At 40.1% G+C, this 71,937-nt stretch overlaps 7 protein-coding genes across 9 annotated transcripts in view; 5 read left to right on the forward strand and 2 right to left on the reverse strand.

Moving 5' to 3' along the window:
• Positions 1–804: 804 nt before the first annotated feature.
• On the reverse strand, positions 805–4,906 carry LOC143904844 (uncharacterized). 2 transcript variants are annotated; one of them, XM_077419805.1, is made up of 2 exons: positions 4,559–4,906; positions 805–4,042 (listed from the first exon to the last, which is right to left on the reverse strand). In XM_077419805.1, the coding sequence occupies exon 2, from the start codon at positions 2,596–2,598 to the stop codon at positions 943–945; it is 1,656 nt and encodes a 551-aa protein (XP_077275931.1). In that variant the 5' UTR covers positions 2,599–4,042; positions 4,559–4,906; the 3' UTR covers positions 805–942. The 2 variants fall into 2 exon arrangements, with proteins under 2 accessions (XP_077275931.1, XP_077275930.1); XM_077419804.1 differs by having other exon boundaries at positions 4,555–4,906.
• On the forward strand, positions 4,413–8,506 carry LOC143904852 (uncharacterized). The gene is made up of 2 exons (XM_077419813.1): positions 4,413–4,422; positions 5,751–8,506. Exons 1-2 carry the CDS (start codon positions 4,413–4,415, stop codon positions 8,504–8,506), a joined length of 2,766 nt encoding a protein of 921 aa, XP_077275939.1.
• A 5,976-nt stretch (positions 8,507–14,482) lies between these two features.
• On the forward strand, positions 14,483–16,761 carry LOC143904862 (uncharacterized). Its single transcript, XM_077419822.1, has 2 exons — positions 14,483–16,473; positions 16,532–16,761. The coding sequence occupies exons 1-2, from the start codon at positions 14,742–14,744 to the stop codon at positions 16,612–16,614; spliced, it is 1,815 nt and encodes a 604-aa protein (XP_077275948.1). The 5' UTR covers positions 14,483–14,741; the 3' UTR covers positions 16,615–16,761.
• A 101-nt stretch (positions 16,762–16,862) lies between these two features.
• LOC143904853 (uncharacterized) lies at positions 16,863–18,156 on the forward strand. Its single transcript, XM_077419814.1, has 2 exons — positions 16,863–17,133; positions 17,357–18,156. Exons 1-2 carry the CDS (start codon positions 16,863–16,865, stop codon positions 18,154–18,156), a joined length of 1,071 nt encoding a protein of 356 aa, XP_077275940.1.
• A 2,970-nt stretch (positions 18,157–21,126) lies between these two features.
• LOC143904855 (uncharacterized) lies at positions 21,127–21,627 on the forward strand. The gene has a single exon (XM_077419815.1). It carries the CDS (start codon positions 21,127–21,129, stop codon positions 21,625–21,627), a length of 501 nt encoding a protein of 166 aa, XP_077275941.1.
• A 6,480-nt stretch (positions 21,628–28,107) lies between these two features.
• Positions 28,108–32,222, forward strand: LOC143904876 (uncharacterized). The gene is made up of 6 exons (XM_077419846.1): positions 28,108–28,319; positions 28,880–29,109; positions 29,209–29,361; positions 29,434–29,586; positions 31,527–31,705; positions 32,081–32,222. Exons 3-5 carry the CDS (start codon positions 29,235–29,237, stop codon positions 31,637–31,639), a joined length of 393 nt encoding a protein of 130 aa, XP_077275972.1. The 5' UTR covers positions 28,108–28,319; positions 28,880–29,109; positions 29,209–29,234; the 3' UTR covers positions 31,640–31,705; positions 32,081–32,222.
• A 20,971-nt stretch (positions 32,223–53,193) lies between these two features.
• Positions 53,194–71,937, reverse strand: part of LOC143904866 (UDP-glycosyltransferase UGT5-like) — a 38,374-nt gene continuing 19,630 nt past the window's right edge. The window contains exons 3-5 of one of the 2 annotated variants that reach the window (XM_077419839.1): positions 64,449–64,671; positions 53,934–54,153; positions 53,194–53,675 (exon numbers count right to left, since the gene is read on the reverse strand). In XM_077419839.1, the coding sequence (XP_077275965.1) occupies positions 53,387–53,675; positions 53,934–54,153; positions 64,449–64,671 (732 nt within the window). In that variant the 3' untranslated portion in view covers positions 53,194–53,386. The remainder of the gene's footprint in view (positions 53,676–53,933; positions 54,154–64,448; positions 64,672–71,937) is intronic. The other variant, XM_077419838.1, reaches the window with a different exon arrangement.

Here is a 71,937-nt window from a genome sequence, read left to right on the forward strand (position 1 = left end):
TTTGACGATAAAAAAAAAACGTTGAATCTACGTGGATAACTCGCGGATGAATCTCCATCCACGTATTACGTAGATTCGACGCAGATGCGACGTACCTGTTTTACTGGGGATATGGCCTCAAGAAGATGTTTTAAACTGTAGAGGAATATCCTCTAATCATGAGACTCTAGAATCAAGATTGCAATCCTCTTAATGCTAGAGGAATCTTCTCTTCTTATAAATCAAATAATAATCTTACTTATAGCATTATAATGATACTTTAAAACGAATATTTGTTATTTTTAATCTTACTATAAGGATAACTTATATCGGATTTTCATATGCTGACTAAGAGAAAATTCCTTTTTGTGTCATCCAAATAATACTCTTGTTTGTAGAGTATAATACTTTTTTCACATGAATCTTTGCCCCCCCCTCCTCTCTCTCTCTCTCTCTCTCTCTCTCTCTCTCTGTGTGTTTAATTGATGTTTTAAATATTTATTGCAATAAAAATAAATGCAATATCTGCTGAGTATTTATGTAAATTTTTATAAATTTATATAAATTTTTAAAAACTACGTACCTTTTGAGTTACTTTGAAAACCATGTAATCTTGATTAAAAATTATTTTAAGCGATTACGTAGTTTTTAAAAATTTATATAAATTTATAAAAATTTATAAATTTATAAAAATTTACATAAATACCCAGCAGATATTGCATTTATTTTTATTGCAATAAATACTTAGAACATCAATTATACAACTTCAAGAATACGTGCTTTTTAAAAAGCCACAACATTTGTTAAAATAAAGAAACGATATAATACATTTTTAAACACATTTAATACAAAAGGAGACTACATATTATAATGTACAATATTATGCAGTACAATATTATATGGTACAAGATATATTATAATATTACATATATTTACAATATTGTAAATATATGTAATACTATTTTACACAAACGCATGACGGAATGTTATATAATTAGACTGACTTCTTGCTCCAACTCTACAATGAGTGGGTGTAGATACTATTAAATCGTCGAATTTAATAAATTTCCACTCAGAGGAACCTTCAATCACTTCATAACTGCAAAGGTGTTCCACAAAATCCACGGTTTCAAACATACACAAAAGAAAATATACGGCATCAGATTTTTCGCAATATGTAACAAAGTTTATTCGACCAAATACAGGGTAACCAGTGTCTTTGTGGAACATTACAGCTACACATATTCCTTTCTTATAAATGGTACCAGAAATTCTGATCCATGAAAATATCTTTATAATTTTATTTAAATCCTTAGGCAGAACATCACGAAATAATTGGTGATTTTTAATATCCGTAATATTGACTTTTTCTTGAACTCCAAAAGAATATTTTTCACCCAGAGGCTTTCGAGCTAAAAATCTGGCACACAAATTTAGCTGATGTTTAATCGCCAGAGTCAAAGGCAAGTTTCTACGAGAATTTGTAGCATGGGCTGCTTGTTTCAGAGGTCTGTGTTTAGCCTCCCATCGAAGGCAACAAACTGACCATAAGGGACCAACTCTACGCATCACTTCAGAATAATGGAGCATGTAATGATGCTTAGGTTTGAGTGTAGCTTGGGGAAAAACAGTAAGATATTTTTCATGATGTTCTGAAATGAGGACGCTCAGATAACTAAGTGATCGAAGGTTCACATAAGGTGTTGTAACTATGTCTATAATGGATTTTAATTTTAAGTAAAGATACCAACTTTCGGTATCGTCAGGAACTAAATCACCTAGCATTAATCCAAAATATCTGACAAAACACAACATCTCTGAGGCAGAGAACTTCAATTTACCAGCTATAAGGTGCTCTCTTGTAATTTGTGGCACTGCATTACCTAACTCTACTGGACCATAATCAAAATAAAATACACGATTATTCAGAGTCTCCAAAGAAAAGTATTTTTTATTATATATTAAATCAAAAAGTATAAGTGCTAAATCATAACCGCACACTCCTTCTAAAAGATCGTGCATAATATCAAAGCTAATGCTTTGTATAAAGGAAAAGCTGGGAATAGCATCCCAAACGCATTTTTCTTTAATGCCAGTCTTGTTAAGATCTTGTAACAAAACATCAGCAGCGTAATTATGCATTGTTCTTAATTTATCTGTATCAAGAGCAGTTAGATATGCAATTTCATTCCTGTGATGCTTGCACATTCTACATGGATAGTTTGCATTGAATCCCTCAGATAGGCCACAAATAGAATGAATTCCTAAGTTGTCACCCAGCAAAAGACACAAACTGAAATAAATTTGTTTCTCTCCTGAGCTAGTTTTTACAATTAATCCATTTTTTTCCAAATGTATCAAATCTTTAATTACTGGTGAAAATAAATTCATATTTCCATGTACTTTACATTCTGAGAGAAACAAAGAAGCCAAAAATATGTTATCAAGTTTTGAGGCATACTCTTGAGGGATACAAGCAATATTGTAATAAAGTGCTCCTAATTTATGGTGACCAGCATGAGATCCTGTGATATTATCTGGATCCATATCGTCAAAGAAAAAAAGAAGTGGAAGCACTATTTTACCATCGAAATATTTAGCTACTTTTTTTTTCCACATCTCTCCTTGTACAACATTTGAAAAAGGCTCGTTTTTTTTTAGAAAAATGCTCCAAGTTCGAAATAATAGAATCAAAACAACCTGGTAATTCCAGAAAACGCTTTAAAACTTCTTTCATGGGAATGTATTGACCATTATCAAATTCATGACTCATTACTGTTTTGTTCATTTGTGTTCTAGGCCTATAGTGACTACCAATTACATAGCTCATAGGAGCTATATAGAATTCACTCTCTTTCAATGCTTCTAATCTTTCATAGTCACTATGAAGACCAGCAAAAATATCATTATATGCGTTAAACATAAGAGAAAGATTATAAAGTTCTTCATCACTATAATTAAACTTACTCAACATTTCAAAAACTTTGTTTTTTAAGATATTTAAGTATCCACTTGATAATAATTCCGAAGCAGCATCAACTATTTCTTGAACATGAGCCCGATTCAAAGTGTTGGAGGCATACAATTTTGATACAAAAACAAGTGTAGAGTCTGTTAAGGCTTTTTTAACATCATAAACTGAAATTAAATTACTTTCTGATATATTAGATTGAAGTACATGGTGATGCACATCAACATCTGAAATCTGGATATTATTTGGTTGTTCTGCTTTATTAACATGACAAGCACCAGAAGATTGAATTTGCTTTTGTGAACAATTTTCATCTAAATAAGAACATTTGAATAGATGTCTTTTGAATGAACGAAACGAAGGACAAGGTTTATAGCAATTAGATGCAGGACATCTAAGAGCATTGTGAGCGGCTATGGTATGGTATACTTTAATATGTGCCAGTAGAGCTTCGATTGAGTTACATTTATTTTTACACGCAAAACATAATATCTCCATTATGAACTTAATTAAATACACGAGCTTGAGCTTATACATCAAGTAACGTAAAAAAATCTATTATTGAAACAGTCTTTAAATCACAGGCTGATCCTATTAACTTAAAATTAATACATAAAAATATACTAACTCAAAAATATATTCACTTATTAATTATATAGAAAATTTTTTAGAATAAGAAACCTACAAACTTGAACGTCGTAGATTTTAATTAAAACTTTAACCAGATGTTTGCTCAGTTTCATTCGCAATTTTTTTTTTAAGAACTTCAAAGGATTTAACAAGCGCGCTGACAGTTGAATTCTTTATATCATACCTTGTGGAGATACGATATAGAGCTTGCTGAACAAAAAGCCATGCACCTCTTGCTTCATATGAATATTCAGTCATCAAAACTTGTATTGCTTTGAAACATTGATCGAAGGCCTTCAACACATTGTCAAATTTATATTTGACGTCATCAATTATGACGTAGCAACACTCGTATTGCTCTACCGTAGGCCCAACAAGAAGGACAAAGGGTTGAACTCTAGTTTTAAGCTTTAAAGCCACAGCACGCCTTCGTTCAATAGCGGGATTAATATCTCCTGGCACCTATACATATATAAGAAAAATGAAATACAAAAGTTATTATTACATTACAATTTTACAAGAAGCAAAAGATTCAGTAAACTTTAGCACATGCTCCACTTTATAAAAGCGAGAAAGAAAAATCTATTTTTATTGTAATCTATAGAATGTGGCTTATGAAACCAGATTAGCATAAAAAAGGAAATATTTTTTTTAATAAAAATCACAAACTATGTAATATAAAATTTTTTAATATTAAATTTAACAAAAACAAATTACTAGGTGTCAGTTTTTCTAAGTATCAAATAATATATACTTTAAAAAAGAAAAGTTAGAGATATTTAAGGTATATCTTGATTTTTTTTAAATTAGAAACAGATGCTATTAAAAAGTGATGTTAAAAGGTATATTTATTAGTTTGTCAAATAACTTGTTACAAGCAATTTCTAACTTGTTTTTTGAATAAACCTTTAAATTCGGTGTCTTAATAAAAAGTTAATTGACTGAATATAATAAAGCATATCAATAAAACTTACTGACACATGGAGTATAAAAGCATCTCTTGCCTCAGATATATTCGCCTTTATCTTTTTTCCAGAATCAAGTTTCTGCAGTACAGAACATAATGACAATTATGTAACATGATTTAGAACTTAGTTACTTACAATAAGACTGACGCTTACATCTTTCATAATTCTAGATGCAGATGTTGCAAAGAAAGAGTAGGCAGACCGTAATATTACAATTTAATAATACAAACATTTTTATATAAACTGGCTTTTGATTATTTCTCACTTTTATCCGCCTTATAAAATCATACGTTTACATGAATTTCGTGCCAAAAACTCAAAAAACTTTGTCTGCATACACTAAAAAAGTGCTCGTGCTGTGCACGTGATCGAAGCGGGATACATCACATATATATACATATGTATACATAAAATAAAAAATTGATACACTTACGATTCCTTGCCGCTCTCCTTTCCCGGCCACGAGCACGGGACTCACGCGCAGGAGGAGAATGCCGCTCTTTCTCTCCCAGCGGCACGATCCTAACCTTGGAGTGGAATGGAAATTCTCGTAGATTTCCGCAACTCGGTCGATCGCAGCCCCGACACTCTCAAAAGCGATACTTTTGCAGGTCACTTTGACCCACGACGAGCGGAAGCCGAAGAGCTAAACTTTTTACATTATTGAAATAATAGTCAAAATTTATACTCACTTTCAAATGCAGGCCAGTAGGCGCCTAAACTGGCTTCTATTAGAAATTTCTTTACCTCGTTCATAATGAAGAACACTAATTGGCACTAAAGTATACCTACTTCACTATTATGAACGCACTTCTTGCTCGCGCCGTGGCGATATCGCGTCGTGTATGATCGTGTAGTGACGTGTGGCGCGGCGTACGCATCGCGTAGCTAATAAACAAACGCGCGCGCCGCAAAAATCTAGCATATCCTCTTATTTTAAGAGGCTAATAGTAGAATTTACTGTAGAGGAATTTACTCTTGATTATAGCTTACGCATCCACTCATTTATAAAGTAATACGTATTACTTAAAGAAGGATATTCTTCGTGTAAGATTTTTTGCTTAGAGGAACTGCTAAGAGGAATTCCCCACTTATCAGCAGAATATTTTTTTTTGGGTGCTCTATTCTCAATTTGTCCGGTCTCTCGCGCGAGTCCGCTTCCGAATTACGCGCCTTAAATGACAAAGTCAATATCGCGATAGCTTCACTCGAAAATCTTAAACGCCGACCGGACGACCTTTGGAACGACATATTGGTTCACATCGTCGCGCAGAAGCTCGACCCGGTCACCCGCAAAGCGTGGAACTTAAAGGAAGGAGACAAGGATGATCCGCCTTTCTACGATGATCTTTGCCGTTTCTTGGACTCGTGCACTCGCGCTCTAGAGAACTTTTCCCCCTCGCCGTCGGCTAAGGCTGCTCCGAAAGCCGCCACCGCCTCGCGCATCCACAGCGCAACCGCCTCCGCGAACTCACAAGCAAAGTGTCCTTTATGTCCCGCGCAACATTTTATTAACAGTTGTCCCACATTCAGCGGGAAGAATCCGAGTCAACTTCGCGACATCGTCAAGCAGCACAAACGTTGTTTCAACTGCCTTAGCGCAAAGCACTCTGTCCAAGCTTGTCCGAGCAAATACTCTTGTCGCGTGTGCCAACAGAAACATCATTCGATGCTGCACGTCAACACGGATTCTTCCTCGAAATTAGCTGAAGCGGACGCGCCCGACAGCTCGTCAACTGCAACGCCGGACCCGAAATGCAATGTCAATTCTTTGTCCGCTTCCCATACCACGCGTCACAAACCGTCGGTCTTGTTAGCGACAGCGTGGGTGACGGTGAGCGTGGAATCCGGTCGTTCCGCCGTTGTCCGAGCCCTGCTCGATCAAGGCTCCGAGATGACCTTCATCTCGGAGAACCTTGCGCAAACTCTACGAGCGAGGCGCGTTCGTCAACCGAACTCCGTCTCCGCCGTCGGCAGCGTCCACGCCGAGACCTTTACGCACATTACGCGTGTTTCCCTCTCCCCGCGCCAATCTCTCGTTCCGTCGTTATCAACCACCGCGCTCATATTAAAATCTTTGGCTTCTTACACTCCCAAACAAAGCATGGATCTCTCTTCCCTATCTCACTTGTCCGATCTACAGTGGGCAGACGAGGATCCCACCAGTCTCTGCCCCATCAACATTATAATTGGAGCAGATCTTTACAGCGACATAATTCTTGACGGTGTTCGAAAGGGAAATCCCGGGCTGCCCCTCGCTCAGAACTCCGTCTTAGGCTGGATCATTACGGGACCGATTGATGCGTCCTCGCGGGACGACCGCTCTAACCCCTCGTCGGTCAATCGCGCCCTCCCGTGTATTTCCGCTCATCATTTGTTCAATTCCCCAACATTGGAGGCGGAACTCCGCCGGTTCTGGGAGGTCGAAGAGCTTCCGCAAAACCCGACTCCCGCGCCCAAAGACGTTCTCTGCGAAGAGCATTTTCGCGCCACTCATTACCGCGACCCCGACGGTCGATACGTTGTTCGTCTCCCCTTTAAGAAAGGCCCTCCAATTTCCATCGGCGAATTCAGGCCCCGCGCCGAACAAATGCTAAAGGCCCTGACGCGCCGGTTCCGGGACAAACCCGCGTTCGAAAAAGAATATCGCGAGTTCTTGGAAGAGTACGAACGATTAGGACACATGCGACTCGCGGCCGCTCCTTCGGATCAAACCGAGCAACACGTGTACATTCCGCATCACGGCGTCATCCGCGAAGGCAGCTCTACCACCCATCTCCGGGTGGCGTTCAACGCTTCGTCAGTCACCTCCAACGGAACTTCTTTGAACGACCACTTACATGTCGGTCCGAAACTGCAACGCGAGATCACGGCTATCATCATGCGATGGCGCCAGTACCGCTACGTCTATTCGGCTGATATCGCGAAAATGTATCGCCAAATTCGTATCGATTCTCGTGACGTGAATTATCAGCACATCGTTTGGATTCGGTCAGGCCTCGAGCCGTTAGTTTCCTTCATATTGCTCACAATAACGTACGGAATGATATGTGCGCCCTATCTAGCCCTACGCATTTTGGAGCAACTTAGCCTCGACGAAGGTCAAAACTTTCCCCTCGCGACCCTTATTCTTTGCGACAACATTTATGTCGACGACGTGTTGTTCGGTGCTGACGATACCTTTCGCATACGGCAAGCGCGTGATCAGCTCGTGTCATTGTTGCGACGCGGCGGCTTCAAATTAAGGAAATGGGCTAGCAACAGCCCCTCCCTTCTATCGGATCTCGCCGCCGATCACGGCCTCGCCTGTCACAAACAACTCGCGCAAGACGAACAGGTCAAAATCCTCGGCATAGGGTGGAATCCGGCCACCGACATGTTCAAATTTCGGGTATTACTGTCGGATGTCACCCCGAATAGCAAACGAGCCATTTTATCCGCAATCGCCAAGCTTTACGACCCCCTCGGCTGGGTCACTCCAGTAACAATAACGGCAAAAATATTTATGCAACATCTCTGGCGCGCGCGAATCGCATGGGACGACGCTATCCCGGAAACTCTCCGCCCAAAATGGCGGGAGCTGTACACTCGATTATCTCACCTCAGTTCACTCCAAATTCCTCGCTGGACCGGGTTTCGCGCGGACAACCTTCGCGCTAAAATTCACGGGTTCGCGGACGCATCAAACATCGCGTACGCCGCGGTCGTTTATCTCAAGGTTGTCTCCGCGTCCGGTGAGATAACGGTCACTCTGCTCGCTGGAAAGTCAAAAGTCGCGCTTCTCCAGCCACTGAGCGTTCCCCGGCTCGAGCTTTCCGCCGCATTGCTCCTCGCGCGGCTCATACACTTCATTCGCGAGTCCCTCGATCTCGCTTGCCTACCGTATCATTGTTGGACAGACGCGAAGATCGTACTCGCCTGGCTTAAACAGCATCCTTCGCGCTGGAAAACGTTATAGCGAACCGAGTCGCGGAAATTCAATCCCTGCTGCCGCGCGCGGAATGGCGCCACGTGCCCACGGAGGACAATCCGGCCGATTGCGGCTCGCACGGAATATTCGGCGATGAGATACTGGGTCACGACCTATGGTGGCGCGGGCCTCCATGGCTGACCTCCGACGCTGACGGATGGCCGTGCGGTGAAGCGACTTTGCACCCGGACACTCCCCTCGAGGAAAAGGTTACGGCCCTGCAAAGCGTCGATCCGCTACCGGACTTTGATCTCGCCTCTCGCTATTCCTCGTGGCCGAAACTGATTCGCGTTACCGCTTACATCCTAAAATTCATTCACCTGTGTCGAGCGCCTTGCTCTCGCGCCACGCCGCTCGCCCCTCCGCCGCCTAAGAATCCCGCGCCGCGAAGCACCGCTCTGTCTACCTCCAATTGCAACGCCGCAAAAACCTTTTGGTTTAAACGCATACAAAACGAGTTGTTTGCTCCGGAAATTCACGCCCTATCGAAAAACCAAGCTGTCGCCTCCAGCAGCTCGCTCTTAGCGCTTCGACCATTTTTGGACAGAGACCGGATTCTACGCGTCGGGGGGCGCCTGACTAAATCTCCCTTTCCGTTCTCGTTTCGTCACCCGATACTCCTCGCTTCCCACCCCTTAGTCACGCTCATTGTGCGTCAAGCTCATTCGCGGGCCCTGCACGCCGGGCCTCAGTTAACTTTAAATATCTTGCGCCGAGAATTTTGGCTAATCCACGGCCGAAGCGTCGTCAAGTCCGTAATACACAAATGCATCGCCTGCGCTCGCGAACGCACCGCGATCCCCACTCAAATAATGGGAGCGAGTCGAAATTTTTATCCTAGATTAGACCTACAAGTTCCGCGGAATTTAGAGGACCAATGTAAGCTTATCCATTACTTGGTTATTGTCCTCCCTTGATGCTAGAAAATGTCACTTATTGCCGTTTTCTCCATGTGAAGGCTCAAAAGAGTACCTTTTAAGAGCCTCTAAAAAGGCTCCATGTCCTGTATTATATATTTAGAAATGCATATATATTCGGAATTATTTAATATTTTATCTCATATACTGTACTTGCATTTAACCTACATCTGGATTTTAATATATATAAATAAGTATCTATATTAATTATATAATTTGCTTAACTGTAGATAGACTATAATGTGCAAAAAGCAAATATTAAATAATATAATATTTTGCTTATCGTACATATTCTATCTGTAGTAAAGTAAATTACATAATTAATACATTATTTATTAAAATTAAGATGCACATTAAATGCAAGTACAGTATACGAGATGATGGAATATTAAATAATTCCGAATTTTAGTGATCAGAGTCGTGCCATCACAAGTCCCAAGTGTCCACCTGGGGAATGGCGCGCTGGCGAAGGATCTGTTCGGTCTATATAGACAAATACAGCACAACTGGACAATATGCTGCTTAATATCGCAATTGCGACACTAGCGCGATATACCTATATATGATGCGTTTCGTGACAGTTCTCGCGTTGTGAAGAATACGTAACGAAACGTCAGCATGCACGTCTCAACATTTTACAACAAGACAGAATACGCATTTGTCGATCTAAAATTATAAACAGAGATGTTAAATCCACACACAGGAAAAATGAATACTTTATTTTTACGCCGAAAAATTATTACATATAGATAAAAATAAAAATAAAGAAATCTTACGAGAGTCTGAATCACAGCTGTTCTCTTATTATTCAATAGAAATATTAAAATTATGCAATGCAAGCAGATTGATTTTTTCAAATAAAATGACAAGTCTTATAAAAGATATAAAAAAAAATGTAACAAACTTAAAAGATGTTTAAAACTTACGCTTAATATTACTTAAGGTTAATGTTTATATATATTTTACATTTTTCGGCGCTTTCTATTTTTTTCTTTCTTGCTTCTATATTTACGCTTGTTCGACGCACACTTATTATTTATGCACTGTATGTATGCTTTTCGAGTAATCGGTCTTTCAGCTTTCTCAGTTGCCCAATCTGTAATAAAAATACTACTGTTTATCCGTGATAAATTATAAACATAACAAAAATAAATAATAGCATATAATAGAAATTACATACTAAAACTAAATAAAGCTTTAAAAAGTATAACATTAATTGCTGGTCGAGCACCTCTTTTTCCAGTGGCAGAATAATTAGTGATGCTCTCACCGTACACCTCTAGGAGAGTTTCTCGTACAAGCGTTTTTCAATCACACTGGTTTTTCCTTGTCGATTTCAATTCGATGTAAGCGATTTTTTCTCTCGATAAGTAAAAGCTACTATTCGGTGATATCTCCACCTGCAATAGTTGTTCAAAAATTGGTAAATAAGCTTATGTTAGTGAAAGTATTGTATAATTTTGTAACAATATATGTTAGCAACTTTTTACAAGGTTTTCCCCAGGTTTCAGCATGTGTGCCGGAATCTGTACAAAAAAAAGAGAAATAATAAACTAAAAAAATGAAATATATTAATGATATCTATATATTATATTAAACTCTTTCAGGGCTCCTTACTTGAAAAATTCCTCTATTATTTCGGTCAGCTTTTGCCTCAGATTCATATGAATGTCTAATAGCTGAGAGAAGAAATTCTAAAAATTCAATGTCTTGTTTGGTGACTAAAACATGAATAAAGGAATATAATTAGCATCATAATCTTAAATGTAAAAATAATGTAATTACAATTACATAGTTAGAAAATTACTCTTAAATGGTATTAGGCCTGCAAATGATCGTGCTGCAGTGTTGAAGTTTTGCTTCTCACTAGATTGAGATTCATCCGAAGAATCCAGGCTCAAAGTTTCGCTGCTATTATCTACAGAATATTCTTTTGTAGATTCTGAACTACTTGAAACGTTTTTTTTCTTTTCAGACTTCTTTTCTTTATTTCTTCCTGCAATGCTCTATAATATGAAAGTGCTCTATTAGTTACTATAACAATTGTTATAAACTTCGTAAGTCGTCATCATTAGTACCAATTGTATTTCAACTTACCTGTACTTTCGTAGGATGTGACATTTTCGGGTTATTACTCAATGTTTCGTATTTGCTTTGCAAGTTCTTCATACATGAAACGTTCTTTAACTCAGTGTAAACTGGTTGCTCGTCGTAACGTATGTCACTACTTTCAGACACTTTTCTAATCGGATAGTTTTTACTAGCATCCACAGGATTCTCTTTTATCCACTCGGACTGATTATTGCAGTTAGGAGGTTCAAAAGATTTCTGGCAAATGGTCAAATAAATAGATACTTAAAGCTTAATTCATATTTAAGAATATAGATTTTAATTACGTAGTATTTAATTACGTAGTAATTTTTTGTTACTGAATAATAACATTGAGAGAAATGTATATGATATTTGTGACTATAATTAATATTGTTATTACTGCTATTGTTCGAGATTCCCTTAACGTTGCGCCGTCCGATCAGATGGCAGCATCGATCGGATAACGACGCTCGATCTCCGCGGCAGCTTGCGCCGGCACGGACGCGCTCATCGCCTCCGTCTTCCTCGCGATCGAGGCAATTGTGCAAATGGCCGCGCGGTGACTAGACGCATAACGTGTGCTTAGTACATTTAGATAAGTTACTTCGGTTAATCGTGCACATCGCAGTGCTCACGCTACTGTAGATCGTATCATAAACTGTAATATAGGCCGCTCATCAACTCTGGTGCCTCAACACGACGACTCAGGCTCACATGTGCGCGAGTGCCGACCGCCACGTGTCTCATCGGCTCACGGGCGACTCACCACACGAGGAGGGCAATTAATATAATTGTCGCTCGCCTGCAACGGTCATACAAAGACTTTTCCTTTATACACCGCTCATCGATTCTCAGGTCAGACTGTAACAATCTCGATACAATTAAAGACGGCTCAGACTGTGGTCTGAGTTACACAAAATAAAGTGCATATTGGAGTTTAACACCTTCCACGCGCGTCCTTCTCATCCCGCTTCCATCGCCGGGATTAATCAGCGATTTCGCGAACATTTGGTCCTTCGAGCCGGATGCGTGGATATTAAAGTGTAACTCAGACTCAGATCATGCGAACAGAGCATGCCCTTCACGACATGCCACGTAGACATTATCGCGCGCTTTCGCGAGTGAAGGACAGACATTCTCACGCGCGCTCGCGAGTGTTACGAAAACATGCTCACGCGCTCCCGTGAGTGTACATAGACATTTTCACGTGCTCAATACATGACATTGTAGACTCTCGATTCGCGTAGTGTTGTCCTAACGCGTCTCTCGAACGTTCTCGCCTCATGCAGTGTTTCTCATACGTGTCTCGACGATTCTCAGGTCACCCGTCGGGCTCAGCTTATTGACGTCTCATCATGCCGGATCCCGCCAAATCCGGGACGGGCAACAACACCCCGCCATTGCTCGAGCTGCCTGACGACAGGCGCACCTCAGATCGCCAGGCCTCGCCGGTGCGTTTGTCAGCGGAGCTCACGCTGAAGGTGCAGACACAATTGAACCGCATCGCGACAGTGCGGAAAATCGGCGAGACGTTGCCATCGACTCCAGACGACACGTCCGTGGATGAGGTTCTGCAGATTTCGATCCAGCTCGAGGAAGTGCACAAGGCATTCCTCAAGGAACACGCCTACTTTGAGGTCTCATGGCCGGCGGCGCTCATCGCCCATGACTATTTCTCTAAAAATGCCTTCGCCGTGGAGGCGGAAGAGTGTATGCGGGCTCGTCGCGCTCTGGCAAAGCTCAAGGGCGCATTGGCGAAAAAGATCGCTCCGACTACGGCTCCTGTAGCGGCTCAGCCTTCACAATCTCAGCAGAGATTGCCGGACATCAACATCCCGTCCTTTAAGGGCGTGTACGAGGCATGGCCTACATATCGCGATCTCTTCAAGGCAGTGATTTATGACAGCCAACGGCTCACAGACGTGGAGAAGCTCCACTATCTGCGGCTCTCACTAGAAGGTCCACCTGCCCAGCTCATTTCTGGATTGCCTCTCACCGCCGACTCGCTCAAACCATCATGGGAAATGCTCGTCGATCGCTACGAGAATAAGCGACTGCTCATTTAGTCGTATCTGGACCAACTCTTCGCCAGCTCAACACCGGTGCAGAAGAACGCCAAGGCATTGGACAAGCTGCTCAACTCGTTCAAGGAGGCCATAAAGGGCCTACAATCATTGGGCGTCTCGCAGGATCTAGGCGACTGCGTCTTGGTGTACCAGCTGTCTAGGCAGCTGGATCGCCAAACCAAGGAACAGTGGGAGACATCGTTGGGCGCCGCGCGCGAATATCCGCGTTTCGAGAAACTCGATCAATTTCTCACCTCACGAGCACGAGCACTCGAGATGATAGAGTCAACGGCCAGCTCAGGGAGCTCGGCAGGGGCTGCGTCAACAACCCGGCGATCCTCGATGGCTCATCATGCGGCAGCTCAACCGGCACGCACCAATCCATCAGACGGCTCAACGGAGTACCTGTGCGATTGCTGTAACGGCACGCACTTCGTGGTGATGTGCCCTAAGTTCAGGGAACTCTCACCGGGCGATCGACAGAAGCTAGTGATCTCACGGAGGCTGTGCTTCAACTGCCTCGGCCGTCACAACGTTCGCTCATGCAAGAGCTCACGGGGGTGCAAGAAGTGCACCCACCGACATCATACGATGCTGCATGAGGCACATCAAAGCGACTCATCCTCGAAGCCAACCACCAGCTCAGTCTCAGCCTCTCAATAGGACAACGGTGCAATCGTCACTCACTCATTTTTGGCTCGATCATCACACTCAACATTACTCGCTACGGCCCTGGCTCAGATCAGCTCATCGGTTAACATTCAGCATGTACGGCTCCTTATCGATACAGGTTCCGAACTTACCTTTGTCTCGGAATCGCTCATACATCAGCTCAATATACCTCGTCATCATTCTGTCATTCTTATCACCGGAATTGGTGGCGAAAAGTCCACGCAAACTCGAGGAGTTGCATTACTCAAGCTCCGCTCACTTCGCTCAAGATCAGACGTCATTATTCAAGCTCACATTTTGCAGACGTTAACGAACATCCTGCCATCATTCAACGCTGCACCACAGGAATGGCCGCATCTCACCAAGTTAACCTTGGCTGATCCAGATTTTCTGACACCACGGCCAGTGGATATTATCATTGGAGCTGACTCATATGGGCAGATCATCAAGCCCAACATCATCAAACAAGACACATTGATGCCAATTGCGCAGCTCTCAATTTTTGGATGGCTCGTTCTCGGACCTGTCGACACATCATCATCAGCATCTGCTGCAGTGCATCATGCATCAATTCAGGAGAGGGAAGATGCTCTCGATGAGTTATTGTCGAGATTTTGGACACGGGAAGAAGTGCCTGCGAACAACAATCTTGAGCTTACTCCTGACGAGCAAATATGTGAAGAACATTTCAAGAGTACTGTCTCACAGGATTCAACAGGTCGATACACAGTTCGACTTCCACTGAAATCATCACCTGATACTCTTGGCGACTCGTATCTCACTGCGCATCAATGTTTGCAAAGTTTACAAAGGAGACTCTCCCGAGATGACAACTATCGACGGCTGTATCATCACTTTATGACAGAATATCGAGATCTCAACCACATGAAGAAAGCCTCACCCGTTTCCAGTCAGCAAACGCAATATTATTTGCCACATCACGGAGTGCTCAAACCAGACAGTGCAACCACGAAATTGCGTGTGGTATTCAACGGCTCGAGCGCATCCACATCAGGCCGCTCACTCAATGATATCATGCACACAGGAGCCAAGTTGCATTTAGACGTCACCGATGTCTTGCTCTGGATTCGACAATTTCGACACCTAGTTGCCACGGACATCACCAAGATGTATAGACAGATCAACGTGCATGAAGATGACTGGAAATTACAACGGATTCTCTGGCTCGACGAACTGTCCAATGAAGTGGCATATTATCTAACCACGGTCACGTATGGCACCAAGGCTGCCCCGTTCTTGGCAATACGAACGCTGCTGCAACTGGTGAAGGACGAAGGCCATAATTTTCCTCTTGCAGTGCCGTCCATCCTTCAAGGTCGATACGTCGACGACAGCTTTGGAGGCGCTGACACTGTCCAACAGTTAATCAAAATTGCATTGCAGCTGAAGAACTTGTGCATGGCGGGCGGTTTTCCCTTAGCCAAGTGGCACGCGACTCATCCAGACGTGCTCACTGCTGTTCAAGCAGAGAAAGACCAGGGCTCACAAATTACATTTGACGATTGCGCAACCAAGATACTCGGATTACGATGGCTTCCTCAAGAAGACTCATTTGCATTCGCAACAAGGATCTCGTCGCATACCGATCATCTCACCAAACGCCTCGTTTTGTCTGAAGTGGCTCAGATATTCGATCCACTAGGCTTTGCATCACCAGTCGTGATCAAGGCGAAGATGCTCTTGCAGGAGCTTTGGCTTCATAAGCTCCAATGGGATGAACCACTGCCATCCCAGCTCTCATCACGGTGGCTCATCATCAGAAAAGAACTCACCAGCTTGCGCAAGATCTCAATACCTCGGTGGTATAACACATGGAGTACATCGACAGTGGAATTTCACGGCTTTTCTGATGCTTCTCAATTGGCAATGGCTGCAGTCGTATTTATCACCGTCCACGGCTCAAATGGCGCCTCGATCTCATTGGTGTGCTCCAAAACAAAGGTAGCACCTCTCAAGCGGCTCACCATCCCGAGACTTGAACTCACCACAGCACTGCTGCTCTCACGACTCATGCAATACGTTCAAGCCACATTGAAGTTGAACGTCACAGCAACTCACCTGTGGACGGACTCTGTTGTGACACTCACGTGGATCAAATCTCATGCATCGCGCTGGAAGGATTTCGTGAGAAATCGGGTTTCTCAAATTCAAGAGCTCACTGCAAACGCACATTGGAAATACGTACCAGGTACGTCCAACCCAGCCGATTGCGCCTCACGAGGATTAACTACTGCTCAACTCCAAAGTCACTCATTATGGTGGACGGGACCACCGTGGATACTCACCCCTGAAGCTTGACCATCTCAACCCGCGCTTTCGGACGAGTTGAGTGCGCATGAGGCTCGTCCAGGCATTGCGCTACATGCGGCCGCATCTCAACCGGACTATCACTGGGACCTGATATATAGGTACTCAACTCTCAACAAGTTATGGAAAATAACAGCTCTTTGTTTCAGATTCATATCGCTTTTGGGAAGGCGCCGCCGCACGCCACTGGACTTACACTCAGCTTTGGAGAAGGCCAGATTCTTCTGAATTAAGGCTACTCAAGCGGCATACTTTACGCACGAGATCAAGATGCTCACGGCCAACTCGAGACTACCAACTGCTCACGCATTCAGTCGATTGACTGCGTATATAGACGCTCAAGACGATCATCCGAGTTGGCGGCCGCCTCAACCAGTCAGCACTAGCTCAAGACAGCAAACATCAGGCGATTTTGCCTCGCCACTCCCGGCTCTCAACCTTGATCATTTCACACGCCCATCTGCGTACTCTGCATGGAGGAACACAGCTGACATTGGCTCATGTCAGGCAAAGTTACTGGATCATCGGCGGACGGGCTCCGGTGAAGTCTCATATCTTGCGGTGTGTCGTGTGTGCTCGGCAGAGGGGGATTCGTGCTCATCAACTGATGGGCCAACTACCTCTCTCTCGGGTTACGCCGTCACGTCCGTTTACTCACACAGGAGTTGACTATGCCGGACCGCTCACCATCAAAACATGGAAAGGACGAGGTGCGAAGACATCCAAAGGATGGATCTGTGTGTTTGTCTGTTTTTCCACCTCAGCAATTCACCTCGAAGTAGTCAGTGACTACTCATCAGAAGGATTCATCGCAGCCTTCCGAAGATTTTCAGCGAGAAGGGGAATTGCTCAGACCATATATTTGGACTGCGGGACAACATTCATTGGAGCAGACGCCGCGCTCAAGAAAATGTTCATCCAGAGCTCACAAGAACATCAACGGATCGCTCAAATTCTACAACAGTATTGCACCAGATGGGAGTTCAACCCACCAGGCGCTCCACACATGGGGGGCAAGTGGGAGGCGGTGGTGAAATCCGTCAAGTTTCATCTGAGACGAACTATCGGGGAGACTCTACTCACTACGGAAGAACTCACAACGTTGCTTACTCAAATCGAAGCCATTCTCAACTCACGGCCCTTAGAACCGTTGAGTGACGACCCGGAAAACATCTCAGCGCTCACACCAAGTCATTTCCTCATTGGAGGTCCACTCACTACCATACCCGAGCCATCTCTGATTGACCTAGCAACCTCACGGCTATCTCGATGGCAGCTCATCCAGCAGCGAGTTCAACATTTTTGGGCACAATGGTCGGCTCATTATCTGCAACGCCAGCAGGCGATCTCCAAGTGGCATCATCCTAACAACAACATTAAGGTGGGCTCCATCGTGCTGCTCACCGACGAACGCTCTCCACCGTGCAAGTGGCCACACGCCAGAGTAACAGCTTTGCACCCCGGCAAGGATGGACTCACCAGGGCGGTTACCCTCAAGACGGCCACCACGACACTCACTCGGCCAAGTGCCAAGCTTGCAATTATACCCATCTCAACAGAATGAAGGATCAAGAGTAAGGAATCATCAACAAGGTTGCTGATGGCGGGCGGAATGTTCGAGATTCCCTTAACGTTGCGCCGTCCGATCAGATGGCAGCATCGATCGGATAACGACGCTCGATCTCCGCGGCAGCTTGCGCCGGCACGGACGCGCTCATCGCCTCCGTCTTCCTCGCGATCGAGGCAATTGTGCAAATGGCCGCGCGGTGACTAGACGCATAACGTGTGCTTAGTACATTTAGATAAGTTACTTCGGTTAATCGTGCACATCGCAGTGCTCACGCTACTGTAGATCGTATCATAAACTGTAATATAGGCCGCTCATCAACTCTGGTGCCTCAACACGACGACTCAGGCTCACATGTGCGCGAGTGCCGACCGCCACGTGTCTCATCGGCTCACGGGCGACTCACCACACGAGGAGGGCAATTAATATAATTGTCGCTCGCCTGCAACGGTCATACAAAGACTTTTCCTTTCTACACCGCTCATCGATTCTCAGGTCAGACTGTAACAATCTCGATACAATTAAAGACGGCTCAGACTGTGGTCTGAGTTACACAAAATAAAGTGCATATTTGAGTTTAACACCTTCCACGCGCGTCCTTCTCATCCCGCTTCCATCGCCGGGATTAATCAGCGATTTCGCGAACAGCTATAATGTTAGTAATAACAATATTAATTATAGTCACAAATATCATATATTTTTTTCTCGGTGAAAGTGCAAAATTTTTAACAGTTTCGGATACCTGAAAGTTTTTGTCTGGTTGTTGATCACTTACTGGCTTATCAAAAAGTGTCCTTTCGTCGAGAATCTTTGAGCAAGATGGAAAGATATATTCTTTGCAAGAATGTTCTTTATCAAAGATTGGACGATCTTTTTTTATTGTTTCTTCAATTTGTCTTTTGTTTGACTTTTTTATACTTTTGCATAATTTTTCCTGTTGTGTAATCTCATTCTTCTCTTGCAATACATCCTTTGAGAAAATTTTATTTGAGGCATCATGTATTTCCCCACGACTATCGACAATAATATTTTCCAGTTCATCGCGATTTTCTGAGAAAAACATTAACGTTAACGAAATAACAACCATGTACCAATAAGTTTTAATGTAGCTATAAATCATGAAAAGATTAAAAAATTTAGTATCTAACAGTTTTATTTATTATATTTTAAGATATAATACAAAATGGAATTTTTTTAATTATTTGTAAAAATAACTAAAAGAAAAAAAATCAGCTTAAAAAAAAATATTAATCTAAATGGCAAAAAAATATATGATGGCGTAAAAAACTTTCATGACAAAGGACCAAACGATATTAATACTGAAAATTCGTCACTCGGAAATGCATGTTTCCAATCGGAATTAAAATAAAAATTATCTATTAATTTCCTTGATATAGTCGGAGATATCACTTATGGCGAGAACTTTAGCGCGCGCATTGATTGTTGTTTTCCGTTTATTATCTCGCCATTTCACAGACGCAATAGAATTAACTTCTCTGCTAGATCGCGGCAATACCACCAAATCCACCACATCTTTGTAGGCACTGTCCAGCCACCATATAAGGGCATATTTCTTTGGTTTCGGCTTCGGCATCACGTTTCTTCAAAATGATCACGAAAGCACTGTGACAAAAGTACGGAACGAAATTTTCACGACTAATGCTACTATCTTTCGATTGTTTTACAGGGGGTTGGTGCCGGTGGCCGGTGGCGGCAGTGTGATCACGTGGTCACACTAGGTTCAGTCACGTGACCGATATATGCTACGGTAACATAACCATTATTCCTGTCATTGTCGATATCCAGTGAGTAAGGAAGATAAATAAAGTGGTCTTGTCCTGAGATGAAAAGCAATCATATTCGATAAGGATTATAAATATAAATTATAGCGCAGAAGATCGATCTTAATAAAGAGTATATATATTGAATGCATTGCGTTGATGGCGGCGTCGTGAAAAAGATGTTATCGCTATGGTTTGACATTAAATTTTGATCATTTTCTTTTGTTTTTATATGCTGTCATTGATGTCGTTAATAGAAGGCTCATGACAATCAAACCGCCGAGATATGTGCCGAGGAATGCCTATCAACCAGAAAGAACTAGAATAAAATATTTTTTAGTATATTTGTTACTGTTTATTTTATACCTTAACATATTAATTGCATTAGGCTGAAATAATAGAAAAATCATTCTCGATCTGCGGATCAAGTATTAATATTTTTATTGACGCTGAAAATTTTGATAAGATTTGAAGATTCAAAAGAGATAAAAAGGTAGGACTTGTAAGAACGAAAGTAGGCATGCTTAAATTGGTTCTCTAAGTTCAGCGAAACTTGTAGGTCTAATGTAGGATAAATACGGATTATGTAGGACAACATGATTCAACAGAAGCGAAAAGAAGGCTTTAGCAAGTTCAAAATAGAACTTGCAGGCCAAGGAACATTATCGGAGGCCGAATAAGCATGAATAAGGTTCATAGTAGATTTTAAATTTCGAGCGTACCTTCCCGAACCTCGCGTGTCACCCACTCTTCGATGCTTTCTGCATTGCGGACTTGATTACGCGGGCCCGTTGCACGTTCGCGCCTCCGCCAGTCGGGGCATTGCCTCGCGCAAGGCTTATATACATCGCGCTCTTCGTGTGCTTATCCACCAAAGCGATACATCTGGAATTAGTCTCCGATTATTCCACCCCAGCCTTTTTAAACGCGTATTCGCGATTTTGCGCTCGCCGCGGGCTCCCTCAATCTATGTACTCCAATAATGGCACGACTTTCGTCGGAGCCGACCGTGAAATGACTTCCGCGTACCGCTCAGCGCTACGCGATCCTAATTTTTTGAACGCGACCGCCTCGGACAACGTCACTTGGCACTTCATACCCCCGGCCGCTCCGCACTTCGGCGGATTGTGGAAAGCCGGCGTGCGAAGCGTCAAGCTTCATCTGCGCCGCGTTCTAGGCAAGCACAATGTTAACCTTCGAGGAACTGTCCACTCTGCTGTGCCGAATAGAGGCTTGCTTGAATTTGCGGCCGCTTACGCCACTTTCGGACTCGATGGACGATTACGAATGCTTAACGCCCGGTCACTTCCTAATTGGTTCCGCCTTGACTGTCAATCCCGAACCCTCGCTCCTGCATCTCTCGGAAAATCGCCTCTCGCGATGGCAATTAGTGCGTCACGTCACCGAGCGGTTTTGGAAACTGTGGCACACTGATTATCTAAATACGTTGCAACAGCGATCAAAGTGGCGAAAAATACGGCCGTCAATTCAAGTCGGTCAACTCGTCTTGTTGCGTAATCCGACCATTCCCCCCTGCAAATGGGAGCTCGGCCGCGTGACTCGCTGTCACCCCGGCTCTGACGGATTTACTCGCGTTGTCACTATAAAAACGGCCGCCTCCGAATATCGCCGGCTTATCGCGCAGATTTGTGTACTACCTGTCGACGAACCCCCGACTAGCAATTAAGCTTACTTTGTTTTTCACGCCGTCACGGCGGGCGGAATTCTGTATTTTTCTTGTTGGATGTTAGATTTAAGTTACGTTGTAAGGACACATCGTGTATGCCCGCTCGCGCTCCCCCTTTTTTCCCCTTTTTTTCGAAACCGCAGTTTCGAGGCGGGCGGTATGTTCGAAGTTGAACAATTGTACGTCAGCCTCATACGAATAATGTTATTAGCCAGCTAAGTTCCAGACCGTTAAAAGCGCCTTCCTTCATTTCATTGTATTTTCATACGGTCGTACCTCGCTTATTGTTCAAAATTCACGCGCAAATTCGAGCGTCTCTAAGATCACGCGCCCGCTGCGTGCACATCCATCGAGCGAGCGAGCAACAACGCGAGAAATTAAACATCCCCAAAACCAACGCGATGATACCTCGCGATCGCTCTCGGAGTCAGTCGCTCGTCCCGAGACGAAGCATAGAGTCGACTTGGATCCTACCTCGATCGCTCCGTTCCTCGCTCGCTCGCGGACTTCTCTATCCGAATCAAGCCTGTAATCGGGAAGGAGAATCGAAAGTTTTGTTCTCCACTGCATTTTGTAATTGTGAGTGAGAGTGCGCCCGACGCCGAACGGCCTTTCAGCGGTGCCAGACCCCGGTCAACGCTCGCAACAAGCACGAAGCGCCAATAGTTCTCAAGGACTGGAGAAAACGAAGGGCTATCATCTCTCTTTCTCTCTCTCTCTCTCTCTCTCTCTCTCTCTCTCTGCACTGTCATTTTGAGCATTAAAGTTTGTGTTGTTACACTCGCATTATTCTCTCTTGCTCCCGAACCCTTTTGTCACGCCGTGGGTTTTTCGGCCCGCGCGAGAGCGTCGTGCGCATGCGTCAGCTGACGTCACAGCTCACGCCAGCTACGGAGTAACGAAGTACGAAGGTTATCGAGGTGCAACAAGGGCGCTGGAGCTGGAGGCTCCAAAGTAATATAATAAACTGTGCCCTGTATGAATAAGGACGGATCTAAGTTAGGGATACAAGAAGGAGAAGAAGAAGGTGCAGCAATAGGTGCGTATAAAGGGTCCCTTGTATTTTTCTGGCGTTTGTTGTAAGAAATAAGTTAGCAGTGTGTCATATTGTGCAGGTCAAGATATTCTGCAGTGATAAAGAAAATAACGCAACGGAGATGGATCATCCAGAGCCGTCGACATCGGGTGACATCAAAGAAAAGAAGAGGACATCAAAAATGAAAGTATTCCAGTACTCTTGGTTAAGTATAGATATTTTTAAAGAATGGTTAATGCCACACGAAGATAATAAAAAGGCTCTCTGCACGGTTTGTGATAAAGTTATTTTATGTGGCAAATCAGATTTAATAAGACATTCCAAAACAAAGTTACATGTGACGAATATTAGTAAGAGCCGTAATGTCACACCATCTGCTTTATTGCCTAAGCTCAAATGTAATATTAAAGATGCGGACCATGTTAAGAAAGTTAAAACAGCCGACATAGAGATAGCTGCTTTTTACACGGAACATAATATAGCTTTTAAAACTGTAAATCACATGGTCCCTTTAATGAAAAAAACTGCACCAGTAATTAACGATGTGAAAATGTCAAAAACAAAATGTACAAAATTAATAACAAATGTCTTAGGAAAACGCGAAACCGATAAACTTATTACAACTTTAAAAAGTCAGAAATTTTCTATTTTAGTAGATGAAAGCACAAGTATCTCAAACGATAAGTTGCTTTATATTTTAGTAAAGTATGTATCATTAGAAACCAAAAAGTGCATTACTCAATTATTACAATTAGTTGCATTAGATACAACGGATTGTTCTGCAGACAAATTATATTCTGCATTTGAAAAATGTTTAAAAAGTAAAGGAATACCATTGTCGAATATTGTAGGAATGTCTTGTGATAACGCTTCTGTGATGATAGGAGTTCGAGATTCTTTTGCAAGTAGATAAAAAAAAGAGGTACCGGCCCTTGTTGTATTAAATTGTATATGCCATTCCTCAGCTCTTATATCGAGTAAAGCTTGTTCAAAATTGCCGGATTTTTGTGAAGATGTCTTGCATGCAATTGCTACATATTTCTCGACCAGTGCAAAAAGATCTGCTATCCTGTGCGATTTCCAGAGCTTTTTTGGAGTAGAATCACGTAAAATCTTAAAATTATCAGGTACAAGATGGCTCGTCTTACAGAAGTGTGTTACTTAGACTTCTCGATAACTGGGAAGTCTTGAAACATTACTTCCACCTGGAAACTATTGAAAGTAAAAATAAATCGGCAATAACAATTTTTAATACTTTAAATGATAATAAAATTAAAGCATATATGTTCTTTTTAAAATATTGTTTGAAATTCTTTAATCAGTTTAATGCGTTCTTTCAAGGAAGGAACATTTTAATTCATAAATTAGCTGAGAGTAGTGAGCATTTAATAAAACAGATAGGTAACAATTTCTTGCTGCCTGAGGCGTTAAAAAATATTTTTTTGGAAATTATTAATTTGCAAAATTTTTTACCATTAAATTCAATATATGTTGGTCCCGAATGCGAATCTTTGTTAAAATTAGAGTCTTTGGAATTTGTTATAGAAATAAAATCCAGATGTTTATCTTTTTACATAACCGCGTTAGAAGAAATAATAAAACAATTGCCTTACAATAATGAAATGTTTCGAGAACTGACATTTTTAGATCCAAGTATAGCGTTGAGCGACGAAAGTAGACTTACCTTTCCAGACTTGAGAAATGTAGCAAAACATTTTCAAATTTCCGATATTACGGCTTTAGCCTGTGAGTGGAGAACGTTGCCTATTGTATTTAATGACGCGGATAAAATTTATTTAGCTAACTTAGAATTGATGACATGTGGAATAATATTTTTTAAAAAAAGAATTTGAATGGTGAACCGTCTTTTCCAAATTTAGAAAATTTAGTACATGCAGTTATGTCACTTCCATATTCCAATGCCGAAGCAGAGAGAATTTTTTCAATTGTTACAGATGTGAAAAATAAAAAGAGGAATCGGCTTGATGTCGCCACTTTGGACGCAGTTTGTAAAATACGTTCTAGTTTCCAAACTAATAACACTGATTGTCGCACTTTCAAAGTAGATTCAACACATTTAGAACTGCACAATTATAAGAATTTATATATTCTCTTAACAATAGTCAAGATAAAGATAAATAGAAATTGTTGATTTTTACGCATGCTTTTATTATAACTTTTCCTTCTAGTGTCAATTTAACCTCATTTTTTAAATATTTTAGTAACATTTCAACAAGTACAAATGTAACAATTTCTTTTAAAATTTTTTTTTTGCTCCCGCGACCCATGTGTTTTGCCATTGCTTTTAATATTTTTGAGCATGGACACTTTCCTCTTTTTATTCCACTGATAACTAATAATATTTCTACTTTGTTGTCACACAACTCTTGTTCAATTATTTTTTGCATATTGTTTATTGTAATTTTTTAATTTTACTTTGTGTGACAACATCAACATATCAAAGCAGTGCAATACTTTTTTCTTTCTGTGATATTTCTTTTTTTTTTAATTTTTTTCTTTCTACGATCCAGCATGCACAGGTGCATGCATCTGAGTTTTAAGTATTTATTGAATATTTATTTTAATATTTTTTTAGATATTTAATTATTTATTGTCAATTGCACTATTATTTTCTTTGTATTTTATTTGTAGAGACTTGTCTTATATGTATCTGTTATTAATCAGTAATTTACTTTGTTTTAGCAACCTCCTTGAGATGCCTCCATTTCGTTAGACTGCGGCAATATGAAGTATTTATCACATGTATTTATTCATATGTATATTTCTTATGTAAAATGTTATTTTTTTAATACTGGTAAGGTTTTCTGCAGTTTCCCTTACCCTAGCAACAAATGTTGGTATTTATATAATAAATCGGCTGCAGACGTACAAAATAACAAATAAAATAATTTCGTTATTACCACTTATATTAACTACATTCTGTTTTTTTAATATAAACTCTTTCTTCTCCCCCTGCAACTTCCTTCACATTTCCTTTCTTGCTGGGACCTGACGATACCTCATATTTGGCCGAAGTGTATACGATACTTGCTGTGACGTCAGCTGACGCATGCGCACGACGCTCTAGCGCGGGCCGAAAAACCCACGGCGTGACAACCACCAGAATCCTCCGAGTCACACCCGCTCCGAGCTCAAGTCTGAGGGTGCCATTACATGGAGCGCGGAAACGCGGAAACGCGGAAGCGCGGAAGACAAAATTTACTAGATTTCCGTCGATCTGTTCCGTCTGTTTTGAATGCCTTAATATTACATGGAGCATATTTTGAGCGGAAAAGCGGAACGGAGAATTATAAAATATTAATTTTTAACGGTATTTATTGATTAAAATGCTTGTATTCAATAAATAAGCTGAAAAGATAAGCATATTAATAAAAATTGCAATGAATTAAGTGAACACAATTTTAAGAAATGAATACAAATGTCTATTTATCACTATACTGTTCCGCTTTTCCGCGCAAATTGTGCTCCATGTAATATAAGGAGAAACAAACTCGCGGAACGAACGCGTCAAAATCCGTTGTCAACGCGGATACAGTATACTCCATCAAATTTCGGAGCTGTTTAATCACATTGAAAAAAAAGCTTTTACACATACTCTTCGATTACTTTATTATTTAATAAAAGTGGCAGTATAATATTATAGATCCAAACATCATGTTGATGGTTATTGGGTGCGTTCAGCCGATACTCCGCTAGCCTAGCAATCGTGAGCAGTCGCTCGTTTTCGCTCGTTTCCTCTCCTTTGACCCAATGGATTAAAAGGAGAGGAAACGAGCGAAAACGAGCGACTGCTCACGATTGCTAGGCTAGCAGAGTATCGGCTGAACGCACCCATTATGAAGTATAGGCTGCCATACATACACGATAATAGCGGATTCCGCTTTTCCGTTCAAACGTGCGGGACTCAACTCGCGGAAACGCGGAATCTAGTTACTATTCTGTTCCGCGCTTCCGCGTTTCCGCGTTTCCGCGCTCCATGTAATGGCACCCTGAGCGACCCGGCATCTCAGGCGATCTCAGCGATATCGCGCCTGAACAATTTTAAAAAAGCAGTTCAAGGCAATGATGATATATCTCATTTAGAATTCAATGGGTTCACTATATTTACAAAAAAAAATGAAATTTGTTGTTTACTGAATGATAATTCATTAGTTTTTGTTTTAAAAATAATTTTGGACAGTATAAATAACGTTCTATACATAAACGTGAAGCGAATTATACTTACCAAACCATTTTTTACCACTCCATGTGATTCTAAAGAACTACTGGGTATTCAAACTTTTGCGGAAACAAGTCCCTTTAAGGGGATCCTAAAGCCGTCTGTAATACCGGCTTTTTTTCTTAGCACTAATCTTTTAATTGGCTTTATAGAAATGCAAAATTCTTGTCTAGAATTAAAGTACACATCAAAATCTAGGTCATGGTGGTCGAATTTGTATCAAAAACGAGAAAAAATTAATATTTTTGTTAATTTTTGGTATACGTGACGACAATATTTGCTTTGTACAAAAATTCCACAATAAATATCCACAAAATTAGACCGGCATGACCTAGGGACAACATTTAAGAACAATATCGTGCAATTAAATCTAAGATTGAAAGCCTAAAAAAAAAGATTAGTTTAAATAAACTTTTATATGTGCAAAAGCACATTCAGGTTGACATTGCGTGTAGCGAGAGATGGCGCAGCAATCGAAACAAGAACATGTTGACATTACCGACGTCGATGAAGTTCAGCCTTCACTTTAGGATCCTCTTAACATTGAAAAATTGCCGGCAACAAACATGAAAACAAAATGTTTGAAACTAAAACATCTCGAGTTGCAAGACACATGTGTCATAATTCCACTTTTGCATGCAAGCACATAATTATTATTATTAATTTGGTTTATTATTACGTTGTTTACATTTTCTGATAGTTTTATATTTTTTTTAATGGGCTTAATTACTAAGTTAGAGACAATATTTTAGTATGTTTTTTAAACAATGATCTGACAATACTGATAGGTATGTGTTTTAGGATTACTGATTTGGATATTGCTGTATAGGTTTGGTTTTAGTTGAAGTTTTTAATGTTGAGTAAATGTTTTGAGTATATTATACTTGTACGTTACATTATTAATACATTATTATTTTTGTTTCTTTCATTTCTCTATTTCTTATAAAATAATCTATCAAACTTCATAATATTAATTATTTTATAGTACTTTCTTATGAATTACACTAAATTTTTAAAATTTACTTTTAACTTTATAAAATATTTGACAATTAGGAGTATAAAAAAGTTTATGGTGTTTTCTGTGAGGGCATTTATAGGTTCCATAGATTCCATGGTGGACTGAATTATGGCTACTGTGAGTTTGTATAATATCTATATTATATATATATATATATATATATATATATTTTTTTCCAGAAAAAATGTCCCAACAAGCATTATACGCAGTTGTACAATTTTTAAATGATCAAACCTTTTCAGAAGTTCCAACAAATTGGATTAATTAAGATAAGGAAAATAATGACCTCATTTGTTGGTGGCCTAACACGAAGAATATCAGTTCGCTAATCAAAAATCGAACTGAACCAGATATGAAAACATGGTCAATGTTTGACATTACAGTGATCAAATATTGTTGTAAGTTATAATTTTTTAAAAATATTTTTGCAATTCTATTATTTTCATTATTTTAATTAATCTCTTTTCTCTTTTAATATTAAATGCATATTATTTATATTATATATCAATTAAAGGATACAGAGGAAAATCAATCTATCCAGAGTAATTTCGAGAAAAACACGTTTTTAAGTTTCAAGACAGATATTTTAGAAAGCTATTGAAAAAATCAGTACAAAATTTAGTTAATATTGGAACGTAGCTTTTAGTCTTTATTTAGTATTTTATATATTGCATATTGATTCTGATATGTGTTCTTTCCCACAAGCACATGAACTATGATCGCTTTTTCCTAGTCACGGTACATCTTTCAATGAATTGTAACTATGTTCTAGATCAAAACAAATAAGAATTATAATAATTTTTTGAAAACGCTACAAGATAGTATGATCAGATTAATTTTGACAAAAAGTAGACTTTAATCGTTTTTTCGCCTGTATCCTTCAATTATTAACCTAATAACATTATTATAAGTACTACTATTATTGCGTATGTTAATTCTAATATTATTATTTGGGTAGCGTCACTTGCATCTGCACGAAAGTCAGCTGCAGATTCTCATTATGATACGACTGACGAGGAAAAATTTGGACGAGGCAAAGGACATTAAAGAAAAATTATAATAAACATATTTTACATAAGATAGAGGAAAACGATGATGATGATGATTTAGATGACGAAAGAAATAATAAAGAAAATGACGACAACAGCAATGAAAGAAATAAGAAGTCAAGTAAAAACTTGAAACAGAGTAAGTTTTGTATATTTACTTTGAATTTTAAGTGTATTTGTATAATATGCTGAATATTTGAGATGTTTATTTATTCTTTGTAATTTACTTTCTTTACAGGTATTAACCGTCCTACTTCAAATCCTATGCCCACATATGATCATAAGAAAGCAGAAAACTCACGCCAATCTGTTAATACCTGCACCACAAATAAAAATCTACATTTTTCTACTTCTACTAAAAATTCTGAAACTGAAATTTTATCACGTTCAAGTATGTTTATACCTTACAATTTGGTTTGCATAAACGTATAAAATATATTAAAAAGTGATTATAATCTGCTAGATATCAACAAATGTAGCTCTAACGAAATAATAGTTAAGAAAACTGTACATTCTGATAAGTCGTCATCACCTGTTACTCTGGATCTTGATAATATATCTATTTTAGAGATTCCATCAGTACAAGAAGTCTACAACATTCTGGAACAAATAGAAAGTAAGTTATGATAAATTATTATACTTATTTTATATATATTTTATATATGGTTTTTTTAGATATGGATTTTATATGTATTTTATATATGTATAAACAAAACCATTTCCGTCGCCAGCGAATAATTCAAAATAAGTCGTTTTATTTTCGACCCAACTGGCCAATTAAAACCAAATTGCACAACGTTTCGACCGAATTCCGGTCCTTATCAAGTGCTTTAGGTTACATCGATCCGCATAACAAATTTACTTACATCGTTGACGTGGTGTCCTGTCAACATCAAGACAAACGCAAAACTAAACAAAAGACAAAATAATACATTTAACAATAAAAAACTATACAAAATCGTCATAATATCGCGCTGGTCAAAAACAATAAATTAATTAACACTGTAAAAATCAGTTGAAAACTTACAATTCTTATGCGTTCCAAAACAAACGGTGAGATCAAAACGTTACAAGTCATATCGAGGCACAACGTCCGAACAGTAAGACAGTTAAAGCGAAATGAAATTGTCAAACGTAATCCGCGGATAGCAAAAAGTGCTCTGGTGGGAAAAACGAGCAGAACCGAATATACAAATTTTTGGATACTACCACTTAAAATCATGATTGTGTGCAAGACGGTGTTTGCTCACAACCGAATGATTATCTACATCTTTCCTGATATCACATCGATGTTCTTTGATGCGTGTTTCTAAATGCCTTTTTGTCTGGCCAATATATACTGCATCACAATTTGCACAATCAATCTTATAAACTAACTCTGTCTGGCTGAGACTTGGCAACCCGTCCTTGCCCTTTCTAATGACACAATCTAATCTCTTCGGGATGGTGTGAAGAACTCTAAAGTTCATGTCTCGCATTGTACGGCTAACATTCTCGCTAAGACCCTTTATGTAAGGTACAGTAATGCACCTTCGAGGATCTTGGGCCACTTCGTTACTGACAGGTTCATTGTTGTTACGATTTCGCAATTCACCAAGTCGGACATTGACATATTTATCAACAATTTTCTTCGGGTAACAATTATTAATAAGGATCTTTTTTATTTCACTAATATTAGACTTGTGAAACCGCGCGTCGGACAAAAGAATCGCCCGATCAACCAAATTCCTTACGATGTTAATTTTATATTTCATAGGATGGTTTGAAAAATAATTTATATACCGGCCCGAGAAAGTTGGTTTACGGAACCAATTCGTGAGCAATGCGCCTCCCTCGCGGATGACCGTGGTATCAAGAAAACTCAATTTACCATTGCTTTCCATTTCATAAGTGAATTTTAATCTATCGTGGTAATTGTTGAAACTGTCTAATAATTCACCAATACCCGACCCGGGAACAACCGCGAAAATATCATCCACATATCGTTTAAAAAAGGATAACCTGAAACTGAGCCGCTGTATACAATGTTTCTCTAAATCCTCCATGACCATATGTCAGCCAAGATGGGAGAGAGGGGAGACCCCATCGGGCTTCCGAAGATCTGTTCATAAAATTGGCCGTTGAACACTGATTTTTACAGTGTTAATTAATTTATTGTTTTTGACCAGCGCGATATTATGACGATTTTGTATAGTTTTCTATTGTTAAATGTATTATTTTGTCTTTTGTTTAGTTTTGCGTTTGTTTTGACGTTGTCAGGACACCACGTCAACGATGCAAGTAAATTTGTTATGCGGATCGGTGTAACCTAAAGCACTTGATAAGGACCGGAATTTGGTCGAAACGTTGTGCAATTTGGTTTCAATTGGCCAGTTGGGTCGAAAATAAAACGACTTATTTTTTATAGTAGTTTTTATTTTTATAAATCGTATGTCATTTTATATGTTATAAAAAAGTATAAAATATTTATCAATGTCAACTATGCATGACGTTTGCATAATCGTACATAAACTTAAAATGCATGTATGTGCTGTATATGTTTCTTTTTAATTGCAGAAAACGTAGATAAAATCACACGAGAAAATGTTAAAATCAATTTTGAGCTAACGAGTATATCAAAAACCTGCAGAAAACAATATGGCAATGATAATCTCACTATTGCCAATTAAAACAGTGGAATCCATAAAAAATTTGATGATTTAATTAAATCAAATGAGGCTGCTGCATCCCAATTTGTAAGTTATCATTTTTCACTTGCAACTATTTCCAAATCTACATAAAGATTTATATTATTGACTATGTTATAGATATTGAAATGAATAAATGGTATCTATTTATTTCATGTTCAAGTAAACAACCAATTCCTATAATATTCCATGGATAATTCAATTCACTGCAAAAAGTTTAATATGCTGATTCTATAAATCAATCTATATTCAGTTTTCTATATAGAATTCTTTTATTCTCTATATAGAATTATTCTTATGTTTACACTTTTTTCAGTCAATTTCACTAGCAACTTTTTTTTCTGAATTTAATAAAACTTATATAAATAAATAGCGTATTGTTTTTATTGTATGCCATTTTCATAAACTTATTGTTAATTTCAGAAAAAATTCATTTCTAAAATTGGAGGCAACACTCCACGAATTAATATTCATCGTGCTTTAGAACGAACAATTAGTAATATATGCGCTATAAATTGTTTTTGGAAAGGTGTTCGATCAAATTATAAAATATGTAATTTAACATTTATTAACATAATACGTGGTAAGTATTTTAAAATGCTATTTAACTGTGTTCTTAAATTTTGTGTTTTCAGATTACAAATGTATATTTTTTTATTATTAGTTACTGTTAATCATTATTTAAAATTATTTCTCTTTCATAAACACGCACACACATATTAATATTGTTAATTAAATTTTAACTTATTTTGCAGATATCGTATGTTCTATACATTCAGGTTTAACTGAAGCCGAATTTGATGTAACCTCTGCGGAATGGTTCAGGTTTGCCAAGCAACGAGCAGCACGAGAAGAAAAAAAAAGAAATCTATGACATAACATATAGAAATCAAGAAACACGGTAGTGTCTCGCGCCAAGTACACGCGGAGCGAGACCGACCGTGACTCTTTTACGCGACGCGACGGGTTGCGAGTACCCGAGATGTTGAGATCTCGATAACGAGTGAACGGATCAAGTTCTAAGTAGGCTTGATCGATAGCTTGGGGTCCAATTAGGGGGGGGTTTCTCTCATAATATTCCGCTACGTGCCTTACGAGCGGAGATATTGCGACGCAAAGTCCAAATGTGAAAATTTATTTTTAAGATACTCCTCCTAACGCTCTCATTCAATATTATTATGATTATCAGAGAAACGTCCCTTTCACTTTTTCGACGCTGGCGGCGCAGGTATCGCCAGTTTCGATATCGCGCGCGTATTTCGAAATTAGGTCGATAGACTTATCGGTCAGGAGGAAGATTTCTATTTAGGTAAATTAGGTATATATATATTATTATATATTGAGTCAACGGAAAAGAAGGTTCTCTATGCTTGGCAGAAAGTGCCGCTAGGGAATTTTTAAGTCGATTCTTATGAATCAAGCTTGAATTTGATGTCTATGTATCCCAGGTTGTCGATGACGAGGTCCAGATAGTGCGCTTTATATTTTTCGGTGTCCAGGTGTAATAATACGTTGAATTCGATGTCTACGTGTCCCAGGTTGCCGATGACGAGGTCCACATAGTGCGCTCCGTAGTTTTTGGTGTCTACGTGTATTAATATCTTGAATTCGATGTCCACGTGTCCCAGGTTGCCGATGACGGGATCCAGATAATGCGCTTCATAGTTTTCGGTGTCCAGGTGTAATCGTACGTTGAATGCGATGTCTAGGTGTCCCAGGTTGCCGATGACAAGGTCCACATAGTGCGCTCCGTAGTTTTCGGTGTCTACGTGTATTAATACCTTGAATTCGATGTTCACGTGTCCCAGGTTGCCGATGACGGGATCCAGATAGTGCGCTTCATAGTTTTCGGTGTCCAGGTGTAATCGTACGTTGAATTTGATGTCTAGGTGTCCCAGGTTGCCGATGACGAGGTCCACATAGTGCGCTCCGTAGTTTTCGGTGTCTACGTGTATTAATACCTTGAATTCGATGTCCACGTGTCCCAGGTTGCCGATAACGAGGTCCACATAGTGCGCTTCGTAGTTTTCGGTGTCCAGGTGTAATCATACATTGAATGCGATGTCTACGTGTCCCAGGTTGCCGATGACGAGGTCCACACAGTGCGCTCCGTAGTTTTCGGTGTCTACGTGTATTAATACCTTGAATTCGATGTTCACGTATCCCAGGTTGCCGATGACAAGATCCAGATAATGCGCTTCATAGTTTTCGGTGTCCAGGTGTAATCGTACGTTGAATTCGATGTCTAGGTGTCCCAGGTTGCCGATGACGAGGTCCACATAGTGCGCTCCGTAGTTTTCGGTGTCTACGTGTATTAATACCTTGAATTCGATGTCCACGTGTCCCAGGTTGCCGATAACGAGGTCCACATAGTGCGCTTCGTAGTTTTCGGTGTCCAGGTGTAATCATACATTGAATGCGATGTCTACGTGTCCCAGGTTGCCGATGACGAGGTCCACACAGTGCGCTCCGTAGTTTTCGGTGTCTACGTGTATTAATACCTTGAATTCGATGTTCACGTATCCCAGGTTGCCGATGACAAGATCCAGATAATGCGCTTCATAGTTTTCAGTGTCCAGGTGTAATCGTACGTTGAATTCGATGTCTAGGTGTCCCAGGTTGCCGATGACAAGGTCCACATAGTGCGCTCCGTAGTTTTTGGTATCCACGTGTCCCAGGTTGCCGATGACGAGGTCCAGATATCGCGCTTCGTAGTTTTCGGTGTCTAGGTGTAATAATACCTCGAATTTGATGTTCACGTGTCCCAGGTTGCCGATGACGAAATCCAGATAGTGCGCTTCATAGTTTTCGGTGTCCAGGTGTAATTGTACGTTGAATTCGATGTCTAGGTGTCCCAGGTTGCCGATGACAAGGTCCACATAGTGCGCTCCGTAGTTTTTGGTGTCTACGTGTATTAATACCTTGAATTCAATGTTCACGTGTCCCAGGTTGCCGATGACAAGATCCAGATAGTGCGCTTCATAGTTTCCGGTGTCCAGGTGTAATCGTACGTTGAATTTGATGTCTAGGTGTCCCAGGTTGCCGATGACGAGGTCCACATAGTGCGCTTCGTAGTTTTCGGTGTCCAGGTGTAATAATATGTTGAATTCAATGTTTAGGTGTCCCAGGTTGCCGATGACAAGGTCCACATATTGCGCTCCGTAGTTTTCGGTGTCTACGTGTATTAATACCTTGAAATTGATGTCTAGGTGTCCCAGGTTGCTGATGACGAGGTCCACATAGTGCGCTTCATAGTTTTTGGTGTCTAGGTGTATTAATAACTTTAAATCTGAATGGGTGCGTTCAGCCGATACTCCGCTAGCCTAGCAATCGTGAGCAGTTGCTCGTTTTTGCTCGTTTCTTCTCTTTTTAATCCAGTAAGTCAAAAAAGAGGAAACGAGCGAAAACGAGCGACTGCTCACGATTGCTAGGCTAGCAAAGTATTGGCTGAACGCACCCAATGTAGGACACGTAGATATCGAATTCGAGGTATTAATACATGTAGACACCGAAAACTACGAAGCGATTTATGTGGACCTCGTCATCGGCAACTAGGAACACGTGGCCATCGAATTCAAGGTATTAATACACCTGGACACCGAAAACTATAGAGCGCGCTATGTGGACCTCGTCATCGGCAACCTGGGACACCTAAACATTGAATTCAAGCTTGATTCATAAAAATCGACTTAAAATTTCCCTAGCGGCAGAATTAAAATTATGTCATGACATAATAAAAATCGCTGAATTAAAATTATGTCTAGACATAATAAAAATTGGACAAAAATTATGTTTAGACATAATAAAAATTGGATGAATTAAAATTATGTCTGACGTAAAAATAATTATCAAAAATATCGATACCTGAAGATATCGGTACATATACAGTTGCGAACAACATTCAGTGTAAGACACGCAAATAAAAATAAATAAAGAATTTTACAGTTAACGACTTATTAACATTAATCATGCTTTATTGCGATTATGTTTTATGTTGAAATTGAAAAATATATACAAGGTGTACAACTAAAAGGGTTACAGATTATTATTTTTAAAAAACTGAGCAAAATATTAAATTGTTGTTTTCTTTAGAAATAATAGTCCGTAACACTTTTAGCTTCATACCTTGTATTATATACGGTTTATGAGATTATAAGATATATTGTTTATAAGATTAAGATGCGTAACACTACAAAAAGGCGTGATATCCGTACAAAATTACCTTTTTAAAAAAAAGGTAAAATGAGCGCCAAGTACACGCATAATAGTGTATATGTATTAAGTTGTTACCCTTGTTATGTTGTTACCTCGAAAAAAACAAAGTGGTAGTATTATACCTCCAAATAGCTTTATCCTGTACATACTGTTTATACAATGCGTAATATACTACAAAAAGGCGTGATATCCGCACAAAATTACCTTTTTTAAAAAAAGGTAAAAAAAAACGCCAAGTACACGTATAGTAGTGTATATGTTGTTACCTAAAAAAAAAAGAAAGTGGTAGTATTATACCTCGAAAAAACCTAAGTAACAAGTGGTAGATCTTTATATCTCGAAAAATCTCGAAAAAATCTAAGCAGTAGTATCTTTATTTCCGAAAAATTATAACCCAATTGATACACGTCACAAAATTATGTTACCTTATCAAAAAGAAGAGTCGCGCTTCAAGTGATCTATTACAATTACAAAAAAGAAATGATATCTCTTTAAGTTAGAGCGCCAATTACAGAGAGAACATGTATATTGCCTCAAAAAATAATTGTTGCACTACATTGAAAAATCTTTACATTGTGTCAATTAGAAAAGAATGTATAATAACAATTTTATAAGATTAAAAAATTTTATTTAAATTTAACAAGGGAATACAAGATATTTAAATACAAAGTTATTTACATGTGTATTTTTTAATGGCCACAAAGAATTACAGAAGTAACAGTACAAAATAAAAATATTTTATTAAAATACATAAATTTTTCTTGTAAAAAAACTTGGCGCTGCTAGACATCGAGAAATTTTAAATAAAATAAATAAACTTATTTTATACTTAATTATAAGGGGATCGGCTTGGGCGAGCGAAGCGGGCGGTTGGCCCGAAGTTAAGAGGGCGAGTTAGGAGGTGTTTTTCGGCAGAAAGAAGGTCGGGGGGGATGGAGTAGTGTGGTGGAGGTGGTGGAGGTGGTACGGAGGAGGACGAGGAAGTGGAGGAGACTCCGAGGAGGGTGTGGCTGGAGAATGGAGACCGAAAACCTCAAAGCAAGATTTGGAGGTTAGGATTTGGAGAAGGTAGAGGAAGGGTCAGGGACGTGAGAGGTGAAAGAACGGCGGAAGGCGCGCGCTGTCGTAGGTCGTGAGTCACGGAGAGCGGCCCAAAGGCGGCGCGGCTGAAGCAAATGTAGATGGCGAGACCGAGACGGCGCTGGGTGTCGGAAGCCAAACGGATTAAATAGATGCGGCAGCGCGGGACGGCAATGAGCGAGAGGTGTGTGGAGAAAGCGGAGAGGATAGAGGGCGCAGCAAATAGAAGAAAGTGTGACGGCGGCGCTGGAAGGCAGCTGGGATGGCAGGACTGAGAGGAGAGGTAGGGAAGCAACAAAGTTGGACGCACTGGCAGAGGTGAAGTGTAAAGGAGGAAGGTATACGGAAGGTGAAAGGAAAAGGTGTAAGGGAGATGCGAAGGAGAAAAACCGTGGAGGAGCGGAAGGAAGACTGGATAGGAATAGAGAAGATGGCAGGGATGGGGCAAAGGTCGGAGGAGGCAGAGTGGGTGGAGGAGAGCAGGAAAGAAGTCAGGAAGATAGGGCAGGAAATCAGGGAAGAAATAAGACGGGAAGGAAAAGGCATCAGGAAGAAATTAAAGGAGATTGGAGTGAGGTTGGAGAGACTAGAGGAGGGGCGCTGGCGGTGCGAGGAAAGCGAGGAGCAGGATGAGGAGGAGGAAAGAGAGACAGATGAGAGCAACGGGTGGAGAGGGAGGGAAAAGGGACCAGCAAGGACGAAGAGGAGTAACAGGGGAGTGGCAAGAAAGGAGATGACGGAGGAGGATGGATGATGGACGAGGATAAAGCGGTGGAGGCGAGAGTATGGATACGGACAAGGACGAGGGCCATAGGAAGAAAGGAGAGCAAGAGGAAGGTGGGAGGAGCGGGGACGGAACAGGGGGGAAGGCGGCGAGCGGGAGGAGGGAGAGGAAGGAGAAAGGGGAGGAGAGCAGTGGCAGAAGGGAGGGAAGCGGAGAAATGACAGAAGCAAGGAAGGCGGAGGGAGATGGCTGGAGTAAAGAGGAGGGGAGGGAAAAGGAAGTGGGTTTTTGTTTCAGAGCGAAGACATAATAGGAAGGAGGGAAGGCGGCGAGCGGGAGGAGAGAGAGAGAAGGAAGGAAAGAGAAAGAGCAGCGGCAGAAAGGAGGGAAGAGGAGAAATGGCTAAAGCAAAAAAGGCGGAAGGAGATGGATAAATGAAAGACGAAGGGAGGGGAAATAAATGAAATGTAAGGTCGCATATGGCCAGGCGCGTAAGGGAGTGATTTGTAAGAGGTTTGGGTACGTTCCTCATAAAAAACGCCTTGTAAACCCTACGGGGATACACAATAAATCTACATACATACATACATACTTAATTATAAGCCGCATTATCCGCCGTCCGCGTAGTCACGCACACCCATATCACTCACTCCCACATCCACGCTGATAATCATTTAATATTACTCCCATTGTATTCTTCTCTGAATTATTTTTATTTATTGTTGTCCTTATTTATTTAAAAGGTCTAGCAGCGCCAAGTTTTTTTACAAGAAAAATTTATGTATTTTAATAAAATATTTTTATTTTGTACTGTTACTTCTGTAATTCTTTGTGGCCATTAAAAAATACACATGTAAATAACTTTGTATTTAAATATCTTGTATTCCCTTGTTAAATTTAAATAAAATTTTTTAATCTTATAAAATTGTTATTATACATTCTTTTCTAATTGACACAATGTAAAGATTTTTCAATGTAGTGCAACAATTATTTTTTGAGGCAATATACATGTTCTCTCTGTAATTGGCGCTCTAACTTAAAGAGATATCATTTCTTTTTTGTAATTGTAATAGATCACTTGAAGCGCGACTCTTCTTTTTGATAAGGTAACATAATTTTGTGACGTGTATCAATTGGGTTATAATTTTTCGGAAATAAAGATACTACTGCTTAGATTTTTTCGAGATTTTTCGAGATATAAAGATCTACCACTTGTTACTTAGGTTTTTTCGAGGTATAATACTACCACTTTCTTTTTTTTTTAGGTAACAACATATACACTACTATACGTGTACTTGGCGCCTTTTTTTACCTTTTCTATAACTACGACATATAGTGCGTTGATTTACTAATCTTTATGTTACACATTTTTCAAAAGAAAATATTAAGTTATCAGGAGTCTCTCGTTTTTTTTAATTTGATTCGGAGCGAGCTTCTTTACCAGAGTTTAATTTGAATTATATTCTTATTTTATTAATTTGTTTTTAATTATTGTGTTGCTTTATAAATTTTATGTTTGTGTACTTATATTATGCCGTACAAATAAGATTACTCGAGTCGTAATTTTTTGCAATCATAATAATAATATTAGTTGAAAGTTTTATTATTTTCTCTACAACTGAAAACTGTTTTCAAAAAGTTATATTAATTATAATTGACCTATTTATAATAATTGTAATATATAATTTTATCATTTTCGAAGCTCAGAAAGTAATTATGGTAAGATTATATTATATTATATGTATATGTATATGTACAATAGCGGATCCTGATGTCGATAATGGGGCAAAATTATTTGGTATGATATTCTTAGCTTTCATTCTAGAATCAACAACAAGAATGTGGTGATACTTCTAATCCTATTTTTACTTTATTTTTTATTTTTTTTCTAGATTTTTTAAACAGATTCAGCAAAACGGATTTTTTTATTTAGAAGGAGGTGTTTTAACACCAAAACACTATCCTAGGATCCACCAGTGTATATGTATATCACATATGTATGCAGAAGAAAACCGTAGCAACTTAATGTAAACGTAATGCATAATGTCTATATAATTTTTCTGTAAAATTTCTATTTAAAAAACATATATATAAAAAATATATAAAAATTTGCATTTTTTCTCTATATATATGTGTAATTGTAACAATTATATAATTTTATTAATACATTAAAAACATAACTGTAATAAAATTAATATATAACATTATTGCTATATTAAACGATATTTACGTAATTGTTATATAAATGTTACTCAAATTTTTAAAATGTTTTTGAATGTGTTATATATTAATTTCATTACAGTTATATATTCAATGTATCAATAATATTACATATATATAATTGTTACAATTAAATATATAACTATTATATAACATTGTTGTTTGCTTGAGTGGGAAATTACAAGGAACAAGAACATTACATGTTGCAATCTCGTTATATATCTTGTTATATTCGGTTATGCAATTGTTATAGCATAGTTATAAAAGTGTGTTTGCTGGAAAGGTTACACATTAAAAAATAAAACGTAATTTTAACATTTTTTACATGTCCCAGAAAGTCCACTCTAAATTTTAAGTTAAAATGACTCATTCATCATGTGTTACTTGTTGACAAATTAAAAATGTTAATTAATTGACATTACTTTACATTTATATTTGTTTTTTTACTTTATTTTTCAAGTTATATTAACACATATAAATTATTTTACAGATTTTACTTAAATTATGTGTAAATTTTACTTAAATGTGTGTAATAGAAATATTTAATTTTAATAAATTTAATTATTTTGTATGTCAAAGTTTACGATTATTTGAAAATTTACGTTTAACTTTTGTTTATGTGTTAAAATAACTTTACAACATGTTGAATTTTTAAAGTAATTGTGTTAAAAAAACTCAAAATAATATTGAATTTCTAAATAACATATATAAAGTATAAAGTTATCAATGTTACATAAATGTAACACATAAAAATGTTAAGAAAAAAATAACATAGCTGTTGTATGTTAATTTTACATTGAAATAATAATTAATTAATCTTGATAACACAAGAAAATTTTAACATATGGACCGCTATGTACACACAATTTTTTACTGTGTATAGAATTAAATGCATTGTTAACGCAATATACACTTCTATATAATATAATTTTAATTTATAATCTTTACATAAGCTTTATTTTTTAAATATTTTGTTTTTTTTAATTTTTTTTAATTTTTTTATTTATTAAACCTTCTGTTTTTTTATTTTATTTTTTTATTTCTTTTTTTTTGGCTCAGAGGATCCTGCAGTGACAGGCGAACTTCCTAGATGTCGATAATGTCAACCTTTCTAATTTTGTTTTCCCTATATCTGTCTTTGTCTTATGACAAAATGACATCTGTCCTTGTTCGATTGTTCGCCATCTCTCGCAAGATTCGGCAACTAAGTACTGTTGCTGCTCTTCTTATCATCCTGCATCCGTATTTCCATTACTAAAATAAAATTTTGATGGATCTTTTTTTGTACGCATTGAATATTACTTCTACTTGCATGATATTATTCCTACATGTTTTCCCAAGGGAGGATGATAAACATTATGTATGTATAAACTGCAGAATTTTTGTTTTAAGCAAATATTGTCGTCAGGTGACAGCTGTGTATATGCCCCCCAATATGTAATATTTTTAATTTTTTGGTGTTTTTGATATAAAATCCTTTATGATATAAAATCCTGATATAAAATTACCTTAGATTTTTGTGCGGACTTTAATTCTGTAAAAGATTTTTGCAATTCTATAAAGCCAATTAAAAGATTTATCTAAAAACGATAATGTCGGTAAATTATACGGGTAAATTATACGGGTAATTATACACTTTAAGGGAAGCACCTTCGATGACCTTGACTTTGACATATGTTGTCAAGGTCACCCTCCTGAGTGACCTTCAGAAGGTTTTAGCCGTCGCTCGTTTTTTATTAAAAAGTTATAAACAAAAAAAGTTTCAAAAATATAGCAGTTATTTTAAGTACTGAGAGGCATAAATGACTAATATTACGTTTTTCTTTAAAGCAGAGAATACTTTATTTCGCGAAAAAGTCGCTGCTTTACCAAAACACAACATTTAAAGTAGTAAATTGTTGATAAATTGAAGTCTTTTTGTTAAAGCAAAGAATACTTTATTTTGCGAAAAAGTCGCTGCTTTACCAAAACATAACATTTAAAGCAGTACCTACCTACATAGGTTAGTTGACGCGCTTTAAAAGTATTTAAGTGTTTAAAGTGCGTCAACTAACCTATATATGCACCTATATCTATACTATTATTATAAAGCAATAGGGTTTGCACTTTTTTTGTTTGCTATGATCTCGAAAACCAATGGACCGAATTTTTACCAAACATATATGAAATAGGGGTAGAATTTTCCGGGGAGTGCTATAGAGTGTATATTTTTTCGTTACCGATCTTCTGGAAACCGGTTTTTCTAATTTCTTCAATTTTTCGGTAAATAATTGACGGAATTTCAAAGAATTGTATATAAAACAGGGGTTGAATTTTCCGGGGAGTGCCATAAAGTGTATAATTTTTTGTTACCAATCTCTTTGAAAGCCGGTACTGAAATTTTTGAAATTAAAAACCATTTGACCAAATTTTTATTAAATTTTATATACTTTTAATATCGATTTTTTTTGAAAACCGGTATCAAAAATTTTTCAAATTAAAAATAATTTGACCGAATTTTTATTAAAAATATATAAAATAGGGGTAGAATTTCCCGGGAAGTGTAGAGGTAGAGTGTATAGTTTTTTGTTAGCAATTTTTTGGAAACCGGTTTTTTTAATTTTTCTAATTTTTCAAGAAATAATTGACCAAATTTTTACTAAAAGTATATGAAATAAGGGTAGAATTTTTCAGGAAGAACTATAAAGTGTATAATTTTTTGTTACCGAGATCATAGCGAATAAAAAAAAGGCTGCAAACTGTTTTTTTATTATAATAGTAAAGAATTTTACATAAAACAGGGGTAGAATTTTTGAGACTAAATAAGTTGTTAAATTTACATGTTAAATATTAATCAATTAATCAATATCGAAAGTCGCTTTCGGAAAATAATTGATCGAATCTTCCTGTGGTGTTATTTTTTGACCCGGTATTTATTCTTTATACACACACACACACACACACACACACACATACACACACACACACACACACACACACACACACACGCGCGCGCGCGCGCGCGCATACAAACACTAACACAAACACACATACACAAGAGGTGTAAATCCGACCAGGCAACCTCCACGTGGTATATCTTGGGTAATGCTAATATACTGGCGGAATTGACACAAAATTGAGGTATGGCATATTATATGCAAAAATGCTTTATTTCCGAAATATAAGTTTGTAATATTGAAAATTAAAAAATGGCAAAAGCTACGCGTATGAGAGCAATGCATAAAGAAAGAGGGAGAGAGAGAAAGAGAGAGAGAGAGAGAGAGAGAGAGAGAGAGAGAGAGAGAGAGAGAGAGAGAGAGAGCGAAAGAGAGAGAGAGAAACTATTTGCGTGTCTTAATACACATGTTCTCCGGGGCGAAGCCCGGCGGGGCATGCTAGTATGCTATATTTTCCAAACTTTCTTTGTTAATAACTTTTTAACGAATAGCGAGAGACGGCTAAAACCTTCTGAAGGTCACTCAGGGTCATGACCTTGACAACATCAAGGTCATTGAAATCGGTGAGATAAAGTGAGGTCGCCAAACTTTTTTTGTTAATAACTTTTTAATAAAAAACGAGCGACGGCTAAATACTTCTGAAAGTCACTCAGGAGGGTGACTTTAACAACATATGTCAAGGTCAAGGTCATCGGAGGTGCTTCCTTTAAAGTGCATAATTACCATTATACGTACGGCTGCAGGATCCCCTTGAAAAGAAAATATTTTACTAAAGTTAATTGTTTATCCCTCTCTAAAAAAGTCGTGCAAAGTCGATACTCAAATATATCGCAGTTATTGTTGCCTCTTTTCCGCGATGCTGATTGATTTTCTCTCTGCGCTTACTTCATGAGCGGCTGTCGTGGTATATTGTGACAGTTGTGTGGTTAACAGTGTAATATTAACAGTAAAATATTAAAAATAAATGACGCGCGCGTAGCTCGCGTTTGTGTGATGTCTAGTATACAAAATATTACATATAATGACATCTAAAAAATAAGAATGTTAACTTCACGCGTGAGAACTCATGCGCGTTGTCCAAGTAACTGACGCCTCTCCTCTTCTGTCACTCTGAACCGAGCGAAAAATTCATCAAATCGCGTACTTTACACAAGTATTTTTCGAAAATGAATATCGCAAAAGTATTGACTTATCGCATATTATTTCTATTTTTATGGGATTTTTAATGCCGCAAGAGGTACTAAAATTTATACCACGCAAAAAGCACACCTAAATTAACGTATATTCACAGTTTCAAGAAAATTGAGAAAAAATCGATTTTTCGGAGAACGTCCTTAATAATGCTTTATTTGAATAAATTTTTCAATTTTTATTTACTATTTTGTACATTTAATTCTTGTACAAAATAGTAAAATTGCACAATTATACAAAAGTTTATATTTCGATAATCCATTATCGATACATTTATGCATCGCCGATATAACTATATATATATTTACGTTTGATAATGTAGAAATCTTTAATACACAGCAATGTCAATGTAATAAAAATTTATATAATGTTGACAATATAGAAATTTTCGAGCTTACTGATGATAGCTTATTACCATCTGCGCGCAAATCAGGAAATAACGCGCAAACATTCCATTTAATCGATAAAGAGTTTTGCAAAGAGTGTTGAATATTTTGTGCAAACCTCGGGTAAATCCACGGAGAGCACAAACGAGGTATGGACCTCTGGCTGATAAATTTGAGTTGCAAATTTGATATTGTCAAGTAAAATAATATACTAGAAGAATATTCAAAAATAATGGAAAAGTTTATTCCGCCAGTGAAGTTAAAATAGAATCACAAACTTTAGTTGACTATAACTGGTATATTTATTCATAAAAAATCACAACGTTTCGGTCCAGATTTGGACCCTGCTCTTCAGGTAAACTCTTACACAAGCATTCGACAGGCAATTTGTGACAATGTTCCCGCAAGTCAGAAACCGAAGACTACGCAGAAAAAGAATTTTGTTTTTGTAACACGATCGCTTAGATATTATAAATAACATAGGAACAATAAAAGTAAAGCACAGAAGCGACTTACATGTTTAGTGCGTTGTCAGCCAAATATAACGAGTGGTTAGTAAAGTAAAAAAAAAATAAATTAATAAGACGTACGTCAAATTAGTATAAAATTAAATGTGTATATGGAGCGTGTTAGGAAGCACGTCCGTATATCGCGACTGCGGGGAACACAATGCGTAAAAACATAAATTATTAAAAACACGTAAAGGTTACATGCCTATTATTTTGTCATAAATTGTTGTTAAGTTATCGGTGTCTTTCTGTAGGTTTATTGCCTGTGTGTTTTTTTTATGAAAAACGTCTCCGCAATCTCTCTTTTCTAAACGTTTTTCTTTTTATGTAGTATTCTCGTTCCCGCCTAATCAAACTCATGATTAAATTCAATCCGATGTTAGCTTACTACAGAATGATTACTGACGTGCTTCCTAATATCAGTTTTATGTTCTTTAATTCGAGTTTCGAGGTGTTTTTTCGTTTGTCCTATATAAGTAGCATCGCAGTCAAAGCAGTCAATTTTATAAACTAATTCAATTTGTCTCATATAATCAAGTCGACCTTTTTAACAACGCTATTAAGTCTCTTGGGAACAGTGTAAACAACGTCAAACAGACGACTGGATAACATAGCGCGGATACCTTCACTATAATTCTTTATGTAGGGAATAGATATAAAATTTTTTCTGAAGTTATTGTCATCATCACTATTACTATCCTGAGTGGCCACCTGGTATTTAATTTCTTTCAATCGTCGATTAATACATTTATTGCTAAAAAATTTAGGGTAATTATTGTTGCTAAAAAAAGTATTTATAACTAAAAAAATATTTATAACAGTTATACAAATTTATATATGGATAGATCTATTATAGAGTATATATTCATATATGATTATCTTTAACCTTCTAAATATACTTTTACATGATCACACATAATAATATACTAGTATATAAAACCATATATCACTATATATAAAGTTATACTTAAATGGATTTAGCTATATAATATTGTTCAAGATAATATTTCCATTACGTATATGACCATATATAATTATATATTTACTAATATAAACAAATAAGAGGTATTTTTTCCCGAGTATATAATCATATATGGTTATATCTGGCCATATATAACTATATACTTTTATATATGGTCTTATATGATCATATATAATCATATTTTTACTAATATAAACTAATATAAACTAATATAAATAAATAAAAGGTTTTTTTTCCTGGGATACTTGAATTATTACGCGGTTGAAGTTTGGAGCGATCTTTGAGCGAAAATTAAAAATAATTTTTTCCCAAATTTAACCAAAGTAAAAAAGAAAAAATAGGCAGAAAACAATAAAACTGGGTTAAAAGTGACAAAATTAATATAATAACAAAAAAAAAGCGAAAAAAATTACAAATATTGAAATCTCAAATCATTCAACAGTGATCGAAAGAGGGCCGCGCGCGCGAGCAAGGACACGAACCGCGGATAAAAAGAGACAGTCAAAGAGCAGAGTTGACGAACAAGCACAGTTTATTTGTCTATTTACACTATTTACAAAAGCTGTATTGCAATTATAAGGATGGAAGAGATCGCGTCGCGAAAGCGCATGCAAGCGCCGATGCAGGCAGTGCGAAAGATTAAGCGAGCGAAAGAGCGAGCAATTCTAACTACTAAAGCGCACGCGAAAGAAAAGAAGCAAGCAACTCGAAATATTGACAGCGGCACCTCGGGAAGCAGAGCGCGACTGGCCCTGTTGCCAGGGGCGCGCGTCCTTTTAAACTCTCGGGGGCTTCTCGCAAATTTGAGACTTCTCCAACACACGAGTCACCGAGAGAAGTCCCCGAGAGATCCGTGATCGACAATTAAAAACAGAGGAAACAAAGCAAACACGCAAAGATCATTCGCTCGGCAATGCCTCGGTTTCCTTGTTTACTCGTTAGGTCGTCACGGTGTTACGGCGATAAAGCACGCTCGAGTCTCGGTACTCGCAATTGCGGTGCTGACATGTAATTTATTATTTTGACTCCGATATCGATGTGAACTTTTAAGCAATCTTAAACAAACAGAAATAGAGTTTTGTGCCACGAAGTTACACCACATTTAACATTCCTGTAAGGTACAAGCTAAGAAAAAAATACTTAATTAATAATCAGGCCCCGGAAGTCCTCCGTTCACCGCAAAGACTGAACGCGCGCAAACATTGTCACCATGTAAAATTTCTACCGAGAACTCCGGTGATTTGTACCATCAATTGACGAAATTTTTATACGTCGTTGGACGTTAGGAGTTGGAAAAAAATTTGTTTATTAGAAACAAGGACCCGGAAGTCTTCCGTACTCGCCAAAGTTCATGCGCGCGCGCACCTAAACCCCGACAAAAATTTCTGCTCACGTTCTCAGCGTTTTGTACCACCGAAGGACAGTACGTTTGTATTTTCTCGTATGAGCCAGACTAGAAAAAAAAATATGTCACACTATTCAACAAGTAGTTGATATCTTCTTAACACGCGTGTTTTGCTACTACACACACACACACACACACACACACACACACACACATACATATATATCCGCGGTAACATTGACATGCCCACCGGAAAGCTACGCTGAAACGATGGGCATTTTAAGAATAATATTAAATTGGAGGACATTGGCATTACCAAGGTCCCCAATATAAAGTAAACGGCGACCGGCGGCCTGAGTCTGGAGATAGCCGGACAAGGCAACGCCGAGAAAGCTGACATTCTGGCTGCCAGAATGGAGGAGGTCCTCGCAAACCGCGAGGGAGTTAAGGTGGCTCGACCAGTCATGACGGCTGACTTGAGAGTCAGCGGTTTCGAGGGTCGGTGACTCCGGAAGAAATAAGGCAGACGCTTGCAGTAAAGGGCAATGCCACTCCTTTGACGATCACGGTGGGACCAGCGAGAAAAATGACGAACGGCCTATTTTCGACGGTCGTCAAGTACCCGATCGCTATAGCCAAAGCGCTGGCGCGGGAGCAAAAGATAGCACTGGGGTGGTCTCCGGCCAAAATAAAACTGCTGGAGAAAAGATCGTTCCAGTGCTATGAATGCATGGAGCTAGGGCATACTCGTGCTACATGCACGAACAAAGCCGATCGCACGGAGGCTTGTTACAGGTGCGGGGAGACTGGCCACCCAGCCAGAGAATGCACCCCTCCCGTCAAATGCGGGGTATGCTCGTCGAAGAATCTCCCTCACAATCATTGAGTGGGGGAACCGGTGTGCAAAGGTTGCCGCAAAGAAAAGCGAGACCGAAGCACGGTCAAAGCAAAAACGGCAACTACCGCAAAAACGGCAACCACCGCAAAAAAGGGAGCCAAGACCACGGCTAAGGTCAAACCGAAGAAGACGTCGGAATTGGTGAGGTTTCCAGGTCACCAAGAAAAAAAGGGTAATTGCCGGGGTAGTGCCTGCCGAAGCCCCAAAAAGCAAAGGCAAGGCGTTCATCGGCAGGCCTGCCATAGGCACCAAAAGGAGCAAACCCGCAAGCAAGAAGGAGGAGGAAACCACGAACACTCAACCAAAAAAGCGGGCTGGGGGGGACACTGCAGCCCCACTGCTCTGCACGAATGTCGTGGAAGCGAGGGATATCCAGCACCAACCGAGCACAAGTCGGGAGGGGCAGGGGTGTAGCACTGAAATGGAGGTAGAAGTGGAAGATGCGGGGATAACGAGCAGTGATACCCCACAAGACGAAAAGGAGGGTAGAGCGGAGAACTCCGTAAGGTATATGTAATAGCCCTACGGATCCTCCAAACAAATCTCAACCACGCCCGCGCAGCGCAGGACCTTTTCTGCTACGTCCTGACAGAGCGCGGATGTGAATTGGGAATAGCGGCCGAGCCATACAGGATCCCCGAAAATCACCCATGTTGGGCGGGGGACGAGCTAAGCTCGGTCGCAATAACATAGAGGAGTCTCCCGATGTCCCCTCCGTGCACATTTGTAAAGGCGGGTGAGGGTTACGTCAGGGTCGACTGGGAGCCCACTTCTGTTGTGGCGGTATACGCCCCCCCAAGTTGGTCAAAGACCAGATACGAGCGACTCCTTACAGAACTCGAGGGCTGCGTTCGTGAGTGTCGATTCGGTCAAATTATAGTCGCGGGGGACTTCAACGCGAAATCTGCGTTATGGTGTCCCCCGCAGACCAATTGGAGGGGCCAAATAACGGAACTATGGGCGGCGGGTCTTAGTCTTTGCCTCGTAAACAGAGGCAAAAAACAAACGTGCGTGAGGAGACGGGGGAGATCCGTGGTGGATCTGACATGGGCCACCCCCCTGGTCGCCCGCGAAATACGAGGATGGAGAGTGGCGGTGGATCAAAAGACGCTGTCAGACTACCTCTACATAGAGATGGCGATCCACCCCACCCGCACGGAAAGACCCGCCCGCCGCCGCAATGAGTCGCGACAAAGGTGGGCGCTAAAGAAGATGGACAGTGACTTCCTGATGGCGGGAATCATGGTCCAGAATTGGATAAGCAAGGAGGGAAGCGAGATCGAGGAAGGGGAGATTGACGGGGAAGTCGAGGCACTAGTGAGGGCGATGGGTAATGCCTGCGATGTGGCGATGCTCCGGTTGAAACCCTCCCCTCCTCGAAGATGCGCTAATTGGTGGACGGAGGAGATCGCAGATCTGAGGCGCTCCTCTGTCCGGGCCAAAAAGAAGTGGCAAAGAGCGCGCGCCAGCAGACGCGGCAGCCTGGACGAGGAAAAAGCAGGAGAGGCCTGGCGATCCGCCCGCTAGGACCTCTCCAAGGCTATACACGCGGCCAAGGGGAGAGCCTAGAAAGAGCTCCTCGACAGCGTAGAGGAGGATCCGTGGGGGCGCCCATACAAACTGGTTCAAAATAAATTGAAACCTTGGGCGCCTCCGGTTACGGAAACGCTCAACTCCCCATTCGTGAGCAAAGTCGTCGACACTCTGTTCCCCAAGAGCGAGGGAGGACGGGTGCGGTTCCCAGCGACTCCGCAAGTAGAATGGAAAGAGGAATGAGGGGTGAGCGAAGAGGAGCTGTCGAGGGCTCTCCGCAGGGTCGGGAAGAACAAGGCTCCCGGCCCTGACGGCATTCCAGGCAAGGCGTGGACCTTGACCGCGGGGGAACTGACCGGCAAGATGCGTAAGATATTTACGGCTTGTCTGCGCGCCGGTCAGTTTCCCGACAAGTGGAAAGAGGCCAGTCTGGTGCTCTTGCCGAAGGCGGGCAAGCCTGCGGGCACGCCATCCGCCTACCGGCCCGTGTGTCTGCTGGATGAAGTCGGCAAGATTTTTGAGAGGGTGATCGCCGAACGCCTCGTCCAGCACTTGTCCCGGATGGGCAGAGAGGGTCTCTCGGACGACCAATTCGGGTTCCGTCCTGCGCGTTCAACTATAGACGCGATAAAACGCGTCTTCGACAGGACGGAGCTCGAGATAGAGGAGGGAAGAGTGGGTATTGGCATCTTATTTGATGTGAGAAATGCCTTTAACTCTCTCCCCTGGTGGGTGATGGGGGAAGCGCTCGCGAGAATAAGCGTGCCCCCCTGTTAAGGATCGAGTGAAAAGCGAGAGCACTGAGCAGTGTTTCCGAGAGCAGTCCTGGCGCGGTCACGCGCGACCATCGTGATCGACGCGATCCTTCCAAAACACGGCCCAATGACTCCGATTTCCCGACACGCTCAAGAGAAAGCGCACGCGTTTACTTAATGTTCACGGAGCATCGAAACCCCCGCTACAAAGCGGGGTCAGGAAAAAGGGCGAACGAGAGCGATCCTCAAGAGCACAATCTGATCAGCCGTACGACAAATCGGTCGCTCTCAGTTATCGTCGTAAAACAATTCTCGCGCCAACGGTTTGGTCTCACTACCGCACGCCAAGCGCCCGAGCAAAGGCCAGCATAGCGCAAAGTTTCGACGCGAATAATAACCAGTGCGACCTATCGCCGTCCGCCCCGCAAGCTCATTTTTGTTGTAAATTAAAGAGACAGTTAAACCAACTTAGTGTCCGTTTACTCAACCGCAGTCCACTCCTCCTCGAGTTTATCCTAACGCCTCGCGCCCTTGTCAGGGCGGTGCCGGTTTCTCTCGTACCCTGAGGCCTCCTCAGGTGTCGTACGAAACACCCCCTATTTAATTATGGTCGTCCGGGACTATTTCCGGGACAGGGGTCTATCTTACACGGACCGGGGCGGAGTCCTGTGGATCAGATTGGTGGAATGCGGGGTTCCACAGGGGTCCGTCCTCGGACCTACCCTGTGGATCATTGGCTATGACCTGATCCTCGGGACGCCCCTCCCCCTAGGTTGCTAGCTCTCAGGATATGCGGACGACATATATCTGGGAGTCAGCAGAGAGGGGGAATGGCGTGAGCTAACCAGACTAGCCACGGTGTCAGCGGCGAGTGTGGTGCGCTCGATAGAGAGGCTGGGCCTGGAGGTGGCCCCGCAGAAGACGCAAATTACAGCGTTTTTCGATAAAAAACGGTGTCAGCTTCCTCCTCCGGAGGGGCTCAGCCTCCGTATCAAAGGAGTAGAAATCCCGATCACTCCCGAACAGAAGTATTTGGGTCTTTGGGTGGACGGCGTTAGAAGCTTCAGTGGGCACGTCGACCGGGTAGTGCAAAGAGCCAAACTGGTGGCGAACAACTTGTCGAGGTTGCTACCAAACCTCGGCGTGTCCGTCGCCTCTACGTGGCGGTGGTCCATGCCGTAATGCTGTACGGCGCGCCAATCTGGTGGCAAAAAGTGGGAGAATCGCGCACCCTGAGAAATAAATTGCTGAGCGTGCAGCGAATTATAGCCACCAGAGCGGCAAGGACATATTGGACCGTCGCTCACGCGGGGGCGACGACCCTTGCTGGGATACCCCCGGCACCTTCTGGCCAGGTCGTATGCCGAAGTCTACGAGGGAGCATGCTTGGTCAGGGAACGGCTGGGGGTAGTTACCTCAGACATCAGGAGGACGCTGAGGCAAAACGCGAGGGCGATCCTTTTCCCGCGCTGAAAAGATTGGGCCTTCCAGCAAGAGTTTGGGAGAAGGGTCATAGATGTCATTCACCCGGTGTTCGAGGAGTGGATGGAAGGCGGGAGGACAAGGAAACTTGCCTTCCACGTTGTGCAGGTACTGACAGGCCATGGTTGTTTTGGCAAGTACCTGCACGACATTGGGAAAGAGCGCACCACGCGCTGCCACCATTGTCCGGAAAGGGCGGACACGGCTGGAATTCTGTCCAGCCTGGCACAGAACGCGATTCCCGATCACCCGTCTTTCCCACAACACCAATCCTGAATTCCTGCATTAAGCCAGTCCAAACATAAGGTAGAGCGCCCCTGGCATTCTCTGTCTTCGCCGATTGCGTCTCGGCTAACGACCAGCTTTTCGCAGTTATCCAAATCACCCGAAGCCGTCCAAATAAGAAGGTAGAGCGTCTCCGGCATTCTCTGTCTTCGCCGAGTATGTCTCGGCAAAGGACTAACTTCTCTCTATTATCCAAAGCATCCTGAATTCCTGCACCAAACCAATCCGAACGTAAGGTAGAGCGCCTCTGGCATTCTCTGTCTTCGCCGAGTGTGTCTTGGCTAAACGACCAGCTTTTCGCAGTTATCCGAATCACCCGAAGCCTGTTCGGACAAGAAGATAGAGCGCCTCCGGCATTCTCTGTCTTCGCCGAGTGTGTCTCGGCCGGCGACCCGCTTTAACCGCGTTACCCACGCTTCGCGATCCATATCGCCGCCGCGCCTCTTGCCATTTTTCCGCGCTCCGGGCCACGCCGACCGGGAAACCGGCACCACCCGGACCGATACCTACCACCACGCGATTCGGCCCACGCGGCGAACGAAAAGCGCCGGCCCCGCCCCGCACATACCGCGGGTTTTCCCGCGCCACCCGCGGCCAACCAACGACGCCTCACACGCACGCCCAACCGTCGGAAACCGTGCGGGCACACGCGAGCGAATCCAGCCAAAGCCTCACACGCGTATTGACCCATTGTAAATGTCGCGAGTGTATGTACATTGTTAGAGAATAAACGTTACTCTTTTCTGTTAATTAAGACCCGCCTTTATTTCGCTAACCTTGCCACCCGTCTGCTTCTCCGCACCTCCTTCGAACCCAGGCCCGCCGCGAGCTAGATTCGCGCTTCGAAGACAGGTTGTTTTAGGTTATTATATTAATATTGTCACTTTTACCCAGTTTTATTGTTTTCTGCCTATTTTTGCTTTTTTACTTTGGTTAAATTTGGGAAAAAATTATTTTTAATTTCTTTCAAAGATCGCTCCAAACTTCAACCACGTGAATATTTTTAATGTTTACCAGTATCTTTATTTATTTTAGCAATATTTATTATAATACAGCACACTATTAATTACAATATGTGTGCAGTTAATACTACACGTTTTCTATATTTACACAAATTAATTCTATTTTCTTAGATTATATTTAACATTACATATAACTATACGAAATATCTGTCAATATTTCAACAATTTACGACTGTTTAGTCTTACGCAATTTTGACACAATGCGACTATAATAAAAATTAATGAATAATTTTATTGCAAAGAATATACTTAACAATATTATTAAAAGATTAAAAACAAGAAATACGTAGATATCAATCAGATTTTGTTCCACCCAGCTCTGAGATCTCAGCGACGTTGCTAAACTTCCATTTGGATGACGGACGGTGTATTCAATGCTCCAAACAGCTAAATCTAATGGCGGTATTGGCCGATCCCGGAATTCGCTGGATAATCGTTTCATGTTTCTTGTATAACTGCACAAAAAATTTCAATGATATAATACAAACTTATATCTAAACTAAAAATATAACTGTATATGAGAAGACAAAGTAAAAACAAGAAAGTATAAAAATTCTGAAATATGTTATTTTTAACATAATTTTTATAGAAATTTATACAACTAATGGATCTATGCTAATTTAAACATTATTGAATATAATTGTATTGTATTACGTTTATTTCTAAAAAATAATAATTGCTATAAATGTATTAAAATACTTGAAATATTATACCTTTTATTGTAAAGTATTTCTTCAATCGCGTGTAATATTGACTGCATGGACAAAGTTTTAATATCCAAACGAATACCAATACCTTTAGCTACTATTATTGCTGCATTGGATTTTTGATCCGAAAAGACAGGTGTAACAATTATTGGTACACCTTCCCAAATGGCTTCTTGCGTGCCAAAGATACCACCATGCGCCCAGATGGCTTTAACATTTTTATGAGCTAAAAAAAATATATTATAATAAATTTTAATTCTCAACTATATATATATATTATCATCTGACATAGATATAAGCATTTCATCATCAATAAAAATCTCAGTTAAATAAACCCATATCACTCACTCGCACATTCACGCTGATAATCATTTAATATTACTCCCATCGCATTCTTCTCTGAATTATTTTTATTTATTGTTGTCCTTATTTATATAAAATTTCGAGGTCTAACAGCGCCAAGTTTTTTTACAAAAAAAATTTATGTATTTTAATAAAATATTTTCATTTTTTACTGTTACCTCTGTAATTCTTTGTGATTAAATCTTTTATTCTATTGAAAAATAGTTTTTGTGACCACTAAAAAATACACATGTAAACTTTGTATTTAAATATCTTGTATTCTCTTGTTAAATTTGAATAAAATTTTTTAATCTTATAAAATTGTTATCATACATTCTTTTTTAATTGACACAATGTAAAGATTTTTCAAAGTAGTGCAACAATTATTTTTTGAGGCAATATATATATATATATATATATATATATATATATATATGTTCTCTCTGTATTTGGCGCTGTATTTTAAAGAGATATTTTTTTTTTTTTTTATTTGTAATAGATCTCTTGAAGCGCGACTCTTCTTTTTGATAAGGTAACATATTTTTGTGATGTGTATCACTTAAGTTATAATTTTTCTGAAATAAAGATACTACTGCGTAGATTTTTTCGAGATTTTTCGAGATATAAATAAAGATTACGTCTACCACTTGTTTTTTAGGTTTTTTTAGGTATAATACTACCACATTCTTTTTTTTTTCGAAGTAACAACATATACATTTCTATGCGTGTACTTGGCGCCTTTTTTTTACCTTTTTTTTTTAAAAAGTAATTTGTACGGATATCACGCCTTTTTATATTATTACGCATTTTATAAACAGTATGTACAGAGTTAAGCTATTTGGAGGTATAATACTACCACTTTGTTTTTTCGAAGTAACAACATAACAGGGTAACAACATAATACATATATCCTACTATGCGTGTACTCTTGGCGCCTTTTTTTAACCTTTTGTATGTATGTATGTGTTTTATTGCATTTCCCCGCAGGGTTTACAAGGCGTTTTTAAACGAGGAACGTACCCAAACCTCTTACAAAAGTTCCCCTTTATTCATTTCCTGCCTTTTTGCGACCTTACAATCTTTTTCCCTTCCCTTATCCCTCTCCTCTTCTTTCCCGACTTCGTTCTTTTCCCTCCACCTCTTCTTGTCTCATCTCTTCCTTCCTGTCTGTCTCCTGCCCTGGGTCTGTTGATCCTCATCCCCGCTCCTGTGGAGTTTCTCCTCCGTCTCTCTCGTGCTCTCCTCCACCTCTTACCCTCCTCTCACTCCTGCTCTCCTCCTCTCCTCCACTCTCTCTCCTATTCTAATTTCCCCCTTCCTCTCTCTCTCTCTTATCTTCGCCTTCACCTATCTGTCCTCCGCTATCTTTACCTTTAGCCTCTTTCTCGCTTTTCCTTCTATCCTCTAGCACCCTCCCCCTTCTCCTCCTCCTCCCGTTCCTAGCCATCAAACGTTATCCCCCTCCCCTTTTATACCTCCTCCCATTTTTCCCTCCTCCTCCTTCCATTCTATCTCCCTTCCATCCACCCACAGTCTCCTGTTTTCCACCCTCGCTCTTCTTCCCTTGTCCCTCTTTTCCTTCGCCTTCTCAGCATCCTCCACCTTGTCCTCCTCTCTTTCATCGACAGGTCCTCGTCCACCCCAATCCTTCACCTCTGCCTAACCTCTCCAAATCTTCCCAGCAACTCTGCCCTCTCCCTCTCATTCTCCATCTCCACTATCAAAACCTCTCTCCCTCCTTCCCCTTTCCTTTCCCAGACCCTTCTAATCTTTGGCTCTTTCCTTAGTACCTTCTCTGCTACCCGTTACCATCATGCCCCTCCTTTCTTCCGCGTCCCTCCCATCCAACCTTCTCCATACTACATCTTCTTTTTTCTCTCTTTTTTGCTCTCTCTCTTCCTCCAGCCTCTTTACTCTCTCCTTTAGTCTCTCGCCTTCTCTTCCTTTCCTATCCTCCTTCTCTCCATTCTCCTCCCTCGGCCATTCTCCTTTCTCCCTACCTTCCTCTTCTCCAAATCCTCGTGCTTTCTCCGCTTCTCCAATCTCCAGCCTTCCCCCTGACCAAGCATCCTCTCCCTCTCCTTCCTTTCCTCTTTTTCCTCTCTTTCTTTTCTTTCTCTTTTTCTCCTCACTTCTCCTCCCTGTCTTCTGCCGCCTCCGCGCTCTATTTCCTCTCTTCTGCTCCCTCTTCTCCCTACTCTTTCCTCCGGTCCTCCCTTTGCCCTCCTTGGCCGCCCTTTCTTCTTTTGTAGCCTCTGCCTTCTTCTCCCCTGCTCGCTCTCCCTTCTGTTTCCTTTTTATTCTCATCCTTCCTTCTCACCCTTTTTCCTCTCCTGTGTATGTCCTCTTGCCGCGTACATGTTCTCCTCCTCCTTTCTCCTATCTTCCTCGCTGGCCACCTCCTCCCACCAGTCTCTTCCCAACCCCTTCTCACTTCAACCTCCCTAGCTGCCTTCCGTTCCATCCTCCTCCGTCATTTCCTTTCTTGCCACTCCCCTGTACTCCTCTTCATCCTCGCTGATTCCTTTTCCCTCCCTCTCCACCCGTTGCTCTCATCTGTCTCTCTTTCTTCCTCCTCATCCTGCTCCTCGCTTTCCTCGCACCACCAGCGCCCCTCATCCAGCCTCTCCAACCTCACTCTAATCTCCTTTAATTTCTTCCTGATGTCTTTTCCTTCCCGTCTTATTTCTTTCCTGATTTCCTGGCCTATCTTCCTAACTTCTTTCCTGATCTCCTCAACCCACTCTGTCTCCTCCGACCTTTGCCCCATCCCTGCCATCGTCTCTTTTCCTATCCCTGTATAAACAAGCCGCGTATGTATGTTATTTATTGCACCTCTCTTCTCCCTCTATCTCCGTCCGTCTCCGCCTCCTCCTCGTCTCTCTTGTTCCTCCTCTACTTACAGTCTTCCGTCCGCTCCCTCCACGGTTTTTCTCCTTCGCATCTCCCTTACACCTTTTCTTTTCACCTTCTGTATACTTTCCTCCTTTACACTTCACCTCTGCCAGTGCGTCCAACTTTTCTCGGTTCCTTACCTCTCTCTCAGTCGTGCCAGCCCCTTTTCAGCTGCAATCCAGCGCCGCCGTCTCACTTTCTTCCTTTTGCTGCGCCCTCTATCCTCTCCGCTTTCTCCACACAACCTCTCGCCCCATTGCTGTCCCCCGCTGCCGTATCTACTATCCTCCTCCTCCGCGCTCATCACCCTCGGCGCGCCTGCGCGAGCGCCGCGTTGCTCTCGCATCAGTTCTGTTGCCCCCGCTCGTCTCCCCCCTCTCGCTCTATCAGTCTCTTTCCTAACCTCCATATTACTCCGCCTTTTTCATCCTCCGTTTCTCTCCTCCCGCTTCGATTTTCCCGTCTCCTTCACTTCCTCATCTTCCTCTCTGCCCTCTCCATCCAATCCACCTCCTCCGGTCTCTCTCCTTTCTCTCTCCTCTCGCACCACGTTCTCCGCTCCTCTCTCCTTGGGCCGTCCACCACGTCCAAGTCCGTTACACAATCCCTCCCTTTTTTACCTTTTCTTTAAAAGGTAATTTAATACGGATATCACGCCTTTTTGTTCAGCAAGGCTTTTGACACTGTCTCTCATCCTTTGCTTCTGTCTAAACTCAGGAAACTAGGGTTTTCAGATCTGGCCCTCAAACTAATCTATTCCTACCTAACTGGTCGCTCTCAGGCGGTCGTTGATCTGGTTGGTGAATTCTCCGAGTGGCTATCCATCACCTCTGGCGTGCCTCAGGGATCAGTATTGGGACCGCTCTTCTTTTCCCTTTTTCATTAATGACATTGGTGCGTTTCTTAGATTTACCCAACGCTTGATTTTTGCTGACGACACTCAGATTTACCGTAAGTGTCTCTTTAGTCAGTTGAATGTTGCCTTGCAGTTGGTGGCCCATGATGTCGGAGTCATCTCTGAATATGCGACCACAAATGGATTGTCTCTCAATCTTAAGAAATCCAAAGTATTAATATTCGGTAGCAAGCGTTATGTCGACCAAATTGATCTACACGATTTTCCTCTCATCTCTGTCAGTGGTACCTCTATTCCGTTTGTCTCCCAGGCTCGGAATCTGGGTGTCATTATGAGCTCCGATCTAACTTGGAATGGCCACGTCGCTCATATTTCTAAGCGGGTACACTTCACGCTGCACAAGCTTAAGTTTCACAAAAACTCCTTATCATTACAATTGCGTGTAAAACTTGTGTCTGCATTGATTTGGCCTCTGTTAATCTACTGCTCTCTTGTTTATAACGATGTTACTGATGAGCTTAACATAAAACTGCAGAGGCTTATCAATTGTACGATTCGGTTTATCTTTAATTTGAGCCGAGACGAACATATCACTCCTTACCGTCACCAATTAAGGTGGTTGTCTGTTAGAAATCGACGTCTCTATTTCCTTGGCATCGAAATGTTCAAGATACATTATGGTATGTCTCCTAGTTACCTCTCTGAGATCTTTGTCAGAGCCGATCTCTCGATTAGACGATCGTCACGGCTGGCACTGCCTAGTACTTTCCAAATTCCCATTCACAGAACTGAGACTTACCACCAGTCCTTTCACCTAGCGAATATTTACTTATGGAATTCGCTTCTTACCGAGGTGGTGTCGTCTTCGTCTCTAAATGAATTTAAACAGAAGCTCAATAGCTATCTATTTACACTTGAGCTCGGTTCTGGTTGAGGTTCTACCTAGGGGCTATCTAATGTTTATGTATGATGTAGCGCTGGTGCGTGATAGATGTAAGTACATCTAACTTACTTAGTACTTGATCCGTTCACTCGTTATCGAAATCTCAACATCTCGAGTACTCGCAACCCGTTGCGTCGCGTAAAAGAGTCACGGTCGGTCTCGCTCCGCGTGTACTTGGCGCGAGACACTACCGTGTCTCTTGATACAATGTACATTTTAATAAATAAATGTTGTTATTTGTGAATTATTTTTAAATAATTTACATATAGGTAATAGCAAAAAATAATATTTTTATTATAAAAACTTATTATACAAAGAGATTATAAAATTATTGTAACTTGGAAACTAGAATAATCTTGAGTGTAAAAAAAATTATGAAAGAAAATGAAATTGTTCAGGCACTAATGATTAGCGTTGAGCAGTTGATAAAATAAAATTATTTTATTTTTCGAATATCTGCAATATTTGAAAAAAAATATATAACAAAAGGGAATAAGCTAAATATTTAAAATTATCCGGATAATTAAGATAATTAGGATGGTCCGGATGTTGAATGGAACAGAAATTAATTTAACTTATAATGTTCGGATCTGTCAACTTTTAATTGAAAATTTTACTTTAACAACGTAAATAATGACAAGGTTGAAGTGGTGATTTACTCCCTTGGATTGAATTTTCACTATAATCTTTTTAAGGAGAGTTTACTGTAAAGAGTCAATATGATTATTCTATTTAGAGTAAAATTTTACTCCAGAAAATTGTGAAAGTATGCAATAAAAATATAATACATTTAATATATCATACTAGTAACCCGACTGTTTGTCTGTCCGTCTGTCTGTCCGTCCGTCCGTCCGTTTGTCCGCGAACTACTCATTCGTTAGTGGATCGAATTTTTACCCAAAGTATATGAAACAGGGGTAGAATTTTCCGGGGAGTGCCATGACGTGTATAGTTTTTTGTTGCCGATTTTCTGGAAACCGGTTTTTTTAATTTCTTCAATTTTTCCTGAAATAATTGACCGAATATCAAAGAATTACGTATAAAACAGGGGTAGAATTTTCCGGGGAATGCCATGACGTGTAGAGTTTTTCGTTACCGATTTTCTGGAAACTGGTTTTTTTAATTTTTTCAATTTTTCTTGAAATAATTGATTGAATTTCAAAGAATTACGAATGAAACAGGGGTAGAATTTTCTGGGGAATGCTATTGTTCACAGTAATCAGACATTCGAATATTTGGATATCCGGATAATCTCAGCGCCATTATAGAGATAATTAAATAAATTCAATGTAAAAGAAACTGATTTTGCTTTCTCATAAAGGAAGCTTTGTTTTCATAAACTTTGTATATGGACCTTTGATCGCATATAAAGCTAGGTTTAATCAACCAAATTTTAAAGAATTATATATGAAATAGGTGTAGAAAAAGCCAAAGAAAAAATAGTTTTTTTTTTTTAGTTTTTGATGCCAATGTGTTCAAAATGTTCTAAAACGTCAAAAAATCGTTATTTTAAAAAATGTACGTATGTGTGTATATGCGTGTGTGCCAAATTTACCCAAATTTCTATAACTCAAGAACTTATTAACCAAATCTTAAAGAATTATATATAAAATAAAGGTAGAAAAAACTGAAGAATATAATAGAATTAATAAAAAATGCTAATAATAAAGAGGTTACCAATTTCTATCTTAAAAAATCTACATAATTACCCCGATTTCCGCAAATTTTGAGATATTGAGCTAAATTTTTTTTATGAATAGTATCATTAAAAGTAAGTTAGTGTTGAATTTGGCAATGATCGGTGAGGGGGTTACCGATTTTTGCCTAAAAAGTGTACAAGCTATACATGTAATCTTATATATAAAGTATCATTAAAGGAAGGTTGTTTTGAATTTGGCAAAGATTGGTGAAGGAATTACCGATTTCTGCTTAAAATGTGTATAAGATAAACATGTAATTTTATATAGAGTATCATTAAAAGAAAGTTGTTTTGAATTTTGAGAGGATCGGTGAAAAGGTTACCGATTTCTGCTTAAGAAAAATGTAAGATATTTGATGGATAGAATATATTTAAAAAGTATTAAATTTGGTGAGGATTGGTGAATGAATTACCGGTCCTGTGAACTTGGCACACCATACCTAAAAATCTAAAAGTTTTTTTAGAGTTTTGATTTTCTTTTGAATAATTCTAGAGTTCTAGATAAACATTTTAAATAGTTCCCATAATTAATTACAAAAAAATCAAATTTGAAAATATGATGCGCTAAGTTCACGCAGCGCACCAAATCATGAAAATCAATTATTTCTTCGGAGTTCTAGTTTGTTTTACAATAGTTCTACAGTTCCGTATCAAATATATCAATAGTTCTAGCAATTAGAAGCAAAAAATCGTATTCTGAAAATCCAGTGCCCAAACTGTAACATCTATCTGAAGGTGCGTGTCCACCTGCGAGTAAGAACTCTCTAGAGCAAAAAAAGAGAAAGAGACTCTCGAGAGTATCTCTCTCTCTCTCTTTCTTTTTGCTCTCGAGAGTTCTTACTCTCAGGTGGAGACGCACCATAAGAAAGGTAACAGTTCCGACCGGATCGTATTTTTGCGACTTTTCCACGTAGTTTTGCAAGAAATTTTAATCACTTTCCAGTAATGCAATTATTTTGAAAATAAAAACCATATTTAATACATAAAAAGAAATTGTTATTTCTTAAAAAATGCAATTTTCTTAAAAGAAAAAATTATTTATAATAAAAAATATTCACATAATTTTTTTTTATCACTAGAACTGTTTCTAGTGATAAAATGTTAGAACACGTTTAGAACTACAGAATAATTATAATAGAACTCACAAAACACACTGTCGAAAATCGGCCAGCGCCTCACCTACAAACCCGTAAATGCGGCTTTCTTGAAAGAAAAAACTATTTAAAAAATAATCACATAATTTTTATCACCGCAACTCTTTGGAAAATGTTAGAACACGTTCAGAACTATAGGATAATTATAATAGAACTCAAAGAACACTGTCGAAAATCGGCTAGCGCCTCACCTAGAAACCCGTAAATGCGGCTTTTTCGAGAGAAAGAATTATTTAACAAATGAATAAATAATGCTTATCGTCAGAACTCTTCGGAAAACGTTAGAACACGTTTAGAACTGTAGGAAAATTATAATAAAACTTACAGAACTGTCTAAAATCGTGGAAAAGTTGATTTTTAAATGTTAAATGCGGTGAAAACTTGAAAAATAATTATTTCACATACAAAACTTATATAACTTTTTTATAGAATTTAAGGAACGCTACGCAGAACTCTTATCAGATCGGCTAAAACGTGTAAAAAAATTTATCCTTAATAAAAATTTCTTCTTGTGTTAAATATGACTTTTTATTTTTAAAATAATTGCATTACTGGAAAGTGATTAAAATTTCTTGCAAAACTACGTAGAAAAGTCGCAAAATTACGATCCGGTCGAAACTGTTACTTTTCTAGGTGTTACAGTTTTGGGCACTGGATTTTAAGAAATCGATTTTTTGCTTTTAATTGCTAGAACTATTGATATATTTAATACGGAACTGTAGAATTTTTATTGTAAAACAAACTAGAACTCCAAAGAAATAATTGATTTTCATGATTTGATGCGCTGTGTGAACTTAGCGTACCATATTTTCAAATTCGATTTTATTGTAATTAATCATCGGAATAACTATTTAAAATGCTTATCTAAAACTCTAGAACTATTCGAAAGAAAATCAGAACTCTAAAAAAACTTTTAGATTTTTAGGTATGGTGTGCCAAGTTCACAGGACCGGAATTACCGATTTTTGCTTAAAAAGTTACATGTGTAATTAATACCCCTAGTAGCACAGAGACGTCTAGAGACGTCTAGAGACGTCATTAAAACGTCATTTAACGCCACTGTGCTACAGGGGACATGTAATTTTATATAGAGTATCATTAAAAGAAGGTTGGTATTAAATGTGGCGATAATCGGTAAAAAAGATTTTTTTTTATAAAATTTTGAATTCTTTAAGAAATGTTTGTAGTTGCTCTAACTTCCGCCAATTTTGAAATATCGAACTATATAATTCTGTTATATTCTTCAGTCTTTTCCACCCCTATTTTATATATAATTCTTTAAAATTTGCTTGATTAGATCTAGTTTTATAAGCAAACAAAGGTTTATATGCAAAGTCCATATATGGACCATAATAGCCTAAACTCCCAAAGTCAACATCGATTTGATATTACGTTAATTGTAAAATCTCACTTGTGCTACTAAGCTGACCCTTTTTTAATTCATAAAATGGTTAAATTTAAAATTAAAAAAGTGTGCAAATTAGAAACTTGCACATTGCTTCTTCATCATTACAGATCGCTACCATTGCTTTTATTTTATTTTGCTCATAAAGTTTCTTCTATGAGGAAACCAAACTAATAAATACTAATAATTATGCATCAAATAAAATACAAGCTTTCTCATAGTGGAGCTTTGTGAGCAAAATAAAATAGAAGCAATGGTAGCAATCTGTAATGATGAGGAAGCAATGTGCAAGTTTCTAATGTTTAAATTAATCTTTTAATTTATCTTTGAAATGCCTAATAAGTCATGCTAGAACTGTTTGATTAAGAAAATAATTGTATCACTGAGAAACCCATTTGATTGGAGTAACCAAATAGTTGACACAACATAAGTTATTTGTTTTTATATGAGCAAACGAATACTTTTTTTGGAAGAACAAGATAATTTTGTTGCAAGAATATGTATATGGAACCAAATATTTTATTCAAAGAACAAAAGATCCAATTCGGCTACAACTAAATACGGGAACTATTTGTTTGAACAAACAAAATAAATTGTGTTGTACGAAAAAAAATAATTTATTGGGCTAAGAATTAACTACGAATTGCAACTAAAAGAATAATTTTTGTTTTGGACAACACGAATTTAAATAATATTTGTTAAAGGAACAAAATTCTTTCAACAAAAGAAGTTAGTTTCTCTAAACAACCTTATCATTTGCAGAAATCAATTGATTTAATTTAACAAAACAAAACTCGCCAACAAAAAAATTTTGGTTTTATCAACTAATTTGGTCTCTCACTGTATGGGTTTGTATAAGTCTACTGTAACATTTTTCATATCATGAAACACCGATTTTAATATAATTTGAATTGAAAGTACATGAAAAAGTACCTAAATGATCTGTCAACTATAAATTTTATTTTGCTTATAGTTATTTAAGAGAATATGTCACAATAATATCTAAAAATTGCATATTATAAACTAAAATTCCAATTGTTAAAAAGAAGTCTAAAGTCACAAACTTAAATATAAAAATTTGTTAAAAAATGTATTAAAAAAAAAAATAATGGATAAAATTAAATAAATATTATATAAAAATGTATATCGAGTTTCATGTTTTTCATGTATTTTTGTATGAGTTTTATGTACTTTTTGTATATGTTTTTTAAGAATCAAAAAACGTACACAGAACTTCTTTTTGCGGAATCCACTTCATAATCATTATATTGTTCGGTACTTGAAATGGTAATTTAATATCTAACTTCCAAAGCACTCGTTGCTTCAATTTTGACAGAGCCAGTATAACGGCTTTAGCCTTGTCTATGCCGACATTTTTCCATTCTACATTTGATCCTAACGATATTACGATGGCTCCGTTCTTTGCTTCGTCAAGAAATACCCGCATGTTCTGCAAGATAATAAAAATAAAATACATTTTAATAATATACAAAAATATATATCTTAATTCCAAAACAACAAATTAAAATGAATTGATATGTACATTTACAAAACAGATTATTTTAAGCAAAAAAAATATCAAATTTATTTTAATAAAACTCGTACGATATTCTTTTATATATATATATATATATATATATATATATATATATATATATATATATGTATATTATTAATTAAATTATAAAATTTTATTGTTAAAATATTATGATTTCTTAAATTTAGCAATATATTGCTCAATATTTGTACAAGATACATACATAAGGTCGGAACTATATATACAAATTCAAATCATGAAAAAATATCAGTCAAATTTTTTTAACCCGTTGTGGTCACATGGGGTCTAGTGGACCCCAGGCTAACTTTGCGTCTACGTATCTTCGAAGAGACGGTTTAGCATGGAACTTATGGCACCATCTGATGTTGTTTGAAGGTACTACAATAAGTTTCAAGACTTTTCGAAAGTCAGCAGGGCGCCAGTGCGTCTGTAGACATCAATTTGTACGGACGGTTTTTTTTTGGGGGGGTCCAGCAGACCCCGTGTGACCACAGTGTGGCAAAATCGAAAAAAAACGTGTGCTAAAATTTTTTTTTTTTTTTCGTTAAATTGTGATTGACAACGTAAGTATTAGTGCACGTACTGTCATTTTTCTTTTGCCACAAAATAATAGGTTATAACGTTTATACAGATGTCATATTATCTGCGATCTCGAACGACTGCTGACTCTATACAGTAATACTGACTCTATAATATACAGTTTTTCTCATAAAAACAGTTTTTCACTTTATTTTACACGTTCAAAGCTGACCTATCTAATTTTACGAGTTTCATGAAAATTGACAACTTCAAACTGTAAAATAAATATACTTTTTTCAAAGCACGTTATAATACTATTTTTTTCTTAAAAGTATACTATTTCGAGAGTAAAACGCAGGAAGGTTTTTTGCTCTATCTCAAAAATTGAAATTTTGATGAATATTTTTGTAAAAAAAAGGCAAATTTTTCGAAAATTTTCTTTCTCGCGTTTTTTCAACATAAAAAAATTTTAAAAAGGAGAAAAACATTATTGAATTATAAAGAGAAAGTCTTAAACTAAATTCCAGTTCAAGGTTTGAGTCGACACATCAAAAAGAACGCAAATGGCAACTGTTTTTCTCCGTGGGGTCCATTAGACCCCATGTGACCATTACGTTATTTTTAGGAGGTGTGACCACAACGGGTTAATCTAAAAAAAACTTGCTATTTATAATGAGGGAGACCGGGGCAAAGTCATCACCGGGGCGGAGTCGTCATTGCAATTATCTCGAAATCTGCATGTTGTATGAACTCACCATTAATACTGTAAACGCGACTTATGGTGTCCACGTGACCAACAGAGTTTAGTGAGGTTGTGTGCCATGTTGCAATTCTTATCGAGGCAAACGTGTTTTCGGAGGACTCTTTCAAAAGTAAAATTGGTAATTGTGTACATGGAGAAGGTCACCTTGGATGACCTTGATATTTTCGTATGTTGTCAAGGTCACCCTCCTGAGTGACCTTCAGAAGGTTTCAGCGCTCATTGTTTATTCAAAAGTTATTAACAAAAAAATTTGAGAAATGTAAGTTATTTTGAGTATTAAAAGGCATAAATGACTAATATATATGTCAAAATAATAGTACATTAATTAGCATATTCATTAATGGGTTTATAACTTTTCAGACTTGAAAAACCTACGCATGTACTTTGAAGGCACACTATGTGTCTAGTTTACAATAATGTAGCCCCCCGCAGAGTGGCGGAACCTACTACCTCCACGCATACACTTTTAGGTCAGTAAAATTAGCTTGAAAAACACCGAATATCTACAAAACGGATTAAAAAGCCAATTTTTTAAGGATAAGTAGAGGGTCATAGAAGATGCCCGAATTCACAAAGTTCCAATAAAATTTCTTTGTGCGTTGGCGGCCATCTTGAAAATAAAGGTAAGTTTAGATATCTCGGCTTTTATTGGTCGGATTTCTTTTTATTTTGTTTTGTTTTGTAGGGAAAAATATTTGCTACAATTTTTGTTTAAAAAATTGTTTAATAGCTATCAAAGGAAAAAAGTTACAACAAAAAAACTTTCGTCAATTTGAACATTTTTATTGCCAATTATATTTTCTTCTATTGGTTTTATAAAAAAAATGTTTAAATAAAACTCTTGTAGAGGACTCAATTCTTACAATTTTCATATATGCGCTTTTGCGGTAACTCAACAAATACCAGAGATAAAGGGCGCCAAAGGTATTTGTTAAATCACCGCAAAAGCGAATATACGAAAATTCTAGAGAACTGAATCCTCTACACACACACACGCACACACAAGTTATTTGAACATTTTTTTTATAAAAGCAACAGGGGGCAATATAATTGTCAATAAAAATGTTCAAATTGACGGCACTTTTTTGGTTGTAATTTTTTTCCTTGACAGCTATTAAACATTTTTCCAAACAAAAGTTGTAGCAAATATTTTTCTATATAAAACTGAAAAGAAAATTTACCAATAGAAGCCGAGATATTCAAACTTACTCTTATTTTCAAGATAGCCGCCGACGCACAGAAAAATTTTGTTGAAACTTTGTGAATTCGAACATCTCCTATAACCCTCTAGTCACCCTTAAAAAATTGGCTTGTCAATCTGTTTTGCCATTTTCAGACCTAATTTTACTGGCCTATTTTCACGCGAGACAAGTTGTCACATGGGTTTATGGCGTAATTTACGAGCTCGTTTATATATTGTGACGTGACAAGTCGCGTCTACTTCCCGGACGGGCTCGGCCGAGGGGATTTCGGGGATGCTTTCTCGTGGGAGCGAGGGGAAGGCGGTTGCGTATTCTTAATTGGTCTAATTAGCAGTTAAGGGATCGCCAATGGTGGCTGGAGTCAACATGTAACGGCCGGGAGCCGCCACGAGGAAGGGCAGAGAATTAAGGAGACGGCCAGAGGACGTGGCCGAAAGTCGGATTGCCCGGACCTCCCCGCACTCGGTCGCAACAGCGGCAGGATAGCAGTCTAGAACACCTCGGGACACGCTCGAACGAAACGCCAGTCAGAACAGGGTGCCGAGGAGCGGCCCAGGAAAAGACGCAGCCTTGGGGCCGTCGCCTTGAGGGGATGCCGGCGGACGGGGCCGAGGCCCGGCCAGCCTGACCCCGAACGCCGACTCGATCATCGCGGCCCGGACAGCCGGGTGATTCGAAAAGCCCGCGCCGAATCGGAGGCAATTGGAGCGACGCCGCCGGAAGAGGAAGCGCGCGAGAAGCTGAGGCGCCAATGAGAGCGCCACAGAATTGGAGTGGCGCCACCGGAAGGAGCGGCGCACGTGCGGCCTAGGCGCCGGGAGCGCTAGGATCGGCAATCCGGTCGAGCGACACGCTACAGCGCAGGCGCGGGGAACCGGCGCGATCCCGGCAGGTCATCGTTTCCGCCACTGTCGTGCCGGCTAAAGAGCGAGAAGCATCACCCGGATCCTGAGCTGCCCGGACTACCGAAGGGACTACGACGCATTGTAAGGTCACCACTCTGGCGTCCCCGCGTTAAGAAAAAGAGGGTTTGCTCGAGGCACTGGCCCATGGCACGCATCGGTTACCTGAGCGCCGCAGGATTACCTGTGGACTGCGGGATGAGCGCGTGCAGTACCTTGCGCTCGCATTAAGATAGAGTCGGGTGAAAATCGTGCCAGGGCCCTGCCGAGAGTGAGCTCTCTAGTGCGTAGAGACCAATCGTGCCCTCCCCGCGAGCACCGCCACGGCCGACAGTCGCGTGGCTGGGATATGTGAGTCGGATTAATCGGATCGAATTGTGTAACGTCTCGTTGCGTTAATGTAAGTAATCGGGTCGCGTTTCATGGTGTTCATATTCGTACTTGTGTCGCGTTTCATTGTGTTAGAGTCTATGTTCGTAATCGTGTCGCGTCTTGGCCATATGAGAGTGATGCCTTGCGTGGCGATAACGGGAGCGAGTTGTGCGGGTAACGGCAAGCCGCGAGTGGTCATGTAATTTGAAGGGCACTCGCCCTCGTATCTGAGTAACGTATCCGGGCCCTCAAGGACGGCGAATATTATGTTTGGCGGGACGAAGGGATCGACGGGATCGGCGCGGGGCCGCGGAATCTCCGTGCTTGCGACAGAATTCGGGATTTGCGTGGCAAGCCGTGGGATCGTTCGCGATACGAGTCCTTATTTCGTGTTCGGGGGCAACCGCCGGCCAGCGTGGTCGACACGGCGAGATCGCCCATAAATTTTGCGTCGTGCGGAATTGAGGTGGCCCGGGTGCGCGTTGAAGGAGCAACCGAAGGTGCGGCGAGTCGGTTCGTCGCCCTCGTGGCGTAAGTTCGTTGTGAGTTCAAAGCCAGGTACCGCTATACCTGAATCGTAATTGTTTCTTATGTTAAGCTTTCGTGTGTTCGTCGGCGTTTATCTGTTGCGTTGATCTAACTTCGCGTGCGTTAATCTACAGTATTTAATTTGACATTACCGCGTGCACTTATTGCGGTATTTATGCGGCATTCGTGCGTCAGCCTATCCGACATTTTTGCGGTAATGCGAGAGGCTCAGACCGATTGTACCTACACCTATTGACATTACCTGACTAAATATATTATATGTTATTATTATTTATTCTCTTGTGTGTGATTGATTGCGTGACGCCTCTCTCCGAATTCCCTGAACGAGCCCTACGCCCTGAGGTATTGCCAGGAATATTGCGTTAGAGATAATAGTGTACGGTGGTGCGATTCGTCGCACTTGGCGTCCAATCATTTGGTGTCTGAATTAGTTGCGCGTGCTGCCAATCCACGATAGCCCTCCACCAGATTGCGAGACCGGGGGAAAAAGCGTCGCAATATATACTGTGACGTTGCGGCCCACCGCTTCGTGGCAGCGCCCCGCCGCCGTTACAAGGCGCGGATAATCGCGCCCAGGGACGAGCCAGAGAGGCGACGACGAGATTTCCAGAGGCCAAAAATTTATATCATTTTCGCGTTTTGACTATTGTTTTATTTTCATGTGTAATTGTAATGCGCGTCTCACCCGCACCACGGCGACTCTTCGAAGGAACACCGATGACGGAAGGATCCTGGAGGACCAAGGACCGAGGAGGGGTGGCGAGAGCGGCAACCACTGGGATCGCGGGCGGCAAAAGCAATGCGGCAGGCGTGCGGCGAATGAGGCAGCGGTGGATAAAGGCCGCCGATAGCGGGGCCCCAGGTACCGGGGAAAACCCGACCTCAGCAATTTGCCCCACAAAATACCAGGCCCGCGGGGTGACTGATCACCGCCCCGAGGTCCAACCGGAGCACACCGGCCAAAACAAAGCCCAGTCCGCTGCCCAGGGACAAATCGAAGGAGTGGCTACGCCGCCGATAGACCGTTGCGCGCCCCCGAAGAATCCTCTTGCGACGATTCTGCGTTGAGATACCGCGCGAGCTTGCAAGCTCGCTCCCGATTAGTCGGCGCGCCCCTCAGGAAGGGGGTGCCGCATCGATTCCGCTATCAAGCGAATCTAGCAAGACACTCTCTGGTCGTCCGTCGGCGAGTCCGAACACGATAGCTAAGTTTCATTAAGATTCGCGTTAGCCACCCCGAGACGGGAGAACTTATTGTTACGCTGCGGCGATCCTCGCTACGAGGTGACGGCGAGGAGCCCTACGAGGAAGCATCGCATCGGTGAGGTTACCCGCAAGTACTTAATATCAATATGTAAAACCACGACACCGCCCTCCGGTGCACGTTTTTGTCCGGGAAAGACGTTGTAACATCGCGACACGTACGGTCCCTTGAGACCGCGTATCGAATGGCGATCGACAGCGAAAGCGAAAAGCCTCGGGATGATGTGGCTGCGGAGTTGAGATAAAGACGCGACAGCGAGCCTCTGGAGATTGCGATAGATTTGTGGCAAAATTCGGTAACGCGAGTCCGTTTCGTGTAATGTCCGCGCTCGTGGTTGCGTCTCGCGCCTCCCGTGTTCCCGGCGTATCAAATTACCAAACATTGCTCATGTTGGAATGTCGTACGCGTCGGCACATCAATCGCGTTAATTGGCCGTTTGTGAGAGGCTAATTGCCTTAGAAAATTGTGCGTGTTAGGATAGTTATGTTCGGATGCGTTGTTCGGTGATTGCGTGTGAGAAGTAGTCGTGCTAGCGGGAGAGCGTTATTCGCGTGATTTACTCCGTTTTCGCGATAAGCTCAGTGCCGTCGTGATTGCGTGTTATTATTACTCGTGGTAATTCCGCATAGTTTTCCTTGTGTTCGTTCCAGAATTCCGCGCTATTTCGAGTATCTCGGTGTATCATTCTGCGCGTTACGAAAATCACCGAAAACAAAGTAGTGTATTTTCCCTAATGACTTGCTTTAGACTTAAGATAATTGGCGACAGAATTCTCGTGCGACTCCAGGCGTTGCGTTCACGCGCTCCGAGCGTGAGGTATCGTCCTCTCGCGATTTTTCCGGCGAGACCATATGTTTTATTTCTATGATTATTTTGCGTTTACTGTCAATGTTCCATATTAATTATCAGTTTCATTTCATTGTATTTCTCGGAGCTAATCACCGCGCCTTCCGCGCGTTGACGATACGATACCGTAATACTCCGTTCTTTTCTGGCGTCCGCGCTACCGCTATTTTTGTTGTTTCCTTTCTGACGCTCGCGTGATTAATTGTTTGATTTGTCTGATTGACTGAAGCCGAACCGGCCTTTATTGTTCACCCGTGAATTACGAAAGAATAAATGTTACTTTTGATTTGTTAATCGCTTGAGTTCGTAGCTTTTTTTATGGCGTGTCTTCCCGCCGGATATCGCGCCGCCCTTCATCATCCCCGCCCCAGCCCTTAGGTCGAGCTAGCCGATTCCTCGCACATCCGCACGTTTCGTCTAGTGTCTCGTCTTGGTTTTCTTTCGCGATTTTGCGGACGCGAATTTACGCGTCTGGCGCCCAACAGCAAATTTGTTTCGCGGAAGTGTCGGAGGTGCGAGGGAATCGTCGGAGAGGCCTGTCACCTTTCTCTCTTCGTCCCCTTTTGATCCAGCACACGTCCCGGCGTTGTCCGGGAGTGCAAAAAGCCGTGACAATACATAATAAAATATTATATTGGGTGTACAACTTAGTTCGGTCCGTTTTTAAAAGATGACTGTAGCAGTAAGTGGTGGTCAAAATAAATAGATCGTAGACGTCATACAATAAGCTTAGGCATTTGT

Source organism: Temnothorax americanus, unplaced genomic scaffold (genome assembly GCF_048541705.1).
Source record: "Temnothorax americanus isolate GAGA-0224 unplaced genomic scaffold, ASM4854170v1 Scaffold59, whole genome shotgun sequence".
NCBI classification, from domain to species: domain Eukaryota; kingdom Metazoa; phylum Arthropoda; class Insecta; order Hymenoptera; family Formicidae; genus Temnothorax; species Temnothorax americanus.

Excerpts from the sequence above, each read along its gene's own strand:
- LOC143904844 (XM_077419805.1), bottom strand. The coding sequence starts at position 2,598 with ATGTGGAAAAAAAAAGTAGCTAAATATTTCGATGGTAAAATAGTGCTT.
- LOC143904862 (XM_077419822.1), top strand. The coding sequence starts at position 14,742 with ATGCCAATTGCGCAGCTCTCAATTTTTGGATGGCTCGTTCTCGGACCT. Across the intron at positions 16,474-16,531 it reads ACATTGGAAATACGTACCAG|TCACTCATTATGGTGGACGG; the intron begins GTACGTCCAACC and ends TCAACTCCAAAG.
- LOC143904853 (XM_077419814.1), top strand. The coding sequence starts at position 16,863 with ATGCTCACGGCCAACTCGAGACTACCAACTGCTCACGCATTCAGTCGA. Across the intron at positions 17,134-17,356 it reads TCATCGGCGGACGGGCTCCG|CAATTCACCTCGAAGTAGTC; the intron begins GTGAAGTCTCAT and ends TTTCCACCTCAG.
- LOC143904855 (XM_077419815.1), top strand. The coding sequence starts at position 21,127 with ATGTTAACCTTCGAGGAACTGTCCACTCTGCTGTGCCGAATAGAGGCT.
- LOC143904876 (XM_077419846.1), top strand. The coding sequence starts at position 29,235 with ATGCCCACATATGATCATAAGAAAGCAGAAAACTCACGCCAATCTGTT. Across the intron at positions 29,362-29,433 it reads TGAAATTTTATCACGTTCAA|ATATCAACAAATGTAGCTCT; the intron begins GTATGTTTATAC and ends ATAATCTGCTAG. Across the intron at positions 29,587-31,526 it reads CATTCTGGAACAAATAGAAA|AAAACGTAGATAAAATCACA; the intron begins GTAAGTTATGAT and ends TTTTAATTGCAG.